The sequence below is a fragment of the Macaca mulatta genome, chromosome 2, assembly GCF_049350105.2.
Source record: "Macaca mulatta isolate MMU2019108-1 chromosome 2, T2T-MMU8v2.0, whole genome shotgun sequence".
Taxonomy (NCBI): Eukaryota; Metazoa; Chordata; class Mammalia; order Primates; family Cercopithecidae; genus Macaca; species Macaca mulatta.
The window spans coordinates 195,070,341-195,142,429 of NC_133407.1; positions in this window are offsets into that span (position 1 = coordinate 195,070,341).

Here is a 72,089-nt window from a genome sequence, read left to right on the forward strand (position 1 = left end):
TTATTCAAAGGAAGGTCACTTTGATCACAATCTGTTTAGTAATTTGATACTAGATATTACAACCAAAAGGCTAGAGTATTCTTTTTTTTTTTTAAAATTCCACAACACAGTAGACCAGGTATTTAAGGAATTGATATTCTAAATGTCATTTCATTAGTTTTTAAAGGTAGGAATATTGTACCATGTTAAGTAATATATCACACTCACTTAAATATTAACCAATGTGAATTATTTACATCTACACCTCTTTACATAGCTAAAATGTGGAAATTAGAAATATTGGTGATAAAACCCTGAGACATTAGAAATAAAAAGCGTTATTAGGTGAGCAAGCTTTACTTGGAGTTCATGATCGTTATCTACATTTTCCAGGGAAGTTGTAAGCTCTCTAAAATGTGATACTTCGTTAGGAAGCTATCTCGAACAAGTTTTTCTTTTTTTAAAAGAAATACTCTTTTATATAAACTTTCAGGTTTTCCTGCATCTCAAATACAAGCACTAATGTAAATTTATAGAGAATTCCTTCATTTCTTATCCTAATATTGACAGCCTATTACACTGTGACACTGTGTTTGAAACTTGATGCGATGTGTGAGTTTTTATAAAATCACATGCCTTCGTGAGAGCCTTCCCATCTGCCAAGTTACCCCTCCAACCACTCAACCCAGCATCACTTCACCCAGCAATGGAAGTTGACTTCTAAATATGAATGGCTAGGGTAAGGCTTATGTAAATTCCGGGAGATCTCAGTAAGTCAAGAGGAACTTTCTCTTCAAAATTGAAGTTTGGACTATATGAATTTTATTTGCATTTAGTCAAACACCCATTTGTGATTGTCCCATTTGAAGGAGCAATGATAAACCTACAAAAGGCTACTACCCAATATACTGACCATGAGCATAGAGCTTGCAGCGAGACTGAGTTTGAATACTAACTCTGTCGTCAGCTGTCTGATTGGCTTTAAGGCACTTAGCATTTCTGAATCTATGTTTCGTTATTTGCAAAATGAAGGTGACTATAATGATATTTATCTCATTGTGTTCTTTTAAGGAATAAATTAGTTGACATATATAAGGAACATTTCACATACCGTAGTTAGAACTGTTTATGGTTTAGCCATTTTAATTATATATTTAACAAAAAATACGTGTTCTTACTTTTCATTTTCTTTACCAAGCAATTTAAAAGTGATATTGATGTTATAGACTGAATCCATTTGTTAATTAATTCATATGACCATCACTACTTCTTTGGAAAAAGAAATGAGTTGACTACAGGATGAAGAAGTCTTAAACTATAGTTAAAGTAGTTGTACTCCTTACTGTCTTTGATCAGATATTCTTAAAGGAGACTATGTTCAAATAAATAAACAACAACAACAAAAAATACAATCCAAATTCTAAGTGACTCATATGGATCCATCACCTCTACTAAATCAGAGACACTAAGTCAATATTTATTTGGAATGAATATGAAAGAAATATGACTTTAGATTGTATTTGTGATTATGCATAAAGTCCACATGAAACCAAGTTTGCTAACACTTTGCCATTTAGTACTTTAATTTATTTTTATCTAGATGAAATCTCATTGTAATCTTTATCTGTTTTAAATGAATCCGAATTTAATAAAATTTCAGATTTAAAGTGACATCCTATTTATTTTTCTCTTATTTCATTAATGAAGCAGTCACAAAGCTCAGTCTCAACATTATTTCCAGAGTATCCCATTAGAAACAATATAAGAAAAAAGCCTATCATTTATTTTTCTCACTCATTTGTAGCCTTTCAGAATATTTGCAATCTTTTGGAACATTTTTCTATTTACAATTCTTTTGTAGCTCTTTAACGTTTAAGAGAATTATATCTAAGTGTTACATGTAGAATTAGCATAAATTAAATATATTTGACTGTTAATTTTTAAGGCAGATGTACTATGATTTTGTGTTTATACATATATTATTTTATAGAACTATTTCTCTGTTTATTTTTACTAGCAATTTGTTACACATTTGTGGGGAAAGAAAGTAAAATCCTAAACGAGAAAATTTCATATTCGATTTTTAAAAATTCTTTCGTGTTCTTTCTGCACGTCTTCAAACTTTTTCTCTTCCTATTATAAAATAACATGGAGCTGAAAATCTGAGAGCCCACACTTGAAAGTCATTTTGATTTTATATCTCTTACTGAATATTGTTACTTGTCCTGGTGTTTCTCTTTCTTCTGATATGTTTGTTAAAACTGTTTGGCTGAAATAGCTAACATAGCTTACTACTACTGTTATGTCCTTTCTACATATTACAGTTTGTTGTTTATAGTTTCTTTTTCTTTATTTATGTCTTTTAATTTTGAACAGTTTAATTTTTAGCTTACTTTTCTTTTTTTTCTTTTTAATGGTCCTTTAATTTGTTGCTTGTATTCTTAGAAAGCCTATGTCTCTTACTTTTATGTCATATATATTTTGTTGTAAAGATACAATTTTTGTAAGTCACTTTTAAATACATGTCAAAGCAATCAAATATAAACTAAAAATGAATTTTAGAAATTTAATTTATATGTTATATGTGATAGTTGGATACGTCTTTAATACTTTTGGTATTAATTCTATTTCTTTTGTAAAAATAATTTACTTTAATTGTTTTAGTGCCTTATATTGCAAATACAAAATATTTGCCATAAAGCAATTATGAAAAACATTGACTCTATGAATTTTGGCTAACACTCATAATTCATTTTGCATGAAATATTCAATGAATCCAGATGCAATCTGTAATTATTATGGGAACAGTGACTCAAGGGTAATTCTTGATTTGAAAATTATCTTAATTTTAATGTTTTTTTATTTTAGCTTCAGAAATACAGCAATTATGTACAGAGATATGAAGCGAAAGCAAAAGTTAGTTAAAAAGAGGAGATATATTTCTGTGTTTATTTGCTTTTGCTTAAAACCACCACTCACCTTAAAGTGGTATCTTAAAGTGAAAGCATTTACAAAAACTAAAATTTTATTTTTTCACATTTAAAATATAAAATACCATAAATTATATCTTTTTAGCTTTTCAAGGATTAATTTTAAAACAGTAATAGAATGATAAATGTTTCATTTTTCTTTTATCATGTAATCTAGTAATAGTAAAATTGACGCAAAAAATAACATAATTTTAAACACAGCCATGAATTTTGCTTATGATATTATGACATTTCATTTTGTTGTGTAACACTTTCTGAAACATTTTCAACATTAACATTATAATAAAAATTAATTTAATTTTAGAATTTGAAAATAAAACATGTAGGTAGTGGACATACTTCTTAACGCTTTTCTTTAATTACAATATTTTAAAATTTAGTAGATTTGGGTTTCACATGTATTATTTCCTGGAATCATCTGGTCTGAATAAATGGGTTTAGGATTCATTATGCCCTCTTTAGGTAACTGTTAGATTTAAAACAATTAAGTTTGCTGTTTGCATATACGGCACATTTCAGACAATATTAGAGCCTTGCCATTCCTTCTGGAAGCATTTCTAGTGTGGCTTCTCATCAGCATCTGTGATGCCACGTGGGGCGGTGTTATTGTAACTACTTTCCCAGTTCTCCTACCTAACACCCTAACACCTTAAAGTGCTTTGGAGTGTTATCATGAAGCCTTTTCTTTTTAGTAATTTATGTTTCATAAAGTTCTTTATTCACATAGAAGAACTATATGGTTTATTTATGGCGTCTGCAATTACTTGAGAAAAAAAACCCAGAAAACTTTTACAACAATAGTAATTTCTAGACATAGTGAAAGGCATTTAACAAGAATAAATAAATGGGTCATATCTATTCGATTCAAGTTTTCTTCTCTGTTCTACTTGTTAAGACTATTACAGTGACATAAAACATGACAGAAACAACTCTATAAACTACTTGCAGCTGCATTTAGTTTTACAAAATGTGAGTATGATAAATTTTAGCAGTGGCTTTGATTTATATTTAAAATACAATATATACATTAATATATAAGGTTGAGAGGGAGTATAGAGAAAAGTGTAGTGGGTTTGTATTGTCTTTTTCCTCTACCTTATTACATGATTATTGTTCCATTTCAGCTTATGAAAAAGTAGTACCTTTATTCCCTCTGATTTATTAAAAATATTGAAAAAGCATTATAGTACAATCCATAGTAATGTTGGTGGTATTATGTCAAAATTCGATGTAGCATTGCTTGTAATGAAAGCTAAATAAGTTGGGTAATTAAATAAATTTCTTCAGTGTCTTAAATAGCTGCAAAAGTTGCTTTCCCATAATATATTTAGCCAAATATTTTAAATATTTGATTTGCCTTTAAGATTTGGCTATTAAAATAAGTGGCTAACATATTTGTATATATATGTATTTATACATTTTAAGATTAAAGGCCTTGAAGTGGAGTTGATGAGTGAAATTATACACAGATTTAACATCATGCTGCTTATTGTAAAATTGCCTTCTACATGTCACACTAAATTACATTCCCACAGTACATTATTTCTACATCAGCCCTGGAATCTCTTTTTCTTAATCTAATAAGGAAAACAAAGTTTTATTTATCTCTATCTTTTAAAGATTATTAGGTCAAAATGTATTTAAATCTTCATAAGCTTTTAATTTTTTTTCCAAATTAAATAAAATTTAATTTGAAAGGGTTATTAGAAATCAAGTTTTTTATTTTATTTTATTTTATTTATTTTATTTATTTATTTATTTTTATTATTATTATTATACTTTAAGTTCTAGGGTACATGTGCATAACGTGCAGGTTTGTTACATATGTTTACTTGTGCCATGTTGCTGTGCTGCACCCATCAACTCATCATTTACATCAGGTATAACTCCCAATGCAATCCCTCCACCCTCCCCCTCCCCATGATAGGCCCCGGTGTGTGATGTTCCCCTTCCCGAGTCCAAGGGATCTCATTGTTCAGTTCCCACCTATGAGTGAGAACATGCGGTGTTTGGTTTTCTGTTCTTGTGATAGTTTGCTAAGAATGATGGTTTCCAGCTGCATCCATGTCCCTACAAAGGACACAAACTCATCCTTTTTTATGGCTGCATAGTATTCCATGGTGTATATGTGCCACATTTTCTTAATCCAGTCTGTCACTGATGGACATTTGGGTTGATTCCAAGTCTTTGCTATTGTGAATAGTGCCACAATAAACATACGTGTGCATGTGTCTTTATAGCAGCATGATTTATAATCCTTTGGGTATATACCCAGTAATGGGATGGCTGGGTCATATGGTACATCAAGTTCTAGATCCTTGAGGAATCGCCATACTGTTTTCCATAATGGTTGAACTAGTTTGCAATCCCACCAACAGTGTAAAAGTGTTCCTATTTCTCCACATCCTCTCCAGCTGACTTTTTAATGATTGCCATTCTAATTGGTGTGAGATGGTAGCTTTTAAAAATTTAACATGATAGCTATTTATATGGACACCACTTTCACAACCCATATTTTTCTCACTGATTTCAGAAAACAGTTTAGTTCCCATTGTCTTTCACTCTCTCCTTCTCTGACCCTCTCTCTCCCCTCAGCTCTTGCTCTCTTCATCCCCTTATCTGTAGTGTCCTTTCTTGCTTGACTGAGCTTTTTGCTTCTGACTTTGTATAGTACATTGTTGATTACCAGAATCCTTTTGGATTACAAGAAACTATTGCTCATATTCTTTTTCTTTCTTTCACAGAAAGTTTATGAATCTTTCCATAGTTCTGTTTATTCCCAAAAAATGTTCTGTCATTTTGAAAATTTCTTAATTATACAGAGAGTCTTTGGGAGTTTACTGTATAACTAGAAAATATCTATATTCATCCATATAAGGGAGAATTATAAAGTACATGTCATTTAGGACAGTGTTTGCCTCTTGCTTTTACACAGTTGTTCAAATTTTATTAACTTTTTTACTAAACGCCAGTAAATGTTATAGCTTTCTGGATAATCATTTTAGTAATTACATTCAGTATTTTCATGTTTAATCTTGAGATTGAATATTATTCTTTTAAATATATATAACATTAATCTGAATAATAAACAATATTTCCAAACTAGCCAAAATATATGTGTATTATTGTTATCTCAGTTTATCAAATAACAAAACTAATATTCAAAGAGGTTAACTATACATTCATATTACATAGTTGTGTAAGTGGCAGAGTTGTATCTTGAACCCAGTTAGTTTTCTAGGAACCCAGTGTCTAAGCACTTGCCACAAACTGACTCTGTATATTTAACTTGTAAATACTCATTTTACTCAACTATATCTTGTTAATAATTATATGTCTATATGCACACAAATATACCCATATATTTATTTATATGTATATATTTAAGCAAAAACACATATACAGAAATTTCATTCTGTTGTAATTTCCCAATACACAAATAATTTTCCCTCGCCAATCCAAATATTTGTACAACTTCTGGTTTTTCTCCTTTAAATTCCATTGACTGGCACTTTCAGAAAATGTTAGAAAAAGATAGTGGTGATAGCATGCTGCCCATCTGAGTTCTCGCTTTCATAGGAATGCTTGTAAAGCTTCACCATTGATCAAAGTACGTGTGTTCCATGGCACAGAGTTACATGTGTTCCTGTTACACTGATTGTTTTTACTCAGCAACATATGTCAAATTTACCAAATGTTTTTTTCTTCATGCATCAAGATATTCATACATTTAATATGTTTCCTATATTTTAGATATCATTGCATTCCTGAACTGTATTCTATGTGACTATGAAATTTATTTTTCTACTAGATTGCCCCATTTTAATTACGATTTTCTATTTGGAATGTTTGAATCAATTTTGGTGTTAGGTTAATACATACTGTATATTACTTTCGTGTGCTCTCTTCGTCAGCTTTCAGTCCAACATAAAGAGGATTTGAAAAATACAAGAAGGTTTTCAACTTTTGCTGTCATGTGGAATAATGTAAATGATGTGTTGATCATATTTACATTTCTAAATTTGTATTTACATTTTGTCCATATTATCTTAGGCTTCCTTGTGATTATTCTGTGGAGAGTTTGAAAGCTTTTTCTTTTTTGATATTATAATGACTGTTTTTCTATTATAATCCATTCATAACTAATCTTATTCCTTTACTTCCATCTTTTCTTAATTTATTTGTTTTACATGATCTTTTAAAATGCTATTTTTATTCATTTATATTTTAATTCAGTAATAAGTGTTTTTAGGACTATACATTTTCCTCTGAGTGTATACTTGGCTCACTACCCTGTATTTAATTTTTAGTGTTCCCTGAATTGCTATAGATGGATTGGCAAATGGTTGCCAAGAATTAAATGATGCACACCCACTGCCTGTTTGCTAAATAAAATTATATTAGAGCACAGACACATCCTTTGTGTATTTATTGACTGTGATTGCTTTCATGCTACGATGACAGAGTAGTTGGAATAAATATCAAATAGCCCTCAAAGACTAAACTATTTTCCATCTATTCTTTTACAGCAGGGTACATCAGGGGAAAATAGATCAGCCAGAATGTGGCCTCAGCCTCAGCTGTTGAAGAGGTTCAGCTTTAACCCTGCCAGTAGGCCTGGAGTATGAATTGTACGGCAAAGTTGCCCCCACACTGGAGAAAATTTAACTGCTATTTGATCCAAATGGAAATCTGACATTTGAAGCATAAGGTCTTTCTATTGAGAAAAGGAGCTTAATTTCACAGATGAGGCAACTCCTATTGGGTGAGAAATATTCTCCAGAGAAAAGTGCTCTTTTAAAATTTATGACAGTTGGTGAATGGACCTATTTGCCTAATAAAGGTGAGCTGTGGGAGACCAAACAGCATCCACTAGAATCCATCCTCTATTTCAACCTGATTGGCTTGCTCTGACATTAGGCTCACTTTATCTTGTCACAGCTTCACTAGGATTCTGATTTGTCATACTTTCTGTAAAAATGAATAAATTAAAGTTTAATTAGATGACCTATACCTTCCACTCTAGTTGTTTATAAAACTATAACTGATATTATCCTTCTTTTTTTCTACATATTGAAATATTATTTCCTCTTAGCCAACACTTATGTTGGTCTGGGTAGCTTGACTGGTGATGTGATCTATGCTTTCATCCCTGCAGGATTTTGAATATCTAATTAGCATACATTTCTCAGACAATGGCTGCTATATTTGTATATTTTACAGTAGATTATCTGAGTGTCAAACATATAATTCTCCACCTTCATTATTTTGCAGTAGCCCCATGATCTCACATTGACTCCAGTGAATTACCCCTCCCAGTATGACAGTCTCTTTCTGCGATTCTAGTTTACTGATGCAAAGAGCCAAAAGTTACCACGGGGACTATCATCATGTCGATTCTTGTGATTAGAGTCTAAAGTTGCGATAATGAAAAGGAGTATTTCTTCAAGTGGAGTAGTCAGTGTTGCTGAGTGGGACAAATCCTATTTGCACTGTTTTGCTCTTAGATTCATTTATCCTATCTACTGGGGATAATGATCATATAATTGCTGAATATCTACCAAATTTTAAAGGATATACCCTATTCTTTCCTGGTGTCATTCCAAAGTAGAATTTCCAGATATGCCTTTAATGCTTATTCCATTGTTTATGTGGCTGGTGTAATTTTTAATGATGCCATATGAAGTAGGACCAGTGAACCCTTGAGTTTTGCACCCAAACCACATTTTTTTCCATAAAGAAAATATTTTGGTCAAAGATTATGTTTGTGGGATCCTATTTCAGAAGTTTATTACTTTATTTCATATGTTATTATAAGAAATTATGATAATAAGTCAACCACAATTTTTAACATTCCCTGGAAGGTTTTCTAAGGTATATGGTTAATTAGGTACCTTTTCTACCTTACAGGTTTAGTGAAAACAAAACATTTACAGTTGTTTGCAACTATGCAACTAGTTAACATCCTTTCCGACATCTTCCTTGACTCTTTTCCTGCCTTTGCATGCCATCTCTTTGCAAAGTCAAGGCCACTGTTTAAGTTACCCTCTGCCATTACTCCATTTCTTGGTGCTAATTTCTGTATCTGTTACTTGTTACTACACTACAAACCACTCCAAACCTTAGTGAATTAAAAGATTAAGCATTTATTAAAGCTCATTATTCTGGGGGTATAGGCTGACCTAGCTGATTTATTCTGGAGTCTTACATGTGTCTTTGGTCAGAGCGAGGGTCAAATGACTTAAAGATCAGTTAGAACGGCCTTTAATATCAGTGGAGAAATGGGCTTTGGCTAGGTCATTGTCGTTTGTTATTCCCCCAGATGGCTTCTCATTCTTCGGCAGGCTGATTCTTAAGATATAAGAAAAATGAGACAGCACACCCCCTGATGTGAAACTACTTTCTTATGTCTTCTTGCATTATATTTGTTCTTATGAAATGTGTCAAAACATTTATCATGGCCAGTACAGATTAAGGAATTGAGAAATACATATTACTTGTTGACTGATGAGAGTGGAAAGATTTGTGACAAATTCTTCAATCTACTACAAGAAACCATGCCATTTTCAATGCCTAATTCACAGCTTTGATATCTTTAACCTTAGCTGTTCAATTAATAAGCTCGCTAAGAAAGCACTATGGTGACTGAAGATAAAGGTTGGCTGATATCCATTGGTTCAGTCATTCTATTGATTCTACTGGGTATTGCCCAATGCAATTGATGCCTCTGCTTGGCATTAACATGTAATGTAAATATTCTCACTCATTAGATCTACTCTTATTAATCCACATATATGCTTCTTTCTAGACTTTCCTATATTTAATCTTCCAATCTTTCTACTTCCAGGTACCCAAACAAAGAGTGAATTCAATTTCCATTGCCCATGATTTTATATGTATGCCTTCCTTGAGCCAATTCTCTCTTCAATTGTATGTGGACTAACACACATACAACTATTGGCTCAAATACTGTGGACCCTCTTAAACTCAATCTTGAATGGCTTATAACCTGTGATGACAAGCTCCAGATTCTTAATGGAGACTTTTTGAGGTTTCTCACATGGAAACTTTCTCTAACATACATACCTCTAATACCATGGGATCTGCTGGGTCATACAGACCTAGACATGCTGGAAAGCCCCTTTTAGCTTTATAACTTCTAAAAACTAGCAGCCTTCAATATTACCTGATAAATGTATCTAATTTATCATCCATAATTGAGGAATGCTTTATTAAAAATCAATCCTGCAAGCATTACATTCTTTTATTAGTAACAGTTTGTGCAAGGTACACTATCATGTCCTTTATTTTGCAGGTATATTCCAGACCACAACTCTCATAAATTTTCTTGCATATTATATCCCTGAACTTTTGTAAGGTTCACTTTCCGTTCTCTAAAGATCAAATACATTACCAAATATTCTAAACAATTTGTGGATTTGTATTTATTTTGTATGATTTCATGGTAGTATCAATAACATATGTCAATGTAGTGTTCTGCAGAATGTCCTGATGGGTGTTAATCCCATCAGAATATATTGTGACAAAGAAATAGAAAAGTAAACAGGCACTGGGATAAGACTTTGAATATATATTGTTGTCTGCCACATATGAACAAATTGCATCTGATTCTTATTCCTGACTATTATTAAAATGAATGCATTTGGCTGGCATGGTGGTTTATGCCTGTAATCCCAGTACTTTGGGAAGCTGAGGCAAGAGAATCACTTGAGCTCAGGTGGTTGAGGCTGCAGTGAACCATGATCAGACCGCTGCACTCTAGCCTGGACAACAGAACAAGACTCTGTCAAAAAAAGAAAAAAAAATTACCAGACCAATAGTTACACAAATACCACAGGCTTTAACAATGTCACATTCAGCACAACAGCTGAAAGTTGGGTATAATTGGATTAATTATATTAGTACTAAATTATTCTGCCATTCGCTATGATTCACTAAGATTTTTCAAGGGGAACATAGAAGTATAAAGCCAGTCATTTATTTTCCACTCAACAAACATTGACTAAGATCCCACAATAGGTCAGATATATTGTTACAAATGAATAATCTAACTCTAAAAACCATTGAGATAGTTCCTACCCTTACACACTTATGTGTACATGCTAAGTATACATCTAAAAAAAGGAATGTACAGCTGGGTATAGTCAGTATTCTGATATGGTAAGAACAGTAAATAAATTAATACAACTCATTTTATTTAAAAATAAAGGAGGATAAAATTTACATAACATTTAGCATTTTAACCATGTTCAATTGTGAAATTTGACAGTTTGTAGTATATGCAGAATGTTGTGCAATAATTACCACTATCTTCCAGAATATTGATATCACCCCAAAAATATAACCTACACCTAATAAACAGCCACCCACTATTCCTTCTACTCCACGCCCCTGCTATTATTAGTCTAGGCCACCCACTATTTCTTCTACTCCAAGCCCCTGCTGTTATTAATCCAGTTTCTGTATGTATATAATTGACTATTCTGGATATTTTATGTAAATTGATCATATAACGTGGAGTTTATTGACTAGTTTTTAACTTAGCATGATTTTAAGTTCATCCACACTGTACCATGTATCAGTACTTTTTTCTGTTTTGGTTAAGTAATATCCTGCTGTATGGATATACCACTGTTGTTTATCCACTCATAATTTGATGGACACTTTGGTTGTGTCTAATTTGGGGCTACTATGAATAATACTCCTATCAACATTTGTATACAAGTTTTTATGTAAACATAGGCGTTTAATTCTCTTGGGTATACACCTAGGAGTGACATTTCTGAGTTATCTGATATAACCCTACTTTTAGCTTTTTGAGAAACAGCAGTACCGTTTTCCACAGCAGTTGCACCATTTTATATTCCCATCAGTAATGTATAAACATTCCAATTTCTCCACATCTTTGCCAGCACTTCTTATTCTCTCTCTTCTTCCTCCCTTTCTCCTCCTCCACCGTTTTCTCCTCCCTTTGCCTTTTCCATCCTTCTCTTCCTCTTGTGCCTCCTCTCCTCCTCTTCCTTCTTTTTTTTATCTTCTCCTTTTACTACCCTAATGGGTTTAGAGTAGTTCTTAGTTTTAATTTCTTTTTTTCTTTTTTTTTTGTCTATTTACTCATAACTTTATTTTCCTCTACTAGAAGCATACCAGTGAAACACTGTAATTTCATACTAATGATATTAAACATTGTATCAGATACTTACTGACTTTATTTATTTATGGGAAAATGTCTATGTCCTTTGCTCATTTTTAAAAATTATCATTTGTGATAGAGTCTTGCCCTGTCGGCCAGGTTGGAGTGTAGTGGCATGTTATAGCTCAGTGCAACCTTGAACCCCTGCATTTAAGCCGTCCTCCCACCTCAACCCCCTGAGTAGCTATGGCTGCAGGCACCCACCACCGCATCTGGCTAATTTTTTAAAAAGGTATTTTGGTAGAGACAGAGTCTTGCTGTGTTGCCCAGATTCGTCTCAAACTTCTAGCCTCAGGAAAGCTTCCCACCTCAACCTCACAAAGCTCTGGGATTATAGTTGTAAGCCACTGTGCCCAGTCACATTTTTGAATTTAGTTGTTTATCTTTTAGTTGTTGTTTATGAGAATCCTTTACATATTCTGGATACCAGACTCCTATCAGATATATAATATGGAAATATATTTTTTAATTCCATGAGTTATCTTTGCCATTGCTTCGTAGTGTCCAATGATGCAAAAATAGTTTTTAATTTTGATGGAGAACAGTTTATCTATTTTTTTCTTTGTTGATTCTGTCTTTTGTGTTATGTTTCAACATCTACTGGCTAACTTAACGTGATGAAGATTTACATATATATTTCCTTCTATGAATTTTATATTTTCAGTTCTTACATCTAAGTCTTTGCTCCATTTTGATTTAGTTTTCATATATGACATAATGTAGAGGTCCAGATTTATTCTTTTACTTGTGAATATTCAGTTGTCTCGGCACCATTTATTGACAAGATTGTTTTTTTCTCATCAAGAGTTTTTACCAATTCTCTTGAAAATCAATTGATCATAAAATATGTTGCTTTATTTTTGGACTCTGAGTTCTATTTCATTGATCCATGTCTGTCTATGCTTATGATAATACCATACTGTTTGATTAGTGTAGTTTACTAGTAAATTCAGGCATTAAGACATGTGAGTCCTCTGGTTTTGTCCTTTTAAAAGATATTCTTCATTCTTCTGGTTCCTTGCAATTCTCTATGAATTTTAGAATCAGGGTTTCATTTCTGAAAGAAAAAAGTGACAACAGGGATTTTGATGGATTTGTATTTAATCTGGAGATCAATTTGTTAAACATGTTATTTAAATAATATTGCCTTTTAATATACAAACATATAATACATCTAAATAAATATGTCTATTTATTTAGGTCATATTTAACTTATTTTGACAATGTTTTGTAGTGTTCAGTGTAAAGTCTTTCACTTTCTGGTTACATTTATTACTAAGTATTTTATCCTTTTAATGCTATTGTAAGGAAAAGTGTTTTCTTAATTATATTTCAGCTTTTTTCATTGTAATTATATAAAATTCAACTGATTTTGTATATTAATCTTGTATTCTGCAACTTTGCTAAACTCACTATTTAGCTCTCACTTTTTTGTTGTTAATTTGTTAGGGTTTTCTAAGTATAAGATCATGGGTTCTATAAAAAATAATTTTCTTCCTTTTTAAAAAATTTATCAACTTTTAGGTTCCAGGGTACATGTGCAGGATGTGCAGGTATGTTACACAGGTAAACCTGTGCCATGGTAGTTTGCTACACAGATAGACCCATCACCCAGGTATTAATCCCAGTAACCATTAGCTGTTCTTCCTGATGCTTTCCCTTCCCCTGTCCTTGACAGGCCCCAGTGTATGGTGGTCCCCAACATGTCCATGTGTTTCATCATTCGTCTCCCACTTATAAGTGAGAACATGCAGTGTTTGGCTTTCTGTTCCTGTGTCAGTTTGCTTAAGGATAATGGCTTCCAGCGCCATCCACACCCTGCAAAAGACATGATCTTGTTCCTTTTTTATGGCTGCATAGTATTTCATGCTGTATATGTTACGCATTTTTACTTATCCAGTCTACTGTTGATGGACATGTAGGTTGATTCCATGTCTTTGCTACTGTCAACAGTGCTGCAGTGAACATATGCATGCATGTATCTTTATACTGGAATAGCTTACATTCCTTTGGTAATATGCCTAGTATATTACCTAGTAATGAGATTGCTGGATCAGTTGGCATTTCTTCTTCTAGATCTTTGAGGAATTGCCACACTGTCTTTCACAGTGTGTGAATTAATTTACATTCTCACCAACAGTGTAAAAGTGTTCCTATTTTTCAGCAGCCTTGCCAGCATCTGTTGTTTCTTGACTTTTTAATTATCACCATTCTGACTGGCATGAGACAATATCTCATTTTGGTTTTGATTTGATTTTGAGTTTTTTGTCATACGTTTGTTGGCTACATCAATGCCTTCATTTGAGAAGTGTCTGTTCGTGTCCTTTGCCCACTTTTGATGGCTTTTTTGTTTGTTTTATAAATTTGTTTAAGTTTCTTGTAGAATCTGGATATTAGACTTTTGTCAGATGGATACACTGCAAAAATTTTCTCCCATTCTGTAGGTTGTCAATTAACTCTGATGATAGTTTCTTTTGATGTGCAAAAGCTCTTTAGTTTAATTAGATCCCACTTGTCTGTTTTTGCTTTTGTTGTAATTGCTTTTGGCATTTTTGTCATGAAATCTTTGCCAGTGCATCATGTCCTGAGTGGTATTGCCTAGATTTTCTTCTAGGGTTTTTATAGTTTTGGGTTTTACAGTTAAGTCTTTAATCCGTCTTGATTTAATATTTGTATAAGGTGTAAGGAAGGAGTCCAGTTTCAGTTTTCTTTCTATACAATTTGAATGCCTTTTATTATCCTTTTTAAGCCTTGTTGACCTGACTAAAACTTGCAATATAACAATGAATGGAAATGGTAAAAGTAGATATCCTTGTCTTGCTTCGTATATTAGGGAAAAAGCTTCCAGCATTGCACAATAGAGTATGATATTTTATCTGTGGGTTATTCAGTGTCTTTATCCAGGTGAAGAATTTATTTTTTATTCTTGACTTGTGGAGTTTTTAGCATGAAATAATACAGATCCTGTTAAATTCCTTTTGTGTGTCTATTGAGATAATAGTTATTTTCTTTAATTCTGTTAACACAGTGCACTATATTGATTTTTATGTAAAAATCACTTTTGCGATAAATCATATATGATCATAGTATGCAATTATTTTAAAAGGTTTCCATATTTGGTTTACTAGTATTTTCTTGAGAATTTTGGCATCTATATTCATAGAAGATATTGCTCTGTTTTTTTTTTCCTTGTGTTGTATTTATTTTTCTTTGATAAGGAATAATATTGGCCTCACAGAAAGAATTAGCAAGTGCTTTTGCCTCTTTCATTGTCTGGAAAAGTTTGAGAAGGAATGGTGGTAATTGATCTTTAAACATTTGATAAGAATCGCCAGTTAAAACATCTGCTCCTGATGTTTTTGAAAGTGTTTTGATTTCTAATTAAATTTTCTTACTTGCTATAGTTCTATTAAGATTTTCTATTTCTTCTTGAGTTTTATTAGTTTGTGAATTTCCAGAAATTTGTGTGTTTAATTTAGATTATGTGATGTTTTGGCATACAATTTTTATAGTATCCTCTGAATTTTTTTTTATTATTTCTGTAATGTTAGTAGTAAGCTCTATACTTTCATTTCTGAGCATATTAATTTGAGTATTCAATCTTATTTATTGCTCAATTTGGGTAAAGATGTCAATTTTGTTGATCTTTTAAAATAAGCAATCTTGGCATTTTAGAAGTTCTCTATTGTTTTACTACTCTTTATTACATGTAATTATTTTCTGATCTGTATTATTTCCCTCCTTCTGCTACGTTTGGACTTAGTTTTCTCATCTTTTATATATTAGTTTATTAATTTTAGATGGTTCTAGGTTTTTAGTGCAAGTATTGATATTGGACCCTGTACTCTATGTATACCATAAGTTTTGCCATGTTTTGTCTCCATACGCCTTAATATAACAATATTTTCTAATTTCCCTTGTGATTTCTTTTTGGATCTGTGGTTTTTAAAGAATGTGTTTTAAATTTTCACGTAATTTTGAATATTCTAACTTACTTTCTGTTATTGACTTCTACTGTATTTTTATGACAGCTAGTAAATATAGTTTGTATTATTTCAGTGTTTTAAAGTTTATTGAGACTTTTTGTGGCCTAACAACTGGTCTCTCCTGGAGAATATTTCATGTGCAGTTGGGAAGAATATATGTTGGTCTGTTAATAAGAGAAGGGTTCCTTATGGAACACTACAGGGAATACTGTCAGTTACGACCAGTTGGTTTATAGTGTTCAAGTCTTTTATTTCATTTCTATTTTCTATCCAGTTGCCCTGTCCATTATCGAAAGTGAGGTATTTAAGTCTTATACCATTACTTTTAAGCTGCCTATTTTTTCTTTCAATTCTGTCAATATTTTATTTATTTTAGAGCTTTATTGTTAAAGGCTTATATATTTATTATATTTCCCAGATATACTGATTCTATTATTTTAATATAATATTCTTTTTTATTTCTTGCTGCACTTTTTATCATAACATCTATTAATTTTGATATTAATGTGGCTGGTACATCTCATTTTTGGTTGCAGTTTGCATGGAATGTCTTTTTGTCATTCTATTTTTAACCTACTGTGATTTTAAATTTAAAATAAATATCTTATAGAGCATATAATTGAGTAATATTTTCTCATTTAGCTCATCTCTGCCTTTTTATTGGGAAATTTAGTCAATTTACATTTAGCACAACTACAGATAAGAAAATACTTCTGTCAAATGGCAATTTGTTTGTTATATGCCTCATGTCCTTTGTCTTCTCAATTCCTCCATTGATGCTTTCTTTTGTGCTATATAGTTTTCTAGTACATCATTTAAATTACTTGTTTCTTTTTCTATATTTCAGTTATTTTATTGGCAATTATCCTAGGGATTGCAATTAGCATCTTATTTTATAGCAATTAGTTAATTTCTGTTAAATATATGTTTTGGGTTATGTTTTCTTGTTTCTTTGCATGCCTTATAATTTATTTGTTGAAAACTAGACACTATGTATTCAACTCTGGAAGTAAACTTTTTCTTTTCTCAGAGTTTGTTGTTGCTGATCGTTGTAATTGCATGTTTAGTGACGTTTTTGACAAAATTTGAAAATTCTTTGTGTTTGGTCATGTGTGAACTCTGAAATATCTGATTCATTAGCTTAATGTTCAGCTAGTGATTGAAAAGATTTTTTATTTTAATTCTTAGAACCAAAACTTTTAATTCTTAGAACCAAAACCCACCCCAACCTTTAGCTTTTCTTTGCAAATCACGTCTGTGTGTGTGTGTGTGTGTGTGTGTGTGTGTGTGTGTGTCGGGACATTCCTTTAGCTTTATTCAGGCGGTTTATAACTCTACCTTACCCTTCACTGCCTGCCTACACAGAACTTAAATTACAGCTAAAAGTAAAACTTTGTTTTCATTACATTCTCCCTGGGTACCCACCTTAGCACAAGGAGAGATCAGAGTTAGGCAATATAAAAGTAATTGATTCTTTCCTCCATGGAACCACCAGACAGGCCGAAACAACTACCCTTTTAAAAAATATGTGGTGAATGAAGTCTGTTCTGCTGTCTACAATCAATACCTGTACTGGAAATTATAGCTGTTTTATTCAAGACCATTCACTGACTTGAGGTGTGGAAGATAGACCAAGGTAGGTTAAAATGCCAAAAGCTCACTGTTCTTACTGAGAGATTCACCTAATTGCTGCTGTTTGTGTGTTAATATCCAGTATTCTGAAATAGTTGATTCTGAGAATTTTGACAGATTTTGTTGTCGCTTTTATGGAAGGACAGATTTGTTTTTTAGCGTTTCTTACTTTACCATTCTTACCATGTCACTCTTTCTCTTCAATTTTCAAAGTTGCTAATGTAAACAGAGAACATATTAGATTTGATACTCCCTCAATATTGCTTGGTTTCTTATTATTTCTTAAGTTTTTCTAACATACTGATATGGTTTGGATCTGTGTCCCTGCTGAAGTCATATGTCAGATTATTATTCCTAATTTTAAAGGTGGGGCCTGGTGGGAGATAATTAAATCATGAGGATGGGTTTCTCATGAATGGTTTAGCACCATCTTCTTGGTGCTCTTCTGATAATAGTGAGTGAGTTCTTGTGAGATTTTGTTGTTTAAAAGTGTGTAGCACTACCCCCTCCCTCTCCCTTGCTCAGGCTCCTGCCATGTAAGACGCCTGCTCCTGTTTGCCTTCTGCCATGATTGGAAGCTTCCTGAGGTCTTCCCAAACATACTTCATGGTACATCCTGCAGAACCATGAGCCAGTTAAACGTTGTTACTTTATAAATTAATCAGTATCAGCTGTTACTTTACAGCAATGTAAGAACAAACTAGTACATATACTTATTACTCAAATTCATTGTAGCTCACTATATATAATAGAGTAACTCAGAATCTTCAATTTATTAACTTTTAATGCTTGTATGCAAATATTTTATTTCAAGAGATTCACTACTATAATACTTCTAAATGTTAAATCTAATTGGTAGATGTTTCATGTTTGACTCAGATGGTTTTAATGCCATTTTGCATGGTCTTTGGGGTACAAATGTGTTACATGATATAGGGTGAGTTTAATTTTGTCTTTGAATGATTCAAAAATTGACCAATGGTATTTCAAGAATAGTATTATCCATTCTTCAAATGTAGACCCTAACAAAAGGGGTGGAAGCAAATAATTGTTTCAAAAGTAATACCAGAAGGAACTGTGAAGGAAAGGAGGATAGAGACAACAAGAAAGAGAGGAAAAGCAAGAAAGTACATGGATGAGTGATTTAGTGATGTGGGTAACTGGGGTTCGACCCCACTGGGAATGTGGAAACCTTGTTAAGCATGTCTCAGAATCATACTGAAGGGTGAAGGGGTATTTATCCACCAATCTTCATTGCATAATTTTGAAACTTTTCTCTGGCACTTTAATTCTCTGGTATTTCTGAGCTGCTTGGAGTCCCAGGCAGAGCATTCCAAAGGCCTAAGTTCACTCTCAGAGAGCGTCACAGGAAGTTGTCAGCCTATATGAGGGCAGCCTGTCAGTAACGTCTGAGATGGAACAAAGTGAAATGGATGGAACTAAAATAACACCACTAATGACATTTTTAACACTTTAATATTATAACATTAGGAACACTCAATATTAAAAATAATAAACGATATAAAATAAAAATTTTTCGTTTGAACAGTTTTCCTTCAGTGGCATCTAAATCATTATCTTCAAATTTGACGCAACAAGGAAATTACAATTATAAGAGACTTTGACAATATAATTAAAGTTAATTTTATTCTAGTATAAAATTCACTCTGGAGGTTCTTGCTAGATAGTCAATGCTAAATTTCACCATGTTCGAAGAGTGAATACAATTAAAATGATATTGACACTTCAGTTTAATTACATAACATAAATGCTTCCATTAGATAACACAAGCTTTCTGATGATGTGCAAAATAATTTTAACATTTTAATTTTATAAAGATTTTCCCAGGCAAGATGGCCGAATAGGAAAAGCTCTGGTCTGCAGCACCCAGAGACACCAATGCAGAAGGCAGGTGATTTCTGCATTTCCAACTGAGGTACCTAGTTTGTCTCATTGAGACAGGCTAGACAGTGGGTGCAGCCCATGGAGGGCCAGCAGAAGCAGGGTGGGGCATTGCCCAGGAAGTACAGGGTTTGGGGAACCTCCTCCGCTAGCCAAGGGAAGTCATGAGGGACTGTGCCGTGATGGACAGTGCTATCCAGCCCAGATACTATGCTTTTCCTACTATCTTCACAATGTGCAGACCAAGAGATTCTTTCAGGTGCCCACATCACCAGGGCCCTGGATTTCAAGCACACAACTGGGTGGCTGTTTGGGCAGACACTGAGCTAGCTGCAGGAGTTTTTGTTTGTTTGTTTGTTTGTTTGTTTTTTACCCCCTGGAACAACAGCGAGAGAGAACCATTCACTCACCTGGAAAAGGGACTGAAGCCAGGGAGCCAAGTGGTCTTGCTCAGCAGATCCTACTCCATGGAGCCCAACAAGCTAAAATCCACTGGCTTGAAATTCTTGCTGCCAGCACAGTAGTCGGAAGTTGGCCTGGAACACTTGAGCTTGGTGTGGGGAAGGGCACCCGCCATTACTGAGGCTTGACTAGGCGGTTTTCCCCTCACAGTCTAAACAATGCCACTGGGAAGTTCGGACTGGGCAGAGAGCACCACAGCACCACAAAGCCACTGTAACCAGACTGCCTCTCTAGATTCCTCCTCTGTTGTCAGAGCATCACTAAAAGAAAGACAGCAGTCCCAGTCATGGGCTTATAGATAAAACTCCCATCTCCCTGGGACAGAGCACCTGGGGGAAGGTGTGGCTGTGGTCGCCGCTTCAAGAGACTTAAATGTTCCTGCCTGCAAGCTTTGAAGAGAGCAGCAGATCTCCCAGCACAGCACTTGAGCTCTGCTAAGGCACATACTGCCTCCTCAAGTGGGTCCCTGACCCCCGTGCCTCCCGATGGGGAAACACCTCCCAGCAGGGGTCGACAGACATCTAATACAGGAGAGCTATGGCTGGATTTAGGTGGGTGCCCCTCTGGGACAAAACTTCCAGAGGACGGAGCAAGCAGCAATATTTGCTGTTCTGAAGCCCCCGCTGGTGATACCCAGGCAAACAGGGTCTGGAGTGGACCCAAGCAAACTCCAGTAGACCTGCAGAAGAGGGGCCTGACTGTTAGAAGGAAAACTAACAAACAGAAAGTGATAGCATCAACATCAACAGAGAGGACAACCATGCAAAAACTCCATCCAAATGTCACTGACAGCAAAGACCAAAGGTAGACAAATCCATGAAGATGAGAAAAAATACAGTGCCTGAAGTCTGAAAATTCCAGAAACAAGAATGCCTCTTCTCCTCCAAAGATTCACAACTTCTCACCAGCAAGGGAACAAAACTGGACAGAGAATGAGTTTGATGAATTGACAGAAGTGGGCCCCAGAAAGTGGATAATAACAAACTCCTCTGAGCTAAAGGAGTGTGTTCTAACCCAAGAAAAGGAAGCTAAAGGCCGGGCGTGGTGGCTCAAGCCTGTAATCCCAGCACTTTGGGAGGCCGAGACGGGCGGATCACGAGGTCAGGAGATCGAGACCATCCTGGCAAACACGGTGAAACCCCGTCTCTACTAAAATACAAAAAAAATTAGCCGGGTGAGGTGGCGGGCGCCTGTACTCCCAGCTACTCGGGAGGCTGAGGCAGGAGAATGGCGTGAACCCGGGAGGCGGGGCTTGCAGTGAGCTGAGATCCGGCCACTGCACTCCAGCCTGGGCAACAGAGCCAGACTCTGTCTCAAAAAAAAAAAAAAAAAAAAAAAAAGAAAAGAAAAGGAAGCTAAGAACCTTGATAAAAGGTTAGAGGAATTGCTAACTAGGATAACCAGTTTAGAGAAGAACATAAATGACCTGATGGAGCTGAAAAACACAGCACGAGAACTTCGTGAAGCATATACAAGTATCGATATCTAAATCAGTCAAGCAGAGGAAAGGATATTAGAGATTGAAGATCAACTTAATGAAATAAAGTGTGAAGACAATATTAGAGAAAAAACAATGAAAAGGAATAAACGAAGCCTCCAAGAAATATGGGACTATGTGAAAAGACCAAACTTACCTTGGATTGGTGCACCTGAAAATGATGGGGAGAATGGAACCAAGTTGGGAAACATACTTCAGGATATTATCCATAACTTTCCCAACCTAACAAGACAGGCTAACATTCAAATTCAGGAAATACAGAGAACACCACAAAGAACACCCTGAGAAGAGCAACCCCAAGACACATAATTGTCAGATTCACCAAGGTTGAAATGAAGGAAAAAGTGTTAAGGGCAGCCAGAGAGAAAGGTCGGGTTACCCACAAAGGGAAGCCCATCAGACTAAGAACAGATCTGTCAGTGCAAACCCTACAAGCCAGAAGACAGTGGGGGCCAGTATTCAACACTCTTAAAGAAAATAATTTTCAACCCAGAATTTCATATCCAGCCAAACTAAGCTTCATAATTGAATGAGAAATAAAATCCTTTACAGCAAGGAAACACTGAGAGATTTTGTCACCACCAGACCTGCCTTACAAGAGTTCATGAATGAAGCACTAAATATGGAAAGGTAAAACTGGTACAGCTACTGCAAAAACAACCCAAAATTTAAAGACCACTGAAACTATGCAGAAACTGCATCAACTAATGGGGAAAATAACTAGCCAGCATCATAATGACAGGATCAAGTTAACACATAAAAATATTACCTTATATGTAAACAGGCTAAATGTCCCAATTACAAGGCACAGACAGGCACATTGGATAAAGAGTCAAGACCCATTGGTGTGCTGTATTCAAGAGACCCATCTCATGTGCAAAGACACACATAGGCTCAAAATAAAGGGATGGAGGAAGATTTACCAAGCAAATGGAAAGAAAAAAAAAAGCAGGAGTTGCAATCCTAGTCTCCGATAAAACATACTTTAAACCAACAAATATCAAAAAAGACAGAGAAGGGCATTACATAATGGTAAACAGATCAATGCAACGAGAAATGTTAACTCTCCTGAATATATATGCACCCAATACAAGAGCACCCAGATTCACAAAGCAAGTTCTTACAGACTTACAAAAAGACTTAGACTCCCACACAATAATAGTGGGAGACTTTAACACCCCACTGTCAATATTAGATCAATGAGACAGAAAATTAACTAGGATATTCAGGACTTGAACTCATCTCTGGACTAAGCAGACCTAATAGACATCTACACAACTCTCCACCCCATGTCAACAGAATATACATTTTTCTCAGCACCACATAGCACTTATTCTAAAATCAACCACATAATTGGAAGAAAAACACTCCTCAGCAAATGCAAAGTAGTAGAAATCGTAACAAACAATCTCTCAGACCACAGTGCAATCAAATTAGAACCCAGGATTAAGAAACACACTCAAAACCGCACAACCACATGGAAATAGAACAACCTGCTCCTGAATGACTACTGGGTAAATAATGAAATTAGGGAGAAAAAAACTAAGTTCTTTGAAACCAATGAGAACAAAGGTACACATACCAAAATCTCTGAGACACAGCTAAAGTAGTGTTTAGAGGGAAATTTATAGCACTAAATGCCCACAGGAGATCTTCAATCAGCACCCTAACATCACAGTTAAAAGAACTAGAGAACGAAGAACAAACAAATTCAAAAGCTAGCAGAAGACAAGAAATAGCTAAGATCATAGAACTGAAGGAGATAGAGACACGGATAACCCTTCAAAAAAATCAATGAATCCAGGAGCTGGCTTTTTAAGATTAACAAAATAGATAGACCAATAACTAGACTAATAAAGAAGAAAAGAGAAAATAATCAAATAGACACAATAAAAATGATAAAGAGGAGATCACCACTGATCCCACAGAAATACAAACTACCATCAGAGAATACTGTAAACACATCTATGCAAATAAACTAGAAAATCTAGAAGAAATGGATAAATTCCTGGAAACATACACCCTCCCAAACTAAACCAAGAAAAAGACAAATCCCTGAATAGACCAATAACAAGTTCCAAAATTGAGGCAGTAATTAATAGCCTAACAACCAAAAAAAAAAAAAAAAAAAAAAACTCAGGACCAGACGGATTCACAACCAAATTCTACCAGAGGTACAAGGAAGAGCTGGTACCATTCATTCTGAAACTCTTCCAAACAGTAGAAGAAGAGGGACTCTTCCCAACTCATTTTAAGAGGCCAACATCATCCTGATACAAAAACCTGGCAAAGACACAACAAAAATAAAAACGTCAGACCAATATCCCTGATGAACACTGATGCAAAAATTGTCAATGAAATACTGGCAAATCGAATCTAGCAGTACATCAAAAAGCTTATCCACCATGATCACGCTGATTTTATCTCTAGGATGAAAATCTGGTTCAACATATGCAAATCAATAAATGTAATTCATCATATAAACAGAACCAATGACAAACACCACATAATTATGTCAACAGATGCAGAAAAGGCCTTCAGTAAAATTCATACTAAAAACACTCAATAAACTAGGTATTGATGGAACATATCTCAAAATAATAAGAGCTACTTATGACAAATCCACAGACAATAACATAATGAATCGTCAAAAGTTGGAAGCATTCCCTTTGAAAACTGACACAAGACAAGGATGCCCTCTCACACCACTCCTATTCAACAAAGTATTGTAAGTTCTGGCCAGGGCAATCAGGTAACAGAAATAAATAAAGGGTATTCAGATAGGAAGTGGGAAGTCAAATTGTCTCTGTTTGCAGATGACATGATTGTATATTTAGAAAACCCCATCATCTCAGCCCAAAAACTCTTTAAGCTAATAAGCAACTTCGGCAAAGTCTCAGGATGCAAAATCAATGTGCAAACATCACAGGCATTCCTATACACCAGTAACAGACAAACAGAGAGCCAAATCATGAGGGAACTCCCATTCACAATTGCTACAAAGAGAATAAAATATCTAGGAATCCAACTTGCAAGGGATATGAAGGACCTCTTCAAGGATAACTGCAAACCACCACTCAAGGAAATAAGGGAGGATACGAACAGAATGGAAAAACATTCCATGCTCATGGATAGGAAGAATCAATATCATGAAAATGGCCATACTGCCTAATGTAATTTATAGATTCAATGTTATCCCCATCAAGCTACCATTAGCTTTCTTCACAGAATTAGAAAAAAAAACTACTTTAAATTTCATATAGAAACAAAAAAGAGACCATATAGGGAAGACACTCCTAAACAAGAAGAACAAAGCTGGAAGCATCACGCTACCTGACTTTATACTAAAAGGCTACAGTAACCAAAACAGCATGGTACTGGTACCAAAACAGATATATAAACCAATGAAACAGAACAGAGTCCTCAGAAATAACACCACACATCTACAACCATCTGATCTTTGACAAATCTGGCAAAAACAAGCTTTTGCAGAGAGGATTACCTATTTAATAAATGGTGTTGGGAAAACTGGCTAGCCATATGAAGAAAACTGAAAGTGGATCCCTTCCTTACACCTTATACAAAAATTAACTCACGATGGATTAAAGACGTAAACATAAGATGTAAACCCATAAAAACCCTAGAAGAAAACATAAGCAATACCATTCAGGACATAGGCATGGGCAAAGACTTCATGACTAAAATACCAAAAGCAATGGCAACAGAAGCCAAAATTGACAAATGGGATCTAATTAAACGAAAGAGCTTATGCACAGCAAAAGAAACTATCATCACAGTGAACAGGCAACCTGCAAAATGGGAGAAAATTTTTGCAATCTATCCATCTGACAAAGGGCTAATATCCAGACTCTACAAGGAACTTAAACAAATTTACAACAACAACAACAAACTCATCAAAAAGAAGGATATGAACAGACACTTCTGAAAAGAAGACATTTATGTGGCCAACAAATATATGCAAGAAAGCTCATCATCACTGGTCATTAGAGAAATGCAAATCAAAACCACAATGAGACACCATCTCATGCCAGTTAGAATGGTGATCATTAAAAAGTCAGGAAACCACAGATGCTGGAGAGTATGTGAAGAAATAGGAAAGGTTTTACACTGTTGATGGGAGTGTAAATTAGTTCAACCATTGTGGGAGATGGTGTGGCAATTCCTCAAGGATCTAGAACCAGAAATGCCATTTGACCCAGCAATCCCATTACTGGGTATATACCTAAAGGATTATAAATCATTCTAATATAAAGACACATGCACATGTATGTTTATTGCAGCACTATTCACAATAGCAAAGACTTGGAACCAACCCAAATGCCCACCAGTGATAGACTGGATAAAGAAAATGTGGCACGTACACACCATGGAATACTATGGAGCCATAAAATAGGATGAGTTCATGTCCTTTGCAGGTGCATGGATGAAGATGGAAACCATCATTCATTGTAGTACTGAAAGTCCTAGGCCAAACATATTATTCTCTTTGACTAAGATTTATTTTTGTTTTATTTCATGTTTTTACATTTTGTCAAAAATTTGTTAGAAATATAACAATGGTTTTAAATGTAATTTGAAGGCAAATATTGTTTTCATAAAGGCTAAAATACAAGTTTATGGATGTGTTTTGATCTCTTTAACTGTGAATATATATACTAGACTATTATTTTATCATATATATGACTCATTAATAACCTGATATCATACTTTAGTATATTTTCAGGTTATTATTTTCCTTTTCCCAAAATTAATCTCAATGGAATAAACAGGAAATATACTCTCTTTTCTTCATCTTTTGATACCTATAATACATATGCTTACACATGAGTAAGAGAGAGAGCTTCCTTTTTCCTGCTACTTGCCTTAATCCAACCCTCCTTGCTAGGTACATAGTGACTGTTAAGAAATTAGTTAGCTACATCATATTAGTTAGTGGAAGTAGAGTTAAAATATAATGAAATTTCTAACTAAGAGATATTTTATGTATTGAGAATATAAAAAGAATGAAATCTAAACTATAAGGAAATATAAAAATTGATACATAGATTAATGCATGTTGTTTTCATTGAATTGCTGTAACATCAGAGTCCTGATAATTGTTTTTTCATTTTGTATTACATTATTTTGTAAATATTTAGACTTGGTGATGCTTATTTTTATCACAGAGTATTCATAACCCATAAAGGTGCAATGAAGATAAAGTAATACATTTTGAATTAATATAAATTAATTTATACATAGATATGAATATATTAAAAAATGTCAGTAAATTTTATAAAATTAGGCAGTGGTTTTTTTTTGCTCTTCACTTCTTAGAATGGTAAATATGTAAGTGAAATAGCTGCATATATATTATTTCATTTGTACAGATGACTTCCTAATATCTTCACTATTAGAAGAATACTAACTAGATTTTCAAAGTTATATTGTATACATTTTATGCATATTTAAATAATAAGGTTGTCTTTAACATAAAAATATGGGAAACATGCTCTTGTGTTAACTATAATATTTTAAATATATTAAAATTAGCAATAAGTTTAAAATAGTCCAAATTATAAAACATCTGATTTTGAGGAATTATTAAATTTTTTCAAAGATATTAGAAAACCTCCAAGTAAGAGAAATAAAGTCTGTATTTACAATGAATCTATACCATTCATTCCATACTGTGTCAAAATATATGTTTTTAAATCAATCATTTATATTTTTAGTTCTGCTTTATTCAGTCTCCTTCCCCTAGCTCTGTCATAAACCCTCCATCCAATTTGAAATAAAGTACTATATCATAACATCTCCTGACATGTCTTTGGTATAAATTTACGTTGCTTAAGTGCTTAGATATTTATTTCCTCCAGACCACTAGAGTTATTAATTAATAATAGCACAATGGAAGGAGGCCTTTGTGTTACAGATCCACAGTTTTGAGGTTGAATTCATAACCTCTAATTATCTGTATTCCAGATCCAGACCAAACCTAAGCTGATAATAGTCAGATGATATATTCAAATGAAATAATACACATTGAAGTTATTTTGATGCTGTATATATAGAAGCAGAGGATTCTGGCTATGTTGAGCAAACACCCTGGTTTGCCTGGGACAGTTCCCTGATAATATCTGGTGTTCTGGTGTAATGATTAACGGTATTGGTTCTCCTTCCACTCAAATACACCCCTACTAAAATAATACATTAAATGTTTATGTAAATTTGGGCATATTTTACTCAAAACTCATTCTCTGCATTTTCATTTCTCTGCATCCTCCTTTAAAGAGTACTCCTTTGTACATAAATTGACTATGTTTTTGGCATTTGTATTTGTTACATGGACACATTAAAATAGATCCTAGAAAAATCATTTATTTATAATGTCTTATAAACCTTAAAGATAACTTATACAACATAAATTACTCATAATGCAGATAGTTTCTATACTTTTATAAGGAAAAATAAGCACTATATAAAATAAGATTTCTTAAAATATTAATCATGAGAAAATAAATATCAATATTGAATAATAAAGTTGTATTTTGATTCAATCCAGCTTCTCCCAATGAAAGTATACTCTCCATTTAGAAAGCTTAAAAAGAGACCCGCAGGAATTTTACAATTTTTGTTGTTTCCTCTAGACACGTTACTGGCAGGTAAACACATTTAAATACATTCCACACGGTCAAACATATGATAGGATGTGTATGCTTTTAGTAGATGGCCATGGCAAGTATTCTTGAAGGGTTCTCAGCAGAGACTTCCTCAAAGAGAAGAGTTGCCAGATGTAACAAATAAAAGTCAAATATGAATACTTTTTTAGTATAATTATGTTCCAATTATTGCACATGGCATACTCATACTGAAATATTACTTGTTGTTTTTATGAAATCTTAATTTCACTTGACATCCTAAATTTTTTGTCTTCCTGCTGAGGAGGTAAGCAGTTGAGCATGGAAGACCAGTTGAATTAAATGGGTCAGAGACAAGGAGGCTGCATATTTCACAGTGAGAGTAAAATGTAAAAAAATCACCATATAACTTATTTAGAGTGGAAAGCAAATGTAGAACTGGAGGAGAGAGAATTATGATAGGAGAGACCCAAATCAGGTATAGATTCTGTATGTCATGGATAAAGTCTGAACATGTTGTTGAATACATATGGTTAAGAAATCAAAGGAGAGACTTGCTGGAACTTGGAAGATCATTCTGGCCACAGTGAGGGCAGAGGAATTAAAAGAGTATCGCTCAGAATAGAGTGGCCACTTAAGAGTTTGGAACACAGAAAACAAAAAATAAATCATCATGTGCAAAAATGATGAGAGATGGTTTTAAAGTTTAAAGTTTAATAGTTTAAAGCATAAAACATTAAGCCATTGTATGTTTAAAGGAATCATCTATAAACAAAATTTGTGTATTTTTATTTTTTTATTTTAAACAACTTTACAAGGTAGATGTTATAATCCACATTTTCCAGATGAGAAATTCAAATTATTTGAGAATAAACCATTTGACCAAGGTTGTGCACGAGTGAAAAAAGTAGAGGGACAGAGATTTTAACTTAAGTCAATATGACTCTAAAGCTTACAGTATTTTGATTATAACATTAATGAATTTAATCTCTATTAAAATAATACTTTTTAAATAATGTAATATTTGGAAAAATAATGAATAAATAAAACAAATTTTTACCTAATGCTTGAGTCCAAAAGATTTAAATACAGATTACATTTTTTAAAGTAATTGCTTACATTTTATATATACAAAAGCTACCAATAAAATATGCCAACATTTACTAAAGCCAGTAAAATACCGTGGACCAAGATTTTTAATGTTATAAAATTTGGGATCAAAATAATATAACACAAAATAAAATACAAGAATGATACTAATCAAAATTAAAATAAAAAAGAAACATATATGAAGAAAATAAATCTGATGAGGTAAGCAACAAGAAATAATACAATAGCAGAATGTCAAATATGTCAAGGTTATTTCAACCATCGCCACCAACCTAGGCAGGATAGTATGTCTTATAATTGAGGTGACGATGGGTCCTAACTTGCATGGTGCCCTCCTGGTGCCTGTTTTTCTAGTGTAATTATTAAGAGTTTTAGAGCGTCCCTTTTCCAGAAAATCTTATGTTGGTTGATAAATCATATTGTGTCCTTACCTATGAGACATCCTAGTAAAATGCCAGAGCTAGAAAAAGGAAAGATAATTAGACATTGTCACACAGAAATGTTTGAGTCCAATTCTCTCTTTCCTCCTGCCCCAATATTTTCCAATCAATACCTATCTACAGATCCCACAAATGTATGGATATATCTATAGATAGACCCTGTAACATCTCTGTCTATTTAGGTACTTCTCTATCTATACTTACGATTTGTTAATCTCTCTTTTATCTTGTAGTTTCGTATTCTAGCGTCAGTAACTATGTGCTGCTCAAACTCTACACTAACTGCTGGGGTTGCAACACACTGTTTCTTTTAATTCTCACAATAAACATGGATGTTGGTAGTGTTTTAGATGAAAAGATCAGGGAACGGACACGCGGGATGTTTAATTGACCTACTGTTTGTAAAGACCTTAAGCGGGAAAGTAGGAGTTTAAACTCAGTTCCCCAGTCTGAGCAGTACCCATTGCATCACAATATCTCAAGCAATTTGATTGCCATCTTATGCTTAATGAGAATAAAGTAAGAAAATGGGATTCTTTGTAGACTCTTTAACACACAAGGTGTAGTTGAGAATTAACGTGCCCCATCTTTTAAAAGAGAGCGATGATACAGTGACTTTGCTGAAATTTCATCTATAGAAGCCAGAAGTAGAACATGTGCTTAGAAGCTTCTCCATACACAATAGGACTGAACAGACACTTTGGAGTAATGATCGACCAGGTAGTATTGGCCCTTGGAGACAATAAGCATATATGAGGAGCATTTTTGTTTATCCTAGTGACTGTGGGATATTTGAATTTCACAGGTTGGCAAGGAATGCAGTATTCCACAATTCCCACACAAAGAAGAACTGTCCCTTGTCTCATATATGTTTTAATGCATCACCAGATATTCATAAGATGAAAAATATATTCATAATGAGCTAAATTTAGCAAGTTAACTATTATCTCATTTTTTAATACTTTTAATATACAGTAAGTTTCCAGCATATGCAAATACTAGCAAAGTGGAAAGAAGATTTTAATTTGTTTTGTTCAGGAATTTACTTAGCGTGCCTTCAATTTGGGTTACCAGTTCATTGACAGTATATCCTCCAGCGGTATTTAATTACCACTCATTATTCAATAAGATACTTGTATATGTTGATTTATAGATCATGCACCTGACTGCTTCACCATATCTTCTAATGCTGTCATGCCTGAATATCTACATATGGAAACACATGTTATTTTATTATAAATGACTTTTCTCCTATTTTTCCTTTCTATTATAGTTATGGTATTATATTGATCTTTTGAAATTATATTTACAGATAGGCTATATTATCTATGACTTTCATTTTAGGGTAATAAAAAAGGCATTAAAATATTATTTTTAATGAAAAGATGTGTTGGGTCTTTGAAAAATACTTCCTCAAAGGAATAGAGGAATATTTCTAGAAGGAACAGGGAGGGTTTTGACTCATAGGCTTTATAAATTGTGAGGAATTTATACTATGACCAATCTTAAAATGAAAATTAACTTCTTACATCATACTCCACTAATGGAGTTGGTTAACTTTTTAAAGGGATTTGAACACTCCACTTATCCCTGTTCACAACCTCCATATTCAAGAAGATGAGTGGATTTTTTGAGAAACTGAGGTACTTCAGGCATTGCCTACATCATATCCCTGTGCTGCACCATGCAGATCCCTCCCTCACAACTAAAGAATTTATCTAAACTGTCAATAAGTTTCTCATCTAACTGTCATCAGATATCCATCCTCTTTAGGATTTGCCTCAGCTCAAAATTACTTTGTGTAATGACATATCCTCTGCTCTGACAATCTGTGTTCATTGACTTCCAGATACAGGGTATAGAATCCAGACCCTTGGCTCAAAGTTAGAAACTCTTTGAAGAGCAAACTCAGTTCATCTCTCTGTGGTGTCAACTGAAGTCTTATTGTGTCTGTGCTACAAGTCCAACACTCTGCTCAATCTTGTTACGCTCTTCTCTCCCCAGGAATATCGATCCCAGGAGTGCTAAACTCCTTTGTAGCTTCTGCTTTCTGAGGAAGCCAACCTGTAATACAGACCCTGGATAAATAGGGACGACTGAAGCCAGGATTATAGGTATATGTCTAGATAAATAGATAGATGGATGGATAGACGGATAGATAGATAGCTCATCATTGTTAAATTGATCTCATTAATTATACTGTTTAATCACTTCATGCTAGAGATGAGGAAACAGTTCTCTAATCTTCTGTTATTTATCCACAGCCACATGACCAGTGATTGGCAGAAGCCCAATGATCCGAGCTTTCAAATACCCAAACCAAGGCTTTCCTCCACAAAATACATCTATAAGATTTACACTAACAAAATTACTTTATTATTTTGGTGAAGCATTTGTATTGTTTTTCAGCTTTAATTACCATGATATTTTCAGCATCCACTGTATAGTGTATTTTCAGATATTTTGATAATCTATTTCATATAACATTGAATCATTTCATAAGTGTGCTCTATTAATTATTAAAGTATCTATTATTTATTTAGAGACAAAATGATCTTTTAAATATGACCATATTAAAAAATAGGTATGCCTAGGTTTGCTTTTGTCTTCCTTTTCATAAGGATAATCTATACTGTCATAAGCACATATTTTAATTTGTGCAATATAACATACATTAATATTATAAAATATTATTCATAAACATTTGTAACCCCACTATTCCAATTATATGTGGCTACAATTTCTCATTTTTAGTTTAGAGTATATGTAGTTTTTTTTCCTTGTCCCAAGACATTTTTAAAGATGTACTCTTTCTGTTCTCATCTCTGTTCTTCTTTTCATTTCCATCCGACTTGTTTCTAGTGTTATCAAACAGGACCACAACAGAGCTGTCCTTGATCTTTTCATTACCTAACGTTAAGTGGAAAGGCAAAAACCACCTACACCTGAAACAACGAACAAAAATTTAAAAAGAATAGAAGTCTTGTAGATGAAGTTTTAGTCTAATGCCCTATGATATGAAGAATCATTCAAATTATATGATTATGAAATTATCTACTCTTTGCAACACAGTACTTGTGATTGCTCTTTATTTACTGTATTTGCCTGTGTAGCTTACATCACACAAATACAGATTTGAGGAGAATTATGCATGCCATTGGAAATGTCTCCTTTCTTCTATGTACAACTTCCAATGATATATTGAGCTAGACAAATGAGGATTAGTTTTTAAAAATGAGACAATGGGACCCTTCGGCCATAGCAGATATGGAAATAGCAAATGCACCTAATTGATAAGCTGTTTTTCACAAGGGCATGTGTTCTGCATGGCTTTAGGTTTACACGTATGTACTTTAAAGACAAGCAATATGCATTTTCAAGTTAGCAAAAATAAAAATATGACAAATATCTACCTAAATTTCAAAACCAAAACAAAAAATATTTTGATATATTCAATATATATTTAATATATTCACCATATTTCATATAACCTCAATGTATATTTTCTATCATATTTTCAAATCATATCTCACATTAATTCCTTCCTTATCAATAATCACTTTATTTTAATCTCTGATGCATTTTAGACATGGGTAATTTTCATATTGTTCTTAATATACACCCTATATAATGCATTTCACAAAATTCTGTTAAAGAAATTACAACATATTTTAATTTTATGAGTATTTAATTCACAATTTCTCAATATTTTCTCATTGTTTATTTTAGAATGATGTATCTAAGCATTCTAAGTTTAGAAGAGTCTGGCCTCTAACTTTTGCCAAATAAATGCTAGTCTTATATAGTGAGATTATCTTCGTGCAAGTGATTCAACTCAAAATAGCTTGAATTAAAGAAGAAAGTTAATTGGCTCAAATAACTGAAAAACACAGAGGCATATTAACTTCAGGTATAGTTTGATGCAGCACTCAATCATCACAATCTAAATTTATCTCTTACCCCATTTCTGCTGGGTTAACATAAACTTTTGGCTGATTAATGTTTTAGTTATAAAAATAATTTCATTGATTCCAAGATTACTGCCAGTGGTAATTATCAAAATATACTTCCGTATTGGTATTTTTCAGAAAATAATAGAATTATATCCAAGCATTCCCACATAAAGTTAAGACACTTACTTTATTGGATTAACTTATGTCATACACCCACTCCTAAGCCAATCACCACCATGACCAAACAGAAACTATTTTTACTGCCTTAAGTAAATTATGGTTGACTACTGTTATGAGGAAAGACATGGATTCCATATTAACCACATGGCTGAGAATCTGGGGAGAAGAAATTTCCTAAAGAAAATACTTTTGGCAAGAAAGGATGCTGGCCACCAAACAGTAGGTAGGCATTATTTCCTACAGTAACCCTATTCCATTATTCCTAATGTTATCTTATCACTGTCTCTTGAGTATTACACAAATATTTTCATTAAAAAAAAACTTTATTGCAGGTTTGCGGGTGCATATGAAGGTTTGTTATGTACGTGAACTTGTGTTATGGAGGTTTAGTGCACAGATTATTTTATCACCCAGGTATTAAGTTCAGTACCCGACAATTACCTTTTCTGCTCCTACTCCTCCTCCCACCCTGCACCCTCAAGTAAACCCCAGTGTCTGTTGTTCCCTTCTTTGTGTTCATGAGTTCTCATCATTTAGCTCCCATTTATAAATAAGAACATGTGGTATTTGGATTTCTCTTCCTGCATTTGTTTGTTAAGGATAATAGCCTCCAGCTGCATCCATGCTCCTGCAAAATACATGATCTCATTCTTTTTTATGAATCCATAGTATTTCATGCTGTATACGTTCAAACAGGTTTTTAATCCAATCTATCATTGATGGGCATTTAGGCTGATTCCATGTCTTTGCTATCGTGAGTAGTGCTGCAATTAACATTTGTGTGTGTGTGCCTTTATAGTAGAATGATTTATGTTCCTCTGAGTATATATATACCCAGTAATGAGATTGCTGGGTTGAACAGGAGTTCTGCCTTAAGCTATTTGAGGAATCACCATACTGCTTTCCAAAATACTTTAACTAGTTTACACTCTTACCAACTAACTGTGTATAAGCTTTTGTCTTCTCTGAAAACTTGCCAGCATCTATTATTTTTGGACTTTTTAGTAATATCCATTCTGACTGGTGTGAGGTGGTATCTCATTGTGGTTTTGATTTGCATTTCTCTAATGCTCAGTGATATTGAGCTTCTTTTTCATATGCTTGATGGCCACATGTATGCTCTTTTGAAAAGTGTCTGTTCGACACATGAAAAAATGCTCATCATCACTGGCCATCAGAGAAATGCAAATCAAAACCACAATGAGATACCATCTCACACCAGTTAGAATGGCGATCATTAAAAAGTCAGGAAACAACAGGTGCTGGAGACGATGTGGAGAAATAGGAACACTTTTACACTGTTGGTGGGATTGTAAACTAGTTCAACCATTATGGAAAACAGTATGGCGATTCCTCAAGGATCTAGAACTTGATGTACCATATGACCCAGCCATCCCATTACTGGGTATATACCCAAAGGATTATAAATTATGCTGCTATAAAGACACATGCACACATATGTTCATTGCAGCACTATTCACAATAGCAAAGACTTGGAATCAACCCAAATGTCCATCAGTGACAGATTGGATTAAGAAAATGTGGCACATATACACCATGGAATACTATGCAGCCATAAAAAAGGATGAGTTTGTGCCCTTTGTAGGGACATGGATGCAGCTGGAAACCATCATTCTTAGCAAACTATCACAAGAACAGAAAACCAAACACCGCATGTTCTCACTCATAGGTGGGAACTGAACAATGAGATCACTTGGACTCAGGAAGGGGAACATCACACACCGGGGCCTATCATGGGGAGTGGGGAGGGGGGAGGGATTGCATTGGGAGTTATACCTGATGTAAATGACGAGTTGATGGGTGCAGCACACCAACATGGCACAAGTATACATATGTAACAAACCTGCACGTTGTGCACATGTACCCTACAACTTAAAGTATAATAATAATAAATAAATAAATAAATAAATAAAAAGAAAAGTGTCTGTTCATGTCCTATGCCCACTTTTTAATGTGGTTGCTTTTTTTTTTTTTCTTGTATGTTTATTGATGTTCCTTATAGATAGATGCTTGATACAGTTTGGCTCTGTGTCCCCATCTAAATCTCAAGTCAAATTGTAATTCGAAGTATTGGAGGAGGGACCTGGTTGGAGGTGGCGGAATCATGGGGGTGGACTTCCCCCTTGCTGTTCTTGTGATAGAGCTCTCCTAAGGTCTGCTTGTTTAAAGGTGTGTAGTACCTTCCCCCACCTTCTCCTGCCAGACGTTTTAAGGTGTGCCTGTGCCTGCTTCCCCTTCACTGTCTGCTGCGAGTGTATGTTTCCTGAGGCCTACCCAGAAACAGAAGTCTGTACAGCTCACAGTACTGTGAGCCAATTAAACCTCTTTTCTTTACAAATTACCAAGTTTTAGGTATGTCTTTATAGCAGTGTAAGAACAGAAGAATACAAAAAATTGGTACCAGAGAAGTGGGACATTCCTAAAATGATACCTGGAAATATGCAAGCTACTTTGAAACTGGGTAACAAGCAGAGGTTGAAACAATTTGGAGGGCTTAGAAGAAGACAGGAAGATGAGAGAAAGTTTAGAACTTCCTTGAGACTTGTTGAATGGTTGTAAACCACATTACTGATAGTGATATGTACAATTAAATTCAGGTTGAGGTGGTCTCAGACGGAGATAAGGAACTTATTTGGAAGTAGAGTAAAAGTCACTGTTTCTGTGCTTTAACAGAGTCTGGCAGGCTTGTGGCCCTGCCCTAGACATCTGTGGAACTTTGAACTTGATAGAGATGATTTAAAGTATCTGGTGGAACAAATTTTTAAACAGCAAAGTGTTCAAGAGGAAGCTTGGGTGATTCTGAAAGTCTATGCTCATCTGCATATGCAAAGAAATGACCTGAAATTGGAATTTGTATTTAAAAGGAAACAAAAGTATAAAAGTTTGGAAGATTTGCAGCCTGACCATGTGGTAGAAAAGAAAAAAAAAATTCAAGCAGGCAGCAGAAATTTGCATAAATAAAGAGGAGCTTTATTTTGGTTAGTAGCCAAAATAAAGGAGAAAATGCCTCCAAGGCATTTCTGAGACCTTCATGGCAGCCTCTCCTATCACAGGCCCAGAGGTCTAGAAGAGAAGAATGCTTTTAATGGCTGGGCTTAGGGCCCTACTGCTTTGCACAGCCTTGGGACCACTGCTCGCTGCATCCTAGTCATTCCAGCTCCAGCTGTCTCAGTGACCCCAGGTAAGTATCAGGCTACTGCTCCAGAGGGTGCAAGCTGCAAGCCTTGGTGACTACAACGTGGCATTAAGCCTCCAGATGCACAGAGGGCAGCTGCAAGCTTTGGTGACTACAACGTGGCATTAAGCCTCCAGATGCTCAGAGGGCAGCTGCAAGCTTTGGTGAATTCAAATTGGCATTAAGCCTCCAGATGCACAGAGAGCAAGAGTTGAAGCTTGGAAGCCTATGCCTAGATTTCAGAGGATGTATAGAAACACCTGGATGTCTACACACAGGTTTGCTGCAGGGGCGGAGCTTTCATGGAGAACCTCAACTAGGGAAGTGCAGAGGGCAAATGTACGGTTGGAGCTTCCACATAGAGTCTCCACTGGAGCACTGCCTAGTGCAGCTTGGAGAAGGCCACCATCTTCCAGACCTGAGAACGGTAGATCTCCCAACCACTTGTACTGTGCACTTGGCACTGACTGCTAGCCCATGAAAGCAGCTGCAGAGGCTGCACCCTGCAGAGTCACAGGGACAGAACTCTCCAAGGCCTTGGGAGACTACCTCTTGTATCACTGTGGCCTGGATATGAGACATGAAATAAAATGATATTATTTTGAAGTTTTAGAATTACTGACTCCCCTGCTGTGTCTTGGATCTATGTGAGGCCTGTAGCACCTTTGTTTTGGCCATATTCTTCCTTTTGGAAAGGAAATATTTACCCAGTGCCTGTACCCACATTGTATCTTGGAAATAATTAACTTCTTTTTGATTTTGCAGGTTTATAGATGGAAAGGACTTGCCTTGTCTCTGGTGATACTTTGTACTGTAGACTTCTGAGTTAATGCTGAAATGAGTTAAGACTGTGGGGGACTCTTGAGAAGAGATCATTGTATTTTGCCATGTGAGAAAGTCATGAGGATTTGGGAAGGGCCAGGGGCAGAATGATATAGTTTGCCTCTCTGTAGCTGCCCAAATCTCGTGTCAAATTGTAATTTCCAGGATTGGAGGAGGGCCTGGTGCGGGGTGATTGAATCATGGTGGTGGACTTCCTCCTTACTGATCTTGTGATAGAGTTCTCCTGAGATTTGTTTGTTTAAAAGTTTGTAGCACCTCCTCTTTATCTCTGTCTATCTCTATCTCATTCTCTCCTGCTGACCATATAAAGTTATGACTGCTTCCCCTTTGCCTTCCTCAATTATTGTACGTTTCCTGAAGCCTCCCCAGAAGCAGAAGCCTGTACAGCACATAGAACCATGAGTCAATTAAACCTCTTTCATTTATAAATTACTCAGTTTCAGGTATGTCTTTATAACAGTGTAAGAACAAACTGATACAATGTTGTATATTAGACCTTTGTCAGATGCATGGTTCACAAATATATTCTCCCATTCTGTAGGTTGTCTGTTTACTCTGCTGATGGTTTCTTTTGCTGTGCTGAAACTCTAGGCTTAATTAGATCTCATTTGCCAATTTTCGCTTTTGCTCTAATTGTTTTTGGTGTTTTTGCCATGAAGTTTTTGCTCATCCCTATGGCCAGAATGCTATTGCCTAGGTTGTCTTGAAGGGTTTCTTTATGGTTTTACATTTTATATGTAAGTCTAACTTGAGCTGAATTTTGTATATAGTATAAGGAAAGTGTCCTGTTTCAGTCTTTGCAGATGTCTAACCACTTATCCCAGCATCATTTATTGAATAAGAAGTATTTCCCTATTGCTTGTTTTGGTCAGCTTTATTGAAGATCAGATGGTCACAGGTATGAAGCCTTATTTCTAGGCTGTCTATTCTGTTTCATTGGTCTGTGTGCCTGTTTTTGTACCAGTACCATGCTGTTTTGGTTACTGTAGCCCTGTAGTATAGTTTGAAGTTGGATAACATGATGCCTTCACCTTGTTCTTTTTGCTTAGCATTTCCTTAGCTATTTGGGCTCTTTTTTTATTCTGTATTAATTTTAAAATATATATTTTTTAATTTTTTGAAGAATGTTATTGGTAGTTTGATATGAATAGCATTGAATCTATAAACTGCTTTGGGCAAAATGGACATTTTAATATTGATTCTTCTGATCCATGAGCATGGGACATTGTTTCATTTGTGTGTGTCACCTCTGATTTATTTGAGCACTGTTTTGTCATTCTCATTGTGGAAACATTTCACTTCCCTGGTTAGGTATATAGAAAAGCCAGATCCATTAGTATACTACCTTCAAGAGACCCATCTCACACATAATGACTCCCATAGGCTCAAAATAAACGAATGGAGGAAAATCTACCAAGCAAGTGGAAAACAGAAAAGAGCATGGGTTCCAATTCTAATTTCAGACAAAACAGACATTAAACCAACAAAGATCAAAAAAGACAAAGAAAGGAATTAAATAATGGTAAAGAGTTCAATTCAACTAGAAGACCTAAATATATAAGCACCCAACACAGAAACACCCACATTTCACAAAGCAAGTTCTTAGGGACCCACAAGGAGACATAGTCTCCCCCACAATAAAAGTTGGAAACTTCAACACTCCACTGATAGTATTAGACAGATCAGGCCAATATCCTTGGTAAACATAGATGCAAAAATTCTCAACACAATACTTGCAAACCAAATCTAGAAGCCCATCAAAAAGTTAATTCACCATGATCAAGTAGGTTTCATCCCTAGGACTCAAGGTTGGTGCAACATATGCAAATCAATAAATGTGATTTATGACATAAACAGAACAAAGACAAAAAAACAAACCCACATGATTATGTCCATAGATGCAGAAAAGTCAATAAAATTCAACACCCCTTCATGTTAAAAACTGTCAATAAACTAGGTATTGAAGGAACATACCTTAAAATAGTAAAAACCATCTATGACAAACCCACAGCCAAATTCATACTAAAGGGACAAAATTTGGAAGCATTCCCCTTGAAAACTGGCAAAAGGCAAGGATACTCTCTCTCATCCACTTCTATTCAACATAGTGTTGGAAGTCTGAGCCAGAGCAATCAGGCAGGAGAATAAATAAAGGGCATCCAAATAGGAAAAGAGGAAGTCAAGTCCCAGTTTCGGGATGACATGATCCTACATCTAGAAAACCAATAGTTTCAGCCTAAAAGCACCTTCAGCTGATAAACAACTTTAGCAAAGTTTCAGCATACATAATCAGTGTACAAAAATTACTAGCATTCCTATACACCAACAACAGCCAAGCCCAGAGCCAACACAAGAAGACAATACCATTCACAATTTATTCACTCTTGATCTCCACTCCTAATGTCTTGAAATCAGCCTTTTCACATAGCATAACTCCATGCTTTCTTGGATTTTCCAGTTCATGGTTGTCATTCAGCTTGAGTTGTAGTGGCAATTATTTGATAATTACATTGTTTTATTTGTTACATTCACTCTTACTTAACTTGCAACGTGTAAGTTGCCAACCCCCCATAACTAAAATTTTCAGACCTAAGATCAGAGAATCTGAATTCATTCTTTTGGCATCTCTCAAAGTATTCAGCCCTATGAAATCCTATGCCAGCTTATGCCCAGTAAAGACACTAACAAATTTGTTCTGTTAAGTTTCGTTATTTCAAATGCCAAAGGAGATATTACATAGAAGGTTAAACTTGATAACATAATTGGCTTGTTTGGGTTCATCAGTACCATATTTGGCACTACACATGAAAAACATTGATACATATTTGTATAAATAAGAATGTCCTTTTCTGGAACTATTACAATAAAATTTTATTAAGTGTATCCTGTCCCTTAATGTTATTTTAAAATGGAATTCTAACAGAAGGAGTAATATACTTCTATTCTACACCCATAAGCAAACTAATAAATTATTAATGAGTTTGGTGCATAGAAACAACTTACTCTAAAATATAAAACGCAATAAAATAATATATCAAGAAAGCAGAGACTTAAGCTGAAGCATGTCCTTACTAAATTGATAATGTATAAAATCACAACACCACATTATAGTGATGTGTTGTTACCAAAAATTATTGATAAGCTAAGGATAGGAATAATGCTAGAAGAAGAAAAAATAAAATCAGGACAAAATTAAAATTAATGTGCATATTTAGAGAATCAGTAGAAACAAGTGTTAATTGAAAACCCTGTGCAAAATAATCTCAGGAGCATTTTCTTTTTTTTTTTTTTGAGACGGAGTCTCGCTCTGTCACCCAGGCTGGAGTGCAGTGGCCGGATCTCAGCTCACTGCAAGCTCCGCCTCCCGGGTTCACGCCATTCTCCTGCCTCAGCCTCCCGAGTAGCTGGGACTACAGGCGCCTGCCACCTCGCCCGGCTAAGTTTTTGTATTTTTAGTAGAGACGGGGTTTCACTGTGTTAGCCAGGATGGTCTCGATCTCCTGACCTCGTGATCCGCCCGTCTCGGCCTCCCAAAGTGCTGGGATTACAGGCTTGAGCCACCTCGCCCGGCCGAGCATTTTCAAAAATAAAAAGTAGCTAAACTTATAATTAAATCTTAATAATCATTAATTATATGAAAACTATATTTAAACTGTATGAAATAAAGTACAGATTCATAAATTATATTTATATTTTGAAATATATATGAAAACAGCTATACTTTCTCTATTCATAATCTTATATTTTTCCTTTGGAGCAAAATTTCTCATACTTTTGTCATCTGTATGCCATAGAATAGACTGAATGACAGAAAAATTATTTTCTGGTTTAGAACTTTTTTGTGTAACAATAACTCTAAATAGAGAATAAACTGAAGGAAATGGAAAAAAAACTATTGGCTATATATGTACTAATTTTACCCCAAAGATACGTAACATAGAATCATTGTCATCAAAAGTTTTACTTAACATGTGTGAGTACTATTTTTCCTTTCTCTCAGAACAACTAGATTTCTAGATTTAGTAACAGCAAATATTTAAAGAAAATCACTTCAACTTAATATTGAAAACTCTAAATGGCCCATCTCCACAAAACCAGGACAAAAATACTTCCATAATGACAAAAATAAATTATCAATATCAACATTTCTAAAAGTAAACTATGAAAGAGAACTAAAATATCAAATTAGATAAGTATGTACTATAGCTTACAACTATGTAATTTGTTGTATGTGTATTATCTTAAGTAATAGTCATTTCGACTAGTATGTGAAATTTGTGACCACTCATATTTTCAACAGTTACCAATGTGCCCAAAGTCATACAGCCTGTGTGTATTGGAGAGTCGAGTCTCAGCAAAGAAGACAGCCTATTTCTTAGGTTAATTTGGAAATAGTTGAATTTATGTCTTCTGAGAGATATATAACTTTCCAAAATTCAAAATTTTGGTTTTTATCATTACTTAGATGAAAATGTATCATTTACAGATAAGAAAGTGGTCAGATATTTTGTAGAATTTTTCATTAAAAACTTCTAAATTGTTCCTTTCTATTTTTATTTGTATTGAGACTGGGTCTCAACTCTGTTGCCCAGGCTTTAGTGCAGTGGCGTGATCATGGCTCACTGAAGCCGCAACTTCTGGGACTCAAGCCTTCCTCCTGCTTCAGCCTCCTGAGAAGCTGGAACTGCAAGTATGTCAAGTCATACCAGGCTAACTTTTTTTTTTTGTTTTTTTGGTTTTTTTTGGGGGGGGATGGGGATTTACTATGTTACCCAAACTTGTCTCAAATTCCTGGGCTCAGGCAATCCTCCCACTTCGGCCTCACCATGTCTTGCCAAGTGTCCCTTTTTATATACACACACTAATTCAATATAGATTTTGAATTTGTGAAGGAATTTGTACTATTCTTATTGCAAATTATATTGTGATCTTTGAATTTGCATGTCATCATAAAGGTTTTGTAGTATTTGGAAAATGTCTTTCCACTGACACTAGTATTATTTGGCAGTATTGTTTTTGCATTCTTCAAATTAATAATAATGCTTAATTACCTGTAAACACATTTTTTCCTTATTGTTTTAGATAATTGTGAACTAGTGTTATGTTCCAAAGCTTAACTTCTTTGATGCGCTATCTGCATAGACATAGATACATCACACCATCTGTAGCCAGTTTCCCCAATATGTTTATTTATGTCTATCACTAAATGCTAGGTTTTGATTATCATAATTTTGGCTGATCAAAGATAATATATGTTTTCTCAAATCTCTATTTCTGTGCATGTCCGGTAGCTGGCAGCCTGTTGCTTCTCTAAAGTTTTTACAATTTTAGTATAATTTGGTGACTGATGTCCATTTTCAAAGACACACATTGCTCAGTAAAATATTTGATGAGATGTGAAGTATTTGCCAATGCCTGATAACTTAGGAAAGTGCAAACATTGTTGCACTAGGGTATTCTTTCAAAGACGTCTACTGTGAAGTTTGAGGTGGGATGGAGATGTGTAATCACTGTCCGTGGTGTCATTTTTTATACAATGAAAGAGTACAGTGAAGATGTTATGAAGTATCATAATTAAAAAATTCTTTCCAGCTCTATTGACAAGCCATCTTTTATAAATGGAAGCAAAAGCCCTCCAGGAAATTGAGATGTCTAAACTCTAATTATTTTAGGGAAATAAGGAAGCTAGTAGGAAGCCAATAGAGAATTCAGAAAGGGGTGAAATTAGTGAAACCATAATAAAAAATACTCTAATGTGTATGCTTTCAAAATAAGCCACACAAACCATATTACACTTTTAATGTCCTATCAGGGCACATATTTAAAACTCAAAAAAGAAGCTTAGTAAATTGCAAAATGTTTATCAGGAAAGCATCATATCTGTAGAATATACAATTATATGGAATAACTTATTTAAAATTGTGTAATTGAGATGTTTATATGCAGAAGCTAAATTAGCGTTCTAGCTCTATCTCAGTAGCATACGTAGTTTGCAAAATAGTTTTGGTAGACTTTATATTATTTTATGTTCACTGTTATTGTATAGCCTTGATTAGGGTATAAAACTTGTATGAACCTTTGTTTCTTCATCAGCATGACAGAAGAGTAATAACATATTCTCTACACAAATTCCAGCATGAGTGACTGATAAAATTTAAGATAACACAAATGAAAATATTTTATAAATTATCTAATCATACAAACGCTAGTTACATAAGTACAAGTGTGTTTAATACTGTATTTGCCGAGGTAAAGTAAAACAATAGTATTTAATTGAAATTGAAGAATTTCCTGCCATAAAGGTCCATAGATAGAATCTTTGTAGTCTACCTTCTTTCACTATATAAATCCAAGCAATAGTCACTGAATCTTAGCTTCAACAGCAGTAATGGAGATTTTCGCTTGTTTTCTCTGAGGCCTTTAGAACATCAGACTTGCGGTGGGGTAGAAGAGTCTCAGAAGCTCTCCTAAGTAGCTGCTCACCCATTTGTGGCCAGAGGTGGTATCTTTCTCTGGCCCTGCTATTTTTGGCTCCAACCACATTCTTAGTTGCTGGCCCCAACCACATTCTTGGAAGAACAGCCTTTGACATTTGATATCTGTATTTGGATAGGCTGTGTATCTCTTACCTAAAACACCTGGGATAGAGGCAAAGCAAGATGGCAGAATAGAACCCTCCAGTGATTGTACCCCTTGCAGGAACACCAGATTGAACAACTATCCAAACACAAAAAACACACCTTCATAAGAACCAAAAATCAGCTCAGCCACAGTGAAATAAAGCACCAAGCAGAGTCCTGAAGCTCTCAGTCCAATCCCTAACTACTGGGTGACATTTCTAGGCATACCCTGGTCCTAAAGGGAATACATTGCCTTGAAAAGAAGTAACCAGTTTGGACAGAATTCATTATCTTCTGACTAAACAGCCCTTGAACCTTCAATAAACATCAGCAGTAGCCAGGTCATACTCACCACTGACCTTGGGTGAGGTCTAGTACTGTGCTGGCTCCGGAACATTTGAAGCTGCAGTAGCTGTGAGGGAGACTCCTGCTTGAGGAAAGGAGAGAAAAGAGTAAAAAGGACTTAGTCTTGCAACTTAGGTATCAGCTCAGCTGTGGTAAAATAAAGCACCACATAGGTCACTAAAGTTCCAAGTCCTAGTGCCCAGACAGCATTTCTAGACCCACCCTGGGCCATAAAGTAACTTGAAGAAAATGACACAAGCCTGGCTGAATTCACCACCTGATGACTAAAGAGCCTGCAGGCGTCTAATAAACATCAGCTGGGACCAGGCAGTACTCACCACAGGCTTTGGGTGTGACCCAGTGGTATACTGGATTCAGATCTAACCCAGCACAGTCCTAGTGAGGGTGGCCACGGGGGTGCTTGTGTCATCTCTACCCCTAGTCCAGGTAGCTCAGCACTGAGAACAAGAGACTCCATTTGTTTGGGGGAAGTAAGGGAAGAGAAGACTCTCTGCCTGATAATTCAGAGAAATCTTGCATATCATATCCAAGACCACTAAGGTGGTTTATCTATAAGTCTGTAAGATTCCTAACATGACTCGGCTTTGAGTGCCCCTCAATCCAGATGGGGCTACAAGTGATCAAATGTGTAGCTCATACTCAATACTCTTTGAATACTAAATACCCAATTCTTCTTGGGATGAATTGGATCTCTCAAGCCTGGGCTGCAAAGACTAGAATAAATGCCTGCCTCTTTAAGGTCCATACATTGACAAGCATCCACAAGCATGAAGACCATCCAGGAAAATATTGCCTCACCAAATGAACTAAATAAGGTACCAATAACCAACCCCAGAGTGACAGAGATATGTGACCTTTCAGATCGATAATTCGGAATAGCTGTCTGGAGCAAGCTCAACAAAAGTCAATATAAAGCAGAGAAGAAGCTCAGAACTCTATCACATAAATTTAACAAAGAGATTGACATGATTTTTAAAGTCAAGTTGAAATTCTGGAACTGAAAAATTTGATTGCTGTCCTGAAGAAAGCATGAGAGTCTCTCCACATCTGAATGATGAAGCAGAAAAAGAAATTGGCTGGACACGATGGCTCATGCCTATAATCCCAGCACCTTGGGAGGCCGAAGCCAGACAGATTACTTGAGTTCAGAAGTTCGAGACCAGCTCAGGCAATATGGCGAAACCCCATCTCTACTGAAAATACAAAAAATAGCGAGGCGTGGTGGTGGGCATCTGTAATCCCAGCTAATCAGGAGCCTGAGGCATAAGAATCACTTGAACAGGGGAAGTGGAGGTTGTAGTGAGCCAAGATCATGCCACTGCACTCCAGCCTGGGTGACAGAGTGAGACTTGGCCTAAAATAACTAACTAACTAAATAACTAAATAAATAAATAAGTGAGCTTCAAGACAATTTGAGACAACACTTAGAGAAGACAAAAGATAAAAGTATAAAGAAAGGATAATGAATGACTATAAGATTGAGCAAATGAACTCAAAAGGATATATCTAAAAGTTATTGGACTTAAATAAGAGGTAGAGAGAGAGGGAATTATGAGTAAAACATTTATTCGAAGGGATAGTAACAGAGAACTTTCCAAATCTAAAGAAATATCAATATCCAAGTAAAAGACGGCTATTGACACCAAGCAAATTTAACCCTAATAAGGTTACCTTAAGACATTTAATATTCAAACCCCCAAAATCAAGTATAGAAAAGGGTCCTAAAAGCGGCAAGAGAAAAGAAACGAATGACATGTAAAAGAGCTCCAGTATGTCTGGCAACAGACTTCTTGGTGGAAACCTTATTGGACCTCATTGGACAGGAGAGAGTGGCAAGACACGTTAAAGTGCTAAAGAAAAACCAACCTTTATCCTAGAATAGTATATCCAGCAAAAAGCCCTTAAAACATGGAGAAATAAAGATTTTACTAGAGAAACAAACCTGAGAAGTTTCATCAACACCAGACTTGTCCTACAAGAAATGCTAGAGTTATTCAATCTGAAAGAAAAGAACATTAATTAGTGGTAATAAATCATCAGAAGGTATAAAACTCACTGATAGTAGTAACCTTACAAACACAGAATATAACACTGTAATGTTGGTGTATAAACCACACATATCTTGAGTTAAAGATTAAAAAATGAAACTAAAAAAGTAATAGTTACAACTTTTGCAAGACATAGTGTAATAAGATATAAATAGGAAGAACAAAGAGTTAAAAAGTAGGGAGAAACAGTTAAAGTGTACAGTTTTTATCAGTTTTCTCTTTGTTTTTGTAATCATTGTGAAGTAGTCTTCAGTTTAAAATAATGGGTAGTAAAAGGTTATTTGCAATCCTCAGGGTAACTTCAAATCTAAAATATATCCTACAACCAATCTACAAAAAATGAAAAGCAAGAATTTAAAACATAGCAACAGAGGAAATTATCTTAACAAAAAGAAAAAAAGGAAGGAAGAGAAGACCACACAATAACCAGAAAAAAAAATAGCAAAATGACAAGAGTAAGTCCTTACTTACTCATATATATCCAATAATAACATTGGATTTAACATTACTATTAATATTATAATATTAGTAACACTATCAATATTAATATAGTAATACATTTAAATAATTAATATTTGTAATAATATTATTAAAAGTAATGATATTAATAGTTATACTATTGATATTATTAGTATTATTAATAATCATAATGTTATATCCAAGAATAACATTGGATGTAAATGGACTAAACTCTTGAATCAAAAGATACAGATAACAGATATCAAAAGATAAATGAGTAACAGATACAGATAGATACAGAAGATATACAGATAACAAATATCAAAAGATAAATGAATAACAGTAAAACAAGACCCAATGATTGTTGCCTACAGGAAACACACATCATCTATGAAGACACACATAGGCTGAAAATAAAGGGATAGAAAAAGATATTCTGCAAATAAGAACAAAAAAAGGAGAAATAGCTATGCCTTTATCAGACAAAAGAGATTTCAAGACAAAAGCTATAAAATGAGGGAAAGAAGATCATTCTATACCAATAAAAAGGTCAGTTTAGCAAGAGGATATAACAGTTTTAAATATACATGCACCTAACATTGGGAAACCCAGATATGTAAGGCAAACATTATTAGAGCTAAAGAGTGAGATAGCCCCAATACAATAATAGCTGGAGACTTTAAATCCCCACTTTTAGCATTGGAGAACTCCTACAGGCAGAAAATCGACAATCAGATTTAATCTGCACTGTAGACTAAATGGACTTAATGGATATTTATAGAACATTTCATCCAATGGCTGCAGAATACACATTTATCTACCCAGCACATGGATCATTCTCAAGGATAGATCATAAATAAGTTAAAAATGTCTTAAAAATAAAAAAATTTGAAATCATATCAAGAATCTTCTGTGACCAAAATGGAACAAAATAGAAGTCAATAACAAGAGGAATTTTGGAAACTATACAAACACATGGAAACTTAACCAATATGCTCCTGAATGACCAGAGGGCCAATGAAGAAATTAAAAAGAAAATAAAGAATTTTCTTTAAGTAAATAAAAATGGAAACATAATATACCAAAACCTATTGGGTAACAATAAAAGTAGTAGTAAAAGGAAAGTTAATAAGTGCCTACATCAAAAAGTAGAAAAATTTCTAACAGCTTAATGATGCATCTTAAAAACTAGAAAAGCAAGGGCAAACCAAACCCCAAATTAGTAGAAGAAAAACAAAATAAACACCAGAGCAGACATAAAATTGAAACAGAAAAGAAAAACATCACTGAAATAAAAAGTTTATTTTTTGGAAACGTAAATAAAATTGACAAACCTTTAGCTAGACTAAGAAAAAAAAGAAGATGCAAATAAAATCAGTAGGGAAAAAGGAGACATTACAACTGATACCACAGATATCCTAAGGATTATTAGAAATCACTGTAACAACTTCTGCCAAAAAATTAGAAAACCTAGAAGAAATAGATAAATTACTAGACACATATAACCTACCAAGATGGAACAATGAAGAAATGCAAAACCTGAAGGGACTGACAAGTGAAGAGATAGAAGGCATAATAAGATGTCTCCCAGCAAAGAAAAGAACTCAAGGACATCACTACTGAATTTTACCAAACATTTAAGGAAAAACTAGTATCAATCCTACAAAAACTATTCTGAAAAATAATTGAGACCTCATTCTATGAGGCCAATATTTCCCTGATGCCAAAACCAACAAAGACACATTTAAAGTGAAAACGAGAAGGCGATATTAATGGTAAACATTGATGCAAAAATTCTCAACGAAATAGTAGCAAATCAAAATCACCAACCTATTAAAATGATCATTTATCATGAGCAACTGAGATTTATCCCAAGGATGCAAGAATGGTTCAACTTACGCAAATCAATCGATCTGATACATTATATTAACAGAATGAAGGATAAAATTATATAATCATTTCAATTTATGTTGAAAATTATTTGATGAAATTCAATATCCATTTATAATCTTTAAAAACTCTCAAAAAATAGAGTATAGAAGGAACATACCTCAACACAACAAAAGCCACATATAATGCACCCTCAATATCACATGAAACAGAGAAAAATCAAAAGCCTTTCCTATAAGACCTGGAACAACAGAAGGGTGCCCATTTTCACCGTTGTTATTTAGCATTGTACTGGATGTCTAGCTAGGGCAATCAAACAAGAGGGAGAAATAAAGGACATCCAAATTGGAAAAGAAGTCAAATTATCCTTCTTTGAAGATGATATGATCTAATAAGTGGAAAAACCTAAAGATTCCACCAAAACCCTGTTAGAACTCATATACCAATTCAGTAAAGTTTCAAGACACAAAATCAACATATATAAATCAGTGAACAATCCGAAACAGCATGATGGCAGTGAACAACCTGAAATAGATATCAAGAAAGTAACCCGTTTTACAACAGTTACAAATAAAATGAAATACCTTGAAATTAAATTAACCAATGAACTGAAAGATCTCTACAATAAATACTATAAAATATTGATGCAAGAAATTAAAAAGGACACAAGAAAATGCAACGTGAATCCATGTTCATGGATTGGAAGAGTCAATATGTTTAAAATGTTTATACTATCCAAATGGATCTATAGATTCAATGCCATTCCTGTCAAAATACCTGTGATATGTTTAGAATAACAGAAGAAATAATCCTTAAATGTATACGGAACTGCAGAAAAATCCAGAATAACCAATGTCATCCTAAGCAAAAAGAACCAAACTAGGGGAGTCACATTACCTGACTTCAAATTATACTATGGAGCAATAATAACCAAAATAGCATGGTACTGGCATAAAAATGGACACATAGAGCAATAAAACAAAATAGGGAACCCAGAAATAAATGTATACATCTACAGTGAACTCATTTTTGGCAAAAGTGCCAAGAATATACATTCAGTCTTTTCAATAAATGGTGCTGGGAAAACTGGATATCCGTATGCTGAAGAGTGAAACTAGATCCCTATCTTTGCAATATGTAAATATCAAATCCAAATTGATTAAATACTTAAATCTAAGACTTCAGACTATAAAACTTCTAAAAATAAACATTGGGTAATCTCTCCAGGACAAGGGTGTAGGCAAAGATTTGTCGAGGAGTACTCTACAAACACAGACAACCAAGCAAAAATGGACAAATGAAATCTCATGAAGTTAAAAAGTTTCTTCACAAGAAAGAAAACCTCAATAAAATGAGGAGACAACCCACAGAATGGCAGAAAATATTTGTAAATTATCCATCTGATAAGGGATTAATAACCAGAATAAAAAAGGAGCTCAAATAGCTGAATAGGAAAAAAAAAAAATCTAGTGATTCTACTAGAAAGCAGAGTTAACCTGAACATGGTTAGAACATGCTCCTGTTTGCCTTTTTTATGTCTTCTTTTAAGAAATGTCTATTCAGATATTTTGTCTACTTTTTAATAGGATCATTAAGTTGTGGTTTTTTCCTATCAAGTTGTCTGAGCTCCTTATTTATTCTGCTTATTAATCCCTTACCAGATGGATAATTTACAAATATTTTCTCCCATTCTGTAGGTTATCTCCTCACTTTACAGATGTTTCTCTTTCTTGAGAAGTGTTTTAACTCCATCAAAAAGTAGGCAAAGGATATGAACAGACACTTCTCAAAAGAAGACATTTATGTGGCCAAAAAACCTATGAAAAAGCTCCTCATAGCTGGTCATTCGAGAAATGCAAATCAAAACCAAAATGAGATACCATCTCATTCCAGTTAGAATGGCAAACTTTAAAAAGTCAGGAAACAACAGATGCTGGAGAAAATGTGGAGAAATAGGAACGCTTTTACACTGTTAATGGGAGTGTAAATTAGTTCAACCATTGTGGAAGACAGTGTGGTGATTCCTCAAGGATTTAGAACCACAAATACCATTTGACCCAGCAATTCCATTACTGGGGATATACCCAAAGGATTATAAATCATTCTACTATAAAGACACATGCACACGTATGTTTATTGCAGCACTACTCACAATAGCAAAGACTTGGAACCAACTCAAATGCCCATCAATGATAGACTAGATAAAGAAAATGTGGCACGTATACACCATGGAACACTATGCAGTCATGAAAAAGGATGAGTTCATGTCCTTTGCAGGGACATGGATAAAGATGGAAACCATCATTCTCAGCAAACTGACATAGGAACAGAAAACCAAACACCACATGTTCTCACTCATAAGTGGGAGCTGAACAATGAGAACACATGGGGACAGGGAGGGGAACATCACACACCAGGGCTTATTGGAAGGTGGGGCAGGGGGTAGAGGAGGAATAGGATTAGGAGAAATACCTAATGTAAATGATGGTTTGATGGGTGCAGTAAACCACCATGACACGTGTGTACCTATGCAACAAACCTGCATGTTCTCCACATGTATCCCAGAAGTTAAAGTATAATAATAATAATAATAATAATAATAATAATAATAATAATAATGTGGGTATATAAAAAGATGCTCAACATCATTGAGCACCAGAGAAATGCAAATGAAAACTACAATGAGATATCTCACCTAAGTAAAAATGTCTTTTATTTAAAAGTCAGGCTATAATGAATGCTGGCAAGGATGTGGAGATAAGGGAACTATTATATGTTGTTGGTGAAAATTTAAATTACTATAACCACTATGGGAACAGTGTGGAGGTTCCTTAAAAAACTAAAAATAAAACAACCATATTATCCAGCAATCCCATACTAGGAAAACACATAAAAGAAGGGAAATTAGTATATTCAAGAGATATCTGCACTCCCATGTTTATTGCAGCACTATTCACAATAGCCAAGATTTGGAAGCAACCTAAGTGTCCATCAACAGATGAACAGATTAAAAAAAAAGTGGCACATATACACAATAGAGTACTATTCAGCCATTAAAAAGAATGAGATTTTTTATCTGTGACACCATGGATGAAATTGGAGGTTGTTATTTTAAGTGAAGTCACAGATAAACAAACTTCATATATTCCCAGTCATTTTGTGATGTCATTTTATAACTAGAATTTTTTAAAATAGACTCCTGTTCATAGAGAGTAGAAGGATGGCTACCAGCGGGTGGGAAATGTAGTGGGGTGGGGGACGGGAGGGTGCAGATGATTAATGGTTATGAAAATACAGTTGCATAGAATAAATAAGATCTACTATTTGATAGTACAGTTGGGTGACTACAGTCAACAATAATATATAGTATATTTAAACATAACTAAGAGAATAATTGGAATGTTTATAACAAAAATGAATGATAAATGTGTTAGATGATGAATAGCCCACTTACCTTGATGTAATTATTATACATTGTATGTGTGTATCAAAATATCTCATATTCCATAAATATGTATACCTACTATATACCCATGAAATAAAAAATTTTAAAAGCCTTGTTTTTGACATTTAGAACAGGTAAAAACAATTATTCCCAAACACCTGCTATGTAGTAAGTACCATGCGATGTGGTAATTGTGAAAGATTGGGGACAGAAAGTGAAGAGAGATATGAAAGCAAGATATGTGGGTATCTCAACAACACTAAACTGTCAGGAAAATGTAGAAGGTCTTGTTTGCTCCACTACAGGTCTGTGCATAAACAGTGATCCCTTAACGAGTCATAAAGTCAAATCAAAACTGGTGGAAATTAGTGATTCTAGGCAACTGCCTTGGGCTATTAACTGCACCCCTTATTTTCTCTTAACTCCTTTGTACTTAGTTTCATAACAAAATGAGATTACGTATGTCCCAGATAAAATTTCACTGAAATCTGCCCACTCACTCACCAAATCTTGGTGCAAAAATTTGATATGCCAAATAGGGGAAACAATAGAATAATCAAAATAACATGAAATTCAGCAGTTATTACATGAACTGAGAAATAAGATTTATAGCTCTGAACTGTGAACAATCACAAATTGTTTCAATAGGCAAAAAAACCCTCCTTTACTGAGTGATCATCTACAAAACCTACATTTTTATCAAATTGCATCATTCACACAGCTTATTCTCTGCCCCCTAACAGATCACAAGAGGGCATTCAAACCATTTGCCAAGAAGGGAATAATTTCTGGGAAGTCCTGGTCACCTGTTTTGAGGCAATGGATCATGTTGCAATCACACTCTTTTCACTAGATATATGAAATGCGTGACAGAGAGAAAAGTCAGAAATACTCTCATGGTTAGCTAGGACCATAGATCAACGAACAGAAGTTAGAGGAAAGTTATTGGCAGTCACCAAGGACATTTACTAAGATTCCTAGTGCTTGTCTCAGCTTCCATATAAAGGTAAATTCTAGTAAAGTTATGGGATTTCTCGTACAACTACTTCTATGTATAGACATCTAGAGAACAAGTTGTGGAGATCCTAAACGACTGAAATTATTTCTGCCCTAATATCAGTGGAAGCTAAATATTGGCCTGTTCCTGATTAAATTTAAAAAAGCAATAGCCATCTTTCTTGCATTCTAAAATAAGTGGATTCTCATTTTCGTGCCTTGGCTCATTGCATTAAAATCTGTACTTTATCCTCTGTAGACTCAAATGAGATTTTAGAGTATATTTTTATCTTTGAGTCACATAAAGGAAGAAAATAATTATTTTGCATTTATAAAGATAATTGATCAAATAAGTTTTGAATTCCCTTTCCATTTTGTGTCTAAAAATGGTACCTTCCCAAGTGACCAGTTAGATTTAAAGAACCCTGGTGCATGAGGCTTACAAGTTGCCCACATAAAAATAAAAACACAATTTTCTTTAACTATTTGAAAATAAATTGAAAACAAAATATATGCATATTTATGTATATATACACACATACCTATTTCTAATACCTGTTTTCCATTTTGTATGTGTGTATAAATATGTATATTTGTATATACATTATATATGCACATATGTAATGGCAATATGCATATTAGAAGCAATGGTAAAGTAGAATGTTTCAGTTTGGCTAATTCAACTTAGGGAGTCTCTTGGCAGGTTACACTGTGTGTAGTTTTCAGTCTGTCTCTAGAGTCTCTGTATTCTAATTATATTCCAGCTAATATATACTATTTGATGGCAAAGGCTATTGTCAATTTGACTTTACTTTTATAATGCCAAGTGGAATGTAGTTTATACTTTTTTTTTTACAATAAATTAGTAAATCCACAAAAAGAGTACTATATATGAAAATGTTCCTTCACCCCAAAATAGCTACACCAGGAGTAGGCAAGATTTTAATGAAAAGAAACACATAATAAATAATTTTGGCTTTAGAAGGCCAGCTACTCAACCGTGTTATTGTGTGATGGTTAATACTGAGTGTCACCTTGATCGGATTGAAGGATCGAAAGTATTGTTCCTGGATATGTCTATGAGGGTGTTGCCAAAGGAGATTAACATTTGAGTCAGTGGACTGGGAGAGGCAGACCCACCCTATAGTAAATACATGGTAAATGTTTATTTAAAAAAAAAAAAAAAATATATATATATATATATATATATCTCCACACACATTTGATTAAAAATCAGTTGCTTGAGCAATGATTGCAATAACTAAAAGTTAGAAACATATGTTTACAGATATGACTCTGTTGATTAGCCTATAAGATGAACTCCAGCATATACTAAATAAATATTGTAAATAAAAAATGGGAGGAAAGAAAATGAAAGTGAAAGAAGATGAATTCAGGGGGAGAATATAAGGGAAACAAAGAAAGAGAAAAGAATTAGAAGAAATATCATGGAATAGTATGTGAAATTTGTAAGACTCCACCATAAATAGAATGATGTGTTTTTATAGCAAATTGGGATTTAATAAAATATTATATTCTTTATTAAGAATTGAAAAGTGTACCACTTTTGGAACAGTGAGAGATTGAGATTGGGACATCAGAGTCCCTGTGTTGAGTTTATTGGCATGAATTATCATATTTGGCCCATCATAACTCTGCCATATTAGAGGCAGTGCTTGTACACTAACTTCTCCCATAGAACCTCATTCTTAGCTAATTCTTCTGCTAGAGTAGCCCTCTTTTGTAGACTTCAGGCCTTCGTATTTCTTCTGAGTGGCTCTTAATCTTGTCCAAGCATTGCTGTAAGCTCTATCATCTTGGTTAGCTGTGATTTAGGCTACGTGTGCACACATTTCTTTTTGAACCATGGATTAATTAGGTTTGGGAAGCCTCCTCTACCACATGGGAATATGACTTAAGTGACAGTGTGTGCTCTTAGTTTTCTAGTTGGAAAAACATCTGTAGAAGGTGTATTATTTCACCAATATGGACAAAATTTGGAGTTTTGTCACAGTGGCTAACAAGATCCTCCTATGGTACTGGGCAGCCTCAAGGTAGTTGGTTCTTAGATCAGTGTCCATATTTGGGAACAATGCTTCTCCCTTCCAACTCGTGGTACATGTTTCGAGCATAAAATTAGATATTTAAAGTGGTAGACTATTTGAAGGATACATTTTTGAAGAGCCTGTGATAGAATTGTCTCCATGATAACGTTTCAGGCTTTGGTGGATCTTAGTAATCCAGGAATCAGATAGGAATGAACAATTTTCTGCTCCTGAAGGGTACAATAGTGACAACTTCTACAAATACTTTTCTTTTTGCTGAAGGTCTTATTGTACTGAAAACTGCAGAAATTAAGGTTGTACTCACCATCTCCGTAGATTTTTAACTCATATGTGATATTGTATCCATCGTTTCAACATCTTATTTTTAATCCAAACTTCCAAATTATCTGTACTAAATTTTACCGCAGAGATCCCAGCCTCATAGGGGCTGCACTGATTTATCCTGATGACAGTTGTAGTGGAATAACTGTTCAGACTCGGAGGTCGAGCAAGACCTGTAATACATCTTTGTCATTTGTCGTTCCATCATTTGCTACTAAAAAGCAATCCAAACTTGATAATTTATAGTAAACTTTTAGTGCACTAACTTACAATAACACATGCTAATATTGCCATTTGCATTTTCTTAAATTTGCTACTTCCATCTATAATTCCTTGCTTTAGAGTCAATAGTCTGGGTTATTATTATGTCTTAGATAATTTCGCTCTGACATTCTCAATTTAGCTTTTATATTTTCAATATATCATTCCAGCTCAGTGTAAGTTCATGTTCTTTCATGTGATCTCCTGATTATTTTTAAATTATTTTGCCTTTCCTTAGAGGTTCTAGGACCAATCTAAGTGATGGAAGCTGCATTGACATCTAAGCTCAGGAACTTCAGTTTTGTATTATGCCTTTGAGGTTTGCTCTTCAATTTGGTTTTCGTGTCCCCTTTGGTCTTGATTCTCATGATAACTACTAAAGGTCCAAATCCCTGTACAAAGCATATCAATGAAAAATACTGAAAAATCATCCTTAGAGGACTTTCTACACATTTCAGGTTCCATATTGATACCAGGGCAAGATACACCCAAGAGAAGGTCATTTTCTAGGATGCCAGTGCTCTACCCTGTGTCTAGAATTTAGAACATTGCTTCATTTCTGAGGTAGAAATGGAATAAGATGGCATAGAATGGAGAAACAGACTGATTACAGTGAAGCAAGCTAGTAAGGCAATCTGTCCTTAGCTTGGCAGGAACATATGATATGTGTGAAAACCTACATGTGTTTGTGGTATATCAGATTATTAGATAAAGTGTCAAACAGCACATATAGTATTGAGTTCTAAGTCTTGTGGGTATCAATAAATGTATGATATACGTTTTGCTTTTGAACAGACTAGCACAGGATATCCAATAACTGGTGAATGATAATAGTTCTGCAGGTTGGATTATTCAATAAATACAGCATCAAATAACTGAGGGGGAAAAAATTAAGTAGAATGTAGTAAAGGGGGAAATTCAGTTTTCTTTTCTTTTCCCCCAGGATTTTCTCATTAATTTTAGTGGCAAGGACATTTATAAGCACTATAGTGCAAAATAATCAGTGGATAACAGTTATTCCTCGTGTTCGAGAAATGAGCTCTCAAAAGAGCTGTACTTGATGTTGATGCTGAAAGTTTAGTAGGGGTGGCATGCAGAATTCAGAAAGGTTTGAGTCATCAAATAAAAAAATATAGCATGGTAAACTTCTAAACTTCCTACATATGATATTCCAATACTAGAAATGTTATTCTTTCCAAAATACGTGTTTCTTTTTAGTCAAATTTGTGCATCCCAAATTTTTCTTTGCAAGACATAGCTTAATTCTCCCTTCCTGACAATGTTGCTTGATCTCCACATTCCTTTGAAGAGTGTGCTCAATTTTGCACTATCTTGTTCTTCATGGAATCTTTCACAATCATTCTAGAATGACCTTATATTCAACATTTTGTAAGATTTAACAGTGAACTCTTTTGTATTGATCAATATTGACTTTATTTCCCATATTAGTTATCTCATACTAAGATTTGAAATACTCCTACATGCTTTAATTTTCCTTTACTTTTCCTTTCTTTATTATCCTGTGGCACCTATCAGGCATATATAAACAGTAAAGGTTTGATTCAGTTACAATTGTCACCAAAACATTATGTTAAATTTTATATTTAAAAAGATTGCTTAATTTCTGATATTTTAATACTCTAAATGAAATAATGAGGTACTTAAGTAAGTATTGAAAGCATCATTTGTGTTGACCATTTCTGTCTTAATTTTCTGTTTTAATCACCAATGCAGTATCAGTAGAAATTTTAAAAATATATTTTTTACCATATTCTTTTTTAAAGATGAGTGACCTAAAAAAACATAATTTACTATTGTAAGGTGGGTGGAAGAACCCTAAAATAGGCCTTCTGGTTTGCCTCAATTTATCAAAAGAATGCATTAAAGGTTATAACATACCCTAGATTAAGATCCACATATAGGTAGATTTCTAAAGAACATCATCCCATTTTTAATGGTCTGGTTCTTAGTAGAATGAATAATAACATGACCTGAAGGTGAAAGAGTTGAGAAGTCACTTGCTGAACTAGGTTTTCTAAATTTGGACATTTTTTTGGACTTCCTTTGAAGCTGATGTAGCAAGAGATCAATTTGGTGATATTCAACTTTTTTAAAAAAAATTCTTTTCCTCAGAATGGCTGACAGTGAGAACCAGAAGAAGTCAAATCTGAACTACTGCAATCAAAAATGTTCAGAAGCCTGGGTACATCCGTCTCCACTTTCTAAAAGTGAAGTCAATTTCATAAAAAGTTCAGAATTTCAAATGATCAGTAATATTTACTATATACCTACTATGTTTCCATTTTTGTAGTTTACATTGTGAAGGACAGAATGTTTCAAAAGACATAGATGATATATACTCTGCAATATATTTGACTTTTTAAGACTAGGTATATATTGAAAAAAAAAGAAATATAATTATTGCATAAAGTGAAGATTAATTTTATTAAAGGGTCTTGTTTTTCACTTCTTCAATCCATGCCTTATGTCACATAGCTTTGCAAAGCTCTCATTTTGTCTCTGGTCTTGGTTGCATGATTGATTTTGGTTAATGAAATTCTAGAAGGTATGCTACAAGCAGAGGATTAATAAAACATTTGCACATTTCTGTTTCTGCTAGTTTCTCTGCCACCACCATGAGAAGAACGTACGCCACCTAGACTGTTAAAAGCGAGATGCACACACAGCAGTCACATTTTACTCATGTGAGTCTGGTGCCCTATTAGACTAATCAATAGCTAATTGAACTACAGATGTGTGAACAAGTTCGGTTGATAACAGCAGACGTAGATATCCAACTATCCTAGATTTATTCTATTGTTGATGCTACTGAGGTTAACTTTTTTATAGAAAACATTACTATTACATCATTGTAATAGTAATTATACAGTGTACATTGTATAGTACAAATGGTACTGAATTATGGTCTAAGTTTTGTACAAGAGCATAAAGCGTGGATTTGTATGAAAACTCAATCAGAAAATACATATCATGATTCAGCACTTAAGAATTTTTTTAGTTTTCTACTGCTATTTTGCCCCTCAAAACTTCTAACAGAACATCTTTAATACAAATAGTGTGTGTGAACTCTAATCAGAGAGTTACACAAGTTAAAGCAATCATAAATGGCCATGATTGTGTAAAACACACTTTTACACAAACACACATACAACATGTATACATGTGCATAGACAGACACATTTCACCACATTTTCAGTTAAAAAAGAATTCCCTCAATTTTCAGACACAATATCAGAAATCTTAATTATATAAAATTTTTTCAGTTGCCAGTATCATCTTCCTATTTCTGAAGAGTCTTCGGGGTGGGAAAATAGAGATAAGGAACTAAAATTTTTCCTGAACTAGTCCATTTGGCCACTTGCTTCTCTGATGCCTAATAATCTGGTTTTAGTAACCCTCTCCAGTGGTCATGGTCTTCTATTGTTTCTTCATGTTCAGGGGAAATGTGTGTGTGTGTGTGTGTGTGTGTGTGTGTGTGTGTGTGTGTGTGTGTCTTTTTTTTGTTTCTTCTTCATCTAACGGAAACTCTAAGAATAACGTACCTAAATCCTCACCTATTGTGATAAACAAATATGTTCCTAAGTATGTCTATTGTACTTTTTTTTTTTTTTTTATGAGACAGAGTTTGCTCTTGTTACCCAGACTAGAATGCAATGGCACGACCTCGGCTCGATGCACCTATGCCTCCCAGGTACAAGCAATTCTCCTGCCTCAGCCTCCCAAGTATAGGTGCCTGCCGCCACTCCCAGCTAATGTTTTTGTGTTTTTATTCAAGACAGGGTTTCATCAAGCTGGGCAGGCTGGTCAGAAACTGCTGACCTCCCGTGATCCAGCCACCTTGGCCTCCCAAAATGCTTGGATTACAGGCATGAGCCACCCTACCCAGCCAAGCTATTGTTACAATTTTATATAAAACAATGTAGACTTCTCTTTGTTTTCCGCTTTCTGTCCCAGCGAGATATTGCTACATTTTTATATAAAACAATGTAGCCTTCTCTTTGCTTTCCCTTTTTGTTTTTACTTTTTCCTCCATTGGGTAGGATTGATTTGGTGAAGCTATTCCATTCATCTATGCTTGTCCATCAAAAGTTTTTTAGAAAATCAACAATAACAACAAAATTCTCATTCGTGACTATTCAAACATAGTATTTTTCTAATCTAAATGAGGAATGACACTCCCTTTTTCCCCATGTAACTGTCATTCTACACTTTTTTGTTTGTAATTAACAAACTTTTATTAAAATAATAGCATTCATCTGAACAAATTTTCATCCCAAATATGAATGTTAATATTGTAGGACACAGATTATACATCCTACATATATTCGTAATATCTGGATTGCAAAAGGCTTCCGATATTTTGCAAATAACACATTTAGGAATTGTATTCTACCAGACAGCACGCAACATTCTGGATATTGAGTGTTGACCAAAAATTTCAGATAAGCAGGATGAATAATCTCTAGAGAGCTGCAGCTGAACATTGCATCTGTAGTCAAAAATAATGTCTCATTTTTAACAGTTTGTTGAGAGTAGATTTCATGTCAAGTGTTCTAACTATGACAAAATAAAGGTAAAAAGAAAAAAAAACTGAAAGGAAAGATAAGTGGAAAGTAACAAAAGAAAAATTTTTAAAAAATCACACTGAAATTTTGTCAACCAGAGTTACAGCCATTAGTGCATAAATTCCATGAGAGCAAGTCTCAGGTCTTTCTTGTTTATCACTGTATCTGTAGTAAAGAGCGCAGTACCAGGCACATGGTAGCAATAAGAAGTATTTGCTAAAGAAAATAGGCCAGGCGTGGCCACTCACTCCTGTAATCCCAGCACTTGGGAGGCCCAGGCGGGCAGATCAGGAGATCAGGAGATCGAGACCATCCTGGCTAACACGGTGAAACCCCATCTCTACTAAAAATACAAAAAAATGTCCCCGCGTGGTGGCGGCGCCTGTGGTCCCAGCTACTTGGGAGGCAGAGGCAGGAGAATGGCAGGAACCCGGGGGGGCGGAGCTTAAAAAATAAAAAAATAAAAAAAAATAAGTGGATGTTGATACTTGGTTGAAGAAAAAAGAAACATCTTTATTAAAGAACAAATTATTTGCAGATTTGTTCAAATTCTTCAAATGCTTCCATTCATTCAGTGTTTTTACTTAAAAAAAAAAAAAAAAGAACCAAAGAGGTCCAAACATTTGTTTGTATCTTAGGGTTTATGAAACAGCTTACATAAAAAAACTAAGAAGTGCTCCAATAACATGCCTAGTTTAGGTTTATTACAAAGTTTTATTAAAAATCCTTAAGAGTCACACAAGTATATTAAAAAGTATATATATGTCTGAAGAGAATGGCATTTGTCCACTAATGGTTGCTCCCAAGGAGAGAGCATTTCGTCACAGCCTCTGCTACTCATGGGTGAACTCTGCTGTTAATGGTCTGTGAATTGCATCATGGGTACTCTCCTGGGGACAGGCCTAGTTGCTAATAATTTCTACCATGCAAATATGCTCATTGACCTACAATGGGGATGAAAGTACAGCCTTCTGGAGCCGTTTGCTGCAATTAAACTCAGTACCCAGGGTGGATAATTTCCACTGTAAGAACAGCGAGTGTGGCTAATACTGTTCTCTGCCTTTGTCTCACATCTTATAATTCTTACTGCCTTTCCCCTTAAACTCCCAGTGTCAAGTGGCTTCTTCTAGTGAGGTTTTCTAGCACAGTCAATGTGTCTACATTGTCACATATATAAAATTAGGCAGCTCAGAACATAATAAGACTAATGGCAATAGAAGGGAGCTTTTCCGTACATTAATGCCTGTATTTCTGATGTACTTTTCACTAGAACTGTGATGGTGTGTAGGTGGAAACGACAGCCTAATAGAGCTGTATATGGGATTTAAACTGGAAGAGAGCCAGGGAAGAAGTTAGAGAGGCATTTGTCTTCCAGGCACAGGCACTCACTAATATTCCTCCTTAAAGTATACTAATACAGAATGTATTATTTATTACTAAGTATGTATCCGATTTTCAAAGTTTGAGAAAGTGATAACACACTCTGCAAATTCCAATCCCAAAATAGAGTAGAACAAAAACTATGACAAACACCACCACAGAAATTTAAAAGTGTAAGAAGAGCGTATCTGTTTCCTGATTCATGTTTTCTTTTCAGAAATCACAAGGGTGTGGCACAAAGACTCTTTTTGTATTTATTTGTTCTAACTCTGCCTTTTAAATGCCAGAAATTGTGTGTGTGTTTGTGTGTGTCATATTATTATGCAATATATGCCATAATATGCAATATATATATACATGCATACACATATATATTATCAGAGCTTTTATTAATGCAGACAAATGTATAATTTTAAAATAAATAAACAAGCATTAGCTTTATTGTCTAAAAATATCACTGTACTTGAAACCTATACAAAATTATGTTTCATAGAATGCTTCGAAGAGATCTGGTTGCATTTTCCTTTAACCTGTATTTGATATTGTTGCTTTCTGGTATTTGTAAAATGGTGTGTGTCATAAAAGTACACTAGATATTTGCTAAACAAAAGAAAAATTTATGTCTATTGATTTTTGTCACTAGTAAAATTTAGATAAATCAGAAAACAAAGAAAGTTATCTATGTGCTTGAATACTTGAGTGACCATTAGTAAAGGCCTAGATCTTGGTTAAAGTTTTAACTTTCCTTAAGAAGAAGTAAACTGCATTTCCAGAATTACTGTTAGGAAAAACTGGTTTTCTTTTTTTGTTTTCTTAATTGACAACAAATAATATTAATGCTCATTTTTTATCAATAAACTTTAAAAAATATATTTTGCAAAAATGCTTGAGGTCATGCTGTCTATGAATTCCCTAAAGAAACTGTCTTTTATTCTTAATTAAGGCAAATTACTATCATTCTTTATATTTCTATCTATATCATGTACCAATCTAGAATATTTTATGTATATTTATTACATTTATTGTTTTCTACTTCTGAAAATGTAAGCCTCATGAAGACAGGATTTTGTTTACTCTCTCAAATTTCATGTCCTGGAAACTCTATCAATTTCTGGCACACGAGTGCTCAATATACATTTGTAGGAATGAATGTGTCAGTGAATTTTCTCGGATCTTAATTGACTTTTTAGTTCATATTATAGATGCTATGGATCTTATGATAAGACCTCTTCTTTATTTTTACTACTAGAGGCTCAAGATCAAATACTTGTTCTACATTCCATAAATATAGAGCACAAGTTAAATATGTTTCAAACGTCATAATGTCATTACTTTTCTTTATGTCTTAATTCCTGCAAATACTTAATGTGCTTTTTTTTTTATTTTGAATGCTGCTTAAGATATTATTTATAAACCAGAAAAGGAAGAGGGAAAAAGGTGAAAAAGGAAGATAAGATACTAATATGACAAATGTGAACATAAGAAGGTACAGATGAAGAAAAAAAAGGAAAGAAGAAATGAAGGAATAAAATAAGAAAATATTCTGCAAAGAAAGCAAGAAAAACAGAATAGAGAGAGATAGGAAATTTAAATGTGTGAAATTTTAGAAGAGAATAAAATAGGAAATGACCTTGGTGGTGGGAAAGAAAGAAAAGATTTGGGAAAAATACCTTAACTGGAAAGACTGAAGCTGCAGAATAAATAACAAGTATTTCTTGCCTAAAAAAACTATATTATAGATAAATACAAACTCACCATTACTCACTGTATTTTGCTTAAAATTCGGAAGACTTGTGGAGGTTTTTAGCATTCCCTCCCCTCTAATTCTGTTCCCCTCTCTCAGTGAATGAATAAATGAGATGACATGAAATGATTTACATTTAAATGGTGAATCTGACATCTAACTTAGTAATTGTTTTAGTTCTGAGCAGTATTAGAAATAATTTAGTTATTTTATGATAAATCTACAGGGGTAAAATTATTGGCATAAAGCAGGTGCTTCTGGAGTGAAGCACTGAGTGAAAACCAATATGATCTTACAGCCATGAACTATTGGGCTAATGGAAAAACTGAAAGTTGTCTCCAGGTACAGTCATCAATAACTTATAGGAACAATGATTCATAATATTTTTGAAGTCTTAAAATACAGTGAAATAGCAGGATACTCCAAAGAACTGGAATTGGTTCCCCCTCAGAAGTCAGGGAAAAGAACAATATGAGCATTTGGTGAAATATAGTTACAGGTTAACAAGGAACACATACACTCTTCTCTAAAAAGCCTTCCTTCAAAATTTTAGACAAAGTGAGAAGTGTTTTTTGTCATTTGCTTCCTTATGTCAGGTCTCCTCTTTCTGAAATCTACTAAAAATAAAAGACTTCATGGGAACATGTACTTACTGAATTCATATACTGTACACAGCATGTCAACACTACATCAACCCACTCCTTTTTCCTATTGGCCTTCTCTGGATGATTTTGCATCATAGTATATAATGGTAGTGGATAGTTAACTTTCTTGACCTTCTATTCCCTGATCTTGGATGACTGACTACTGTGAACTACGTCTTGCCTTCTGCCTTGCAGAGGGATTTGAACAAAGAACAATAATGGCAGCTGACAAGAGCATTGGAGGAAAGCAGAACCAGATTATTTCTTTACTGACTCATTTCTGGGATTTATCTGTGTCCAAGATGCTCTTTGACTATGGCTCCTATTAAGTGATCTTTTTAATACACCTCCTCTCACTGGGCTCTAGTAACGCCACTCTTCCCCTTGCTCCTACCTTCAGGAGGTAGTGACATTTTAGTGTTGTTATTGCTTATATGCCTCAGCATCCTGTGTTGGTCACTGTATCCACCCAGCCTTCAGCATTGTACTAAATATTCCCAATTAATTTGTCTTCCCATAGTCAGCTTCCACATCCTTCCTGAATACAGTGATGCTATATGCCAAAAATTAGTTCTGATCTTATGACTTCAGTGACATGCAAAGCTTACCAAACTGGATTTGGAAAGCAATGCAGGAAAATATAACGCATTTTCAGTTTCATAGAATCATCAGGAAATGAAAGAAAAATGATACTGTAATTTTACAGTAATTTGAAAATAACTTCGCACATCAGTTTTCCATCTAAGTAAAAAGTGTAGGATTATAAATGTGATTTTCTGCCTCCCGACTGTGGTAGACAATTTAAAGCAGTTGTATTTTAATACAACCAAACATGTACACAAGCATATGGTTTTAATAAGTAATCTTTCTACTGAAATCCACATTCTTTTGATTTAAAAATATTTGATACCTACCATCTAATAATATGTGAACACTTTACTGATCCTTCTTTACTTCACACAACATTTCAGGGGCAACTCAGAGTCAGAATCCTGTCTCTCCGTCTCTCTCCATTAAATATTAAATTGAAACCCCTTAACGAGTACTGAGAAGAATGTTATCTGGGCTCAGATCAACGATAACATCACAAACAGAAATCAATGTGCCAACACAGTGCCTAACATGTCAGGCCATCTCCTGGATTTGCGTCCCTCCTGTGATCTACAACAACATTCCCCAATTTGTCCTGGCCTATTGCTCCCGTGATTTGGAGATATAAGGTCTGGGCTTGAAATTTGCTGTTAATTTTACCAGCTTTGTGATACTGAGCTATTTATTTTATGTTTCTGAGCTTTATTTTCATTAGCTATAAGGTAATGAGAAGAATAAGGTACTATATTTATAAAAATCTAAATAAAAACACATACCACATGCACAGTGTTATATAGTTATTAGCTATCTCAGTTTTGTATTTATGGTAAACAAATAAATTAAATGACATCATAGAGAAAAAATTAAATTGTTAGAGAAAGCTATTTTCTTTTTAATGGCTACTAAGTTTTTTACAATTATTTGAAGAAATTTTAAAATTTGTACTGAAAAGTAAAATCATGCTTTGAAATACGAAGAATACAGAAACCTTCTGAGTCCTCTTTTATATTTTATCTTATGTTGTTTTTCTTAATTTATAAAATAGTTTTTTAATTTCAGAAATGATTCCCCCCATTATTAGAAATTATTATATCTTCCTTTTAACTCACCTTAACAAATATGAGTATCAGTGTAAATACTGACTGGGAAGACATTTATTTCTCCACTGGTTTATCTTTTTTTTTCCTTGAAATAAATTTCTGTCTCAAATAAATATCAAAGTAAATAAATATAAAATAAATATAAACCCATCCTCAAGCGAAAGGACTCAACAGAGGGTCAAAGAAAAAAATCATGAGCAGTCTGGCTGTTTGTATTTTATACAATCATTAAAGATTTATTAAACCTCTTAATTTTATTTTGAGAGGTAGCAGCAATTATGGGTAATAAAACCAATGGCATGTCATTTGAAGGTGAGGTTTTGTGTGGAATAAAAGCTCTACTGGGCATTGAAAGGTAACCTGACCTAGTAACGATGAAAAACTTTCAAACAAAGGGAGCAACAAGGGGCAAAAGAGAAGCATGAGGATTTAAAGATGCTTTTGAATTTTTTCAGAAGAACGATGAAAACTTTGTTGTGTTATATGTTTATTTTTTTAATGTTACCAGGTAGGAAAAAATAAAAAGAACAGAGACTTCATCATTTATAAGAAATGAACAAGTAATGAGTGCTTTGGAAAATAAAAATCTCACAATACCAGAGACATATTTTTGGTTTAGGATTCAAAGCAGTATAATTTAAAAACAATCTGTGAAAGGTGATTTTAAAACGGTGCACAAGACTAATTTCCACTGAAGCAGTAGACTATATTTAAATCCAGAAAAGACTTTTTTTTTTTTTTTTTTTGCACGTATGCCAGTTTTAGGATGAGTTAGATTTAGTCTGGTACTTTTTATTCTCAAAGATTTCTTCACTCTTTTATAACCCTGCCTCCCATCCTGCCCTGTTTCCCTCCTCGAAGTACAGACAGTACTAACATGTTTTCTGTCACTGTAGATTAACTTCAATCTTCTACAATTTTATATAAATGGAATTATAAACTGTTGCATAAGTTAAATCAAACGTGAAGTGTCAGTGGCAAATAGGGATGCTGCTTGGAGCCTTTGGCAGCCCCCAGAGGGAGTCACAGCACAGGCCCTTAGGGTTTTGGTGCAAAGCCCTGACATATTCGCAGGTAATGGTTCACCTGTGGAGAAATAGTTTGGGCCTGCTACTAGGCTATTCCCAAATACTGAACGCTTAGTTATGTGCCACGAAATTACCGTATGATCTGAGCTTCCCATCTTGAATCCTTTGCTATCTGACTCATCAAGCGATAAAGCTGGGGACACACAGCAGCACTGCATCACCAAACGGATGTGGTGTATGTATGTGATCAGGCCACAGCAGGCACTGAGAACACAAGTAAGATACATTGAAAAGTGGTCCAAGTACCCGTGGTTTCCACTCTTACTACACTGCCTTTATGACATGGAAAGAAGACTGCAGCTGGGTTTGCAGATGGTTCTGTATAATACGGAACACCATCAGAAAGTGGATGGCTGTAGCACCACAGCCCTTTTCCAGGACATTGTGAAGAACCGTACTGAAAATAAATCTTCCCACTGGGTAGAATATGAAGCAGTGCACCTCATTGTTTACCTCATTGTTTTGAAGGGAAAATGGCCAGGTATGAGATGATATACTGACTCACGAACTGTGGCCAATGGTTTGGCTGCATGGTAAGAGACTTGGAAGGAATATGATAGGAAAATTGGTGGCAAGAAGATGTTGGGAAGAGGTATGTGAATAGATCTCTTTAAGTCAGCAAAAACTATGAAGATATTTGATTCCCATGCAAGTGCTTCCCAAAGGGTCACCTCTATAGAGGTGGATTTTAATAACCAAGAGGATAGAATTACCTGTTCCTTTGATACCACTCAACCTCTTTCTCTAGCCATCCCTGTCGTCATCCAATGGACTCATGAACAAAGTCCTAGCTGCGTGGCAAGGATGAAGGTTATGCTAGGGCTCAGCAACATGTGCTTCCCCTCACCAAGGCCAACCTACATATCAGCACTGCTGACTGCTTAATCTGCCAGCAGCAGAGACCAATAGCAAGTCCAGATATGTCATCTTTCCATGGAGTAATCAACCAGCTATCTGGTGGCAGGTTGATTACATTCAACAGCTTCCATCATGGAAAAGACAACGTTTTGTCTTCACTGGAATAAACACTGTAGATAGGAATTTGCCCTCACTGTACACAATGCTTATACCAAAACTACCACCTGTGAACTTACAGAATGACTTCCACTCCATTATAAAATTCCAGACAGCATTGCTGCTGACCAAGGAGCTCATTTCACAGCCAAAGTGAGGGAATAGGCTCATGCTTATAAAATTCACTGGTCTTAACTTGTTCTCCATCATCCTGAAGCAGCTGTCATGATAGAATAATAAAGTGGCCTTTGAACACTCAGTCACAGCACCAGTTAGGTGGCAATATCATGCAGGGCAGGAGCAGGGCTCTCCAGGAAGCTGTGTATGCTCTCAATTAGAATTCAGCCTATTTTACTGTTCCTCTGACAGCCAAAATTCATGAGTTCAGGAATCAGGAGGTAGAAATGAGAGTAGCAGCAGCTACTATTACCCTTAGTGACCCATGATTACAATGTGTGCGTACTGTCTCCAAGACCTTACACTCTACTGGCCTAGAGATTTTATTTCCAAAAGGAAGGATACTTCCAGTACGAGACTCAACAGTGATTTCAAATAACTGGAAGTTAAGACTGCCACCTGGCCACTTTGGATTCCTTCAGGAATTAAGGTGTGGGTCATCCCCCAGGCAAAGAAGCACAACTAGCTGAGGGGTTTGCTGAAATCCAAGGAGCTACAGAACAGGTAGTGGAAGAGGGTGTTGCAAATACCAGCTACAACCATGTGATCAGTTACTAGAATGTGCACACTAATTTTCATGAGTATTCCTTCTTATTTTGTTATGAACATGTTTGTGCATGTATATATATGTATCTGTGCGTTTATATATACACACATATATACATACACATATAAAGAGATATGTACATCTCTCAAATAGGTTTGTTTTCTTTTTTCTCTTATTTGCTTGTCATGTACCATAATTTTTAAGTTTCATTAATTTTACATCATGGTACTGAAGTTGTGCGGTATCAAGAAGAGTAAACATCACTCAAGGAATTTACCTGTTCTTTGGGGAAAGGGGTCAGTGTGTTTTTATTTGTGCACAGCATATTTGCGTCATGTTAGGCAGAATTATGACCTTGTTAGTATCCTGTTTGGGAGATCAAGCATGGTTTAAGATGCATATTAGTGCCAAGTTGATAAGGGGTGAACTTGTAATAGGTATTTTTGTGTGACTACTTGACTGGATTACATGATACTAGACATCTGGTTAAATATTTTTTCGGGGTGTGTTGTTGAATGTTTCCAGAACTGATTAGCATTAGAACGGGTAGACTCAGTAAAATAAATTGCCTTCCAATTTTGAAGGGCACCATCCAGTCCATAGAACAAAAAGTTGGAGGAAGAGAAGATTCACTCTTTTTCTCTGACTGACTGCTTGACCTGAAACATCAATCTTCTGCCCTCAGGGCTCCTTATTCTCAGGCCTTCCAACTCAGACAGGTGCCTACGGCCTGGGTTCTCCAGCTCTCGGGATTGTGAACCATACCAGCAGTTTTTCCAGGTTCAGCCTATAAAGGAAAGATGATAGAACTTCTCAGCCTCTAGAATCATGAAGGCAATCAATACTTTATAATTGATCTATCTTTCTATCTAAACTATTTATCTATATCTATCTATATCCCCGCACACACACCACACACACACACACCATGCACACCACACCACACACACACACACACACCACACACACACACACACCACACACACACACACACACACACACACACATCTTCCATAGGTTCTGTTTCTCTGGAAAACCTTGACAAATAAAACTATATAATCATTTCTCTCTTGTTTCATTCACATAGCATAATTATTTTAAGATTCTTTCATGGTGCTTCACTGATAAATAGTTTATGACCTTTTACTGATGAATAGTGTTTCACTGTAGAGTTAGGCTATAATTTGTTTATTAATTAACCTGTTGATAGACATTGGGGTTCTCTACAGTTTTAGCCAACAGAAACAAAACTACTATGAACATTACTGTCCAGGACTTTGTATGGCTATAAAATTTAATTTCTCTTGTGTAAATATTGAGGAGTGGAAAAGTTGGATTGTTATTAAGAAAATGTCAAACTTTTCCTCTAAATTTGTTATATCATTTTATATTTTCACCAGCAGTGCTGAAGAGGTAGATCTTGATTTTAAGCTTTGTTAGGAATGGAGAAAACATTTAGAGTTCCTTTTGCCTCACTACAGAAGTAAAATACTTCTGCAGACTCTATCTAATTCCACATAAATTATGAGGCTTACTTTTCCGGCTGATGAGTAGAGGAACTATTTTTCTGGCTGATGAGAAGAGGAACTATTATTGACCATATGAGACCTCCTATAATTGTTTCTTTTTAGTCTTTTTGGGTAATTTTATTTTCCACTGGCTTCAGATACTTTCATAATTCATGGAATAATTCACTATTCATACTTGAGGACCACTGCAGATGCCCAGAACTAACTCTCTGTGTGTTTCTCTTCCAGTACACTCTTCTTTGACATATAACATGCTGTGACCCTTGTACTAAATACTCCAACTCTACAGCTTGGAAAGACCTCTGCATTTGGCCTTGATTTTACCTCCATTAGCCATGGTCCCCAAACTTTCTCTAGTTAAGAAGTTCTGATGATTACTAACTCACATGTGTTGTTTCTGGCAGAAAATGAAATTCCTATTACTCCATCTTGCCTAGAAGTCTCTATATTTTCATCTGCATTTTTGTGTTATTCTACTATTTTTTTCTGTTTCTGTCACCTACTCTAGGTTTTGGTATGATGTGTTGATCTGAGAGTCTTGACAGTCAGAGGAATTAAAGAAGAAATCACACTGTCTTCAAGTATTCACCTTTTAGATAACTCCAACACTTGCATTAATACACTTATTAGTAGAGCAAATACACCGTGCAAGTCTCTATGAAAGTCTATACAAAGGATAAAAAGAGAATAGCTTTTCTTAATTATTCAAGTACTGTAATTCTCACAACAGCATATCTATTGTAGTGGATTATGCCCTGACTATCCATTAGAAACACCCAGTTGACTTTCAGAACTTCTTGCATCTTGGTCCTGCCCCTGAAATTAAATAAGAATCTCGGGGATTTAGGGATGAGCATTAGTATTCCTAAAGAACTCCCAACATAATTAATTCTAATATACATGAGAACTGCTGATCTGGACTGATATATTGTGAGAGATTGTGTGTGTGTGAGCATGCATGTATTTGTTAATTCAGTCTTTTAAAAAGCCAAAAAATATAGTACTAGAAATCAGGAATATTCCAGACATCCTGTAACCTTACAGAAACTTGCAAAATAATAAAACCAATTCCTTATTGGATATTTGAAAATAATGTTACATGAGATGAATTTTATAAGAGCAGATAGGATTTTCTCTGAGTCAAATAAGAGGAAAGCATGATCAGAGAATGGCATGACCAAATCAGAAGCA